Below are 72,089 nucleotides of genomic sequence, written 5' to 3'. Positions count from 1 at the left end.
GAGGCTTACATTAGAGAAGTGTATACAATAGTGAGAATCTCACCTTATTCTTGACCACCAAGCTTTATTGTACTTGGTCAACAAGCCATGCAACACAGGGAGAATAGTGAGATGGTTCATCATTATTTTGGAATTTGATTTCATTGTAGTTGTAAAAAAGGGCACCACACACCAAAGAGCAGATCATTTATCAAGGATTATTTCAAGCGAACCACCAAAAGAGGTAGATGATGATCTACTAGATGCATATCTGTTCTCCGTGGAAATGATACCCCATTGGTCAAAAAATATGGTTTCATTGACCATAGCTCAAGTGGATTCTCAAATACCACTTTCTATTACATCAGGATTAATTGGGCAATTGGCTATGTATCAATTACTGGCTGGAAGGATATACAAAATAAATCAAGATGGAATATTGCTTTTGTGTATTAATCCTGAGGAGAAAACCCAATACCTGGGTCAAACACACATTACTATAGTAGGACTTCACTTTGTGGAAGACTAAACTATGCAACGGATCTTGAGACTTGGAGTATTTTGGCCAACCATGAGAAGCGATGTTCACTCATTTGTGAAAAACTGTCTTCAATGCTAGAAACAAACACCCATACCTCATGTGACATTATTTCAAATCTCACTTTCTCCTAAGTGGAGTAACTATCTAGTTACTTACTTATCAAGCAAAACATTTCCAGAGGATATGAGTAAACGTCGTCAAAGAGATATTGAAACTGAAGCCAGAGACTATGCTCTTATTGGAAACCAATTGTATACGTGAGGAAAGGATCAACATTTGCGTCTTTGTGCAAATGAAAATGAATATATATCCACGCTAGAATAAGCTCATGTTGGATTAGTTGGAGGTCACTTTTCTAGTGAAACCACCGCTAGAGCAATTTTAATGGCAGGCATATGGTGGCCAACACTTTTTGCAGATGCCAAAGAATATGTTCAAAGATGTGATGCATGCCAACGAGCAAAAATGTCAACAAGGGTAGATAGCATGCCTTTAAGAGCAATGATGGGGGCTAGAGCTTTTGCAAAATGGGGCATAGATTTTGTCGGACCAATACAACCACCTGCTTATAGAACTCAAGCTCAATATATCATTGTTGCTACGGACTATTTTGACCAAGTGGACGAAGGCTAAGGCAACCAGGAAGAGTGATGCTAGAACCACAGCCACATTCTTGTATGAGAATGTATTCACAAGATATGGGCTTCCAATCGAAATTGTCAGTGATAGGGGAACTCATTTCCTCAATGAGGTAATTGAGTATCTGCTGAATGAATTTATGGTCATCCACAACAAATCAGCTTCATATCATCTAGAAGCAAATGGACAAGCTGAGCACACAAATAAAATTCTTAGCTCAATACCTCAAGCTTCCATGAAAGCTTTGCTCTCCAAAAGCTAGGGCAAGAGTGAGCTAAAAGCTGCATAAAATCACCTATATACTCCACCCAAGGTTTCACATTAGGGGTGGACAAACATAAGGCATAAAGGGTAAAAATAGCTTAATCAAGAGAGAAGGTTGAGTTTAGGGATACAAAAACAAATCTGTAAGGATTCTAGAAGGTTGTGAGCTTATTGGGTTTGATATGCTTGCCACTTGCAATATATTTGCATTGAATGTTGCAAAAAGGTTAGAGTGCCATTTAAGCAAAATTGGGTGCTAATCTGCATCTAAATAACTTCAAGAAAACGTGGCATGTATCTTTGAGTTTCTTTGCTCCATTTGGACCATGTTATCCATGGCACCATCTTCATACATCAAATATGCCCTTCATTGTACCTTTGCCACACTTTGTGTTGAACAACTCCCCCTACCACCGAGTTAGTACTAATACAATAATAAAAAAATCTTGATTCTATTGGATACAATCAAAAAGAGGTAATTGAATGTGAATTGAAGGGAAAAGTCAACATCCTAAAAATAATTGACTTTGCCAAAACATAACAAATCGGGGCTTCTTAAGCAGAGGAAAATTTTTCTTCATATGGCCTTGTTCTCCACATCAAAAGCATCTGCCTTCAAAGATAAAAGTCTCAAACTTGCAGTATATAATTTCATATTTGGAGGATAGCATAAGCCAATGGCCCACATATGCTATTAAAATGATGTTTTGATTATTATACTAAAAAGAAAAATTCTTTTTACTATAATCAGGGTGAGAAGTTTGACAATGCCAAATCATTTCTAAAATAATATTATAGGTGTAGGAGGAAGGAGAAATGAATCCTAATCCTTGCAATCTCCCATAATGAGACAACACTTCCCGTAAATAGTATGGAATTTGTTGTAAGTCCTTCAAATGTTGAAGTTGAATCAATGAAGTTGAACCAATGGGTGTGCCTAATTGATTTGATCACACATTGAGTATTTCGGTTGTATCTAAAGACGTGAACTTATACATGGAACCATGATCAAATAAGATCAAAACTCACTCATCATTTAATGTACGCCAAGTCTTCAATAATTGTCACTTCTTAGGGTTCTTGTGAGTATTTCCTTGCACATCTGGGATAGAATTAGAATAAGGTGGAAGTGACGTCGGTTTGTCTATCTTCTTTTGGAGTGGGCAGTCCCCTTTCATGTGGCTAGAGTATCCATAAGGAAAACATCGGCCTTCATCATTATATTTCTCATACCTTGAATGAGGAAGAAATTAAGCTTTTTTTTGCATAGGATCCTCTTACTGTTTTGACGAAGCAGATGAATTAGAGAATTGTCGCTTATGTTCATTAGAACGATCATAAATCTTCTCTTGCCTTGATGTCTAATTATTTAGCTCCATCTTCATCGGAATATTGGGTCCGTGTAAAGTCTAAGCACCCTTTATTGATTGTATAATCTCTTTCAAAGAACTATGAGGAAAAACTTTCATGGTTCTATACAAATGTGGGAGTAAACCCAGTTCAAATTTTCATGTACTTTCTTCACCTCAAATCTTCATAAGATGTGAGACCTTGAGTAGTGTTGACAAAAAGAATCAACATAAGATTCAACATTCATACTTTTGGTGTGCCATAGGTGATTTCAATCTTTTTTAACTTCATTTATAAAATTTGATGGGAGGAACTATAAATAAAACAGTTTCTTGAATTCTTGCCATGTAGGAAATTTCTTGTCTTTCTCAAATACAGTAAGCCACCAATAACTTGTAGTGGCCTTTAAATACATATTAACATGTCGTAACTTGTAACAGTATGAAATTTTTCATCCTCGAAAGAAACGTCAAATTGTCATAGAAATATGTTGACTGACTTTTATGGTTAGAGCTAGGAATATGATTAGAGAAGGGATATGATCATTGACATGCCCTTCATGTTCTGACACTCATTCCTGCATAAGACATAAACATGAGCATGCCACATGTAATCATACTTGCCAAGGCATCCTTGGATGCACACATACAATCATGCCATATGCAAATAATTAAGAGAATCTTTTGGTCCCTAATTCATTCTCCTACTGAGGGAAACTTCAATTTTCCTTGTTATGTGAATCCATCTTCATTCATGTGCTTGTTCTAATGCGTGTTTGTACTAATCTTGATAGAATTATTTGAAAGTTCTCTCACGACAACCATAAGTTGTGTCTGTCAAGATCTAAGGCTGTTTTTGTTGACTATTTCAACATCATGGATGATTTCTTGGGCTATAATAAACTAGGAATTTGGCATAGAGGATTAACATAAAATAGATTTTGCAACAAAATGGAGCATAGATACATGGACAGTTATGCCATTTGGTCTAACTAATGTTCCAGCCACATTTCAAAGATTAGTGTACCATGGGTTCGAAGAATATTTCAAGAAATTTCTTGAGATATACATGGATGATTTGTGCATCTATTTAGCCTTTTGAGAAAACCATATGAAGCATCTAAAAAGTGTATTTAAAACATGCAGAACCTACATAATCTTATGTGCCTTTGTGGAACCATATATCGATGGCATCCATGGCACCAACTAGTGCAGTAAATTTTGAGCATGAGCATTCATGGTATGTGTCTCAATGCAGTCTCTCTTTTAGATAGAGTCATTACTCATGCTTAGGGACATAGACTTTATGTAGATGGTAGGACATACACACAAGGAAACATAGCAAGTTTAATTAATAGCAATTGAGAAAGGAGTGCAAGAACCAATTACACATTTGAGGAATGGAAAAATGATCAAAATGAGGATACATGAGTGGTGATGTTCCAAGATATATTCTTGTCAATGCCATTAGATCATTACGTGTCAAAGATAAAGTATTGGAAAATCATATTGATTTCATAGGCTTCCAAGAGCATCTCCAACTTTCAACTGAAATTTAGATGATTCATTCCTCTTAGAATGGTCTTTTTTTCTTGACTCGTCCATTGCTATATGTAGTCATTCAATATATATAAATGCATGAATCATGTCCTTTTGGATTTTTCAACTTTTTAAATCTCTACATCTATATTTGATAATAACGAGATTCATGTTTAATCATTATCTTTAATGATGAATGTTTTTTATAAATATATCAAGCTTGTTCCTTGCGTATTCAATGCTCATATTTGTGTGGGCATGATAGGTTGTAGCTTATGATCTAGGAAGGATGTGCATCTACTCTCTCATGGCATCTCTCGTATGCCAGTTGAGTGCATGAAACTCCTTTGAAAGAGTCATCCAAAAAGTTATGACAAATTAAACAAACTACATGGCACGGATTTGACAAAGCGCATGAAGTTTTCAATGGCAATGATAACATGGATGAATCTATTAATGATTGGAATGAAGAAGATGATGCGGGTGATCAATAAAGATTCCTTAGAGTTGAAGTACTTCAACAAATCTATGAAGGCTTAAAATTATCACGGTTAAACGTTAGTTTACTTATTTTGAACCTCCAAAATTGTTATTCTTGGAGTAATGCATCGATTTCAACACTATTAGAGTAAGCAACTTCTCATATGTCAATGTCAATTGCATTATTTCTCAAAATCTAAGAGTGATGTGCCCTTGAAATGTTGCAAGCTATTATTGCAAGAGTTTTTACCTTCAATGTCCTTCCCACATCAAGAGAATGAGATGAAAAAGATGACTCGATTAGGGATGCCCAAAATGTGAAACATCTTGTTATAAATATGCAAAAAGAAATATTCCTTGTAAGGTGCTTCAACATTTTCCATTGTTGGCTCACTATACACAATATATATTTTGGACCCTGGAGTTGGAAATACTTAAGGATTTGGGAGCAAAGAATGCAAGTAAAGATGGAATTATGAAAATTCCCTTGAATTTTTTTGCCTTCAAGCATATCAATTCAAAGTGGCCAAACTTTGAACAAGAGTTGTGGCACATTAAGATGGGTGTTGGCTTGGATGGTGTGGATCCATCCTCCATGAGTTCAAATAAAAGGTCTACTTGACTAGTAGCACTTGTTAAGTACAACTTACCACCATTTATTTTCTTTAAGAAACAACACTGATTTTGCCTCATCAATCTCAGAAAAATGCTAAGTTAACACTAGAATGGTAACAGGACACTTTTATGTCCTTGGACACTTTTGTGTCCTGTTAAGTGACCATTTTGCTTGAATTATTTGAAGAGTATGAAAATGAATTTCTAGGTGCTATATATCCACAAAGTTGCCTTATGAGCTGAAAAAACTTAGCATTTTTTTTGGAGTATCGATCTCACCATTAACCTTACTCCTACACAACATTTTTGAACCTAAACTGTGTGAAAAAACGGGTCCTGTTTTTGGCTTTTTTTCAATTTTTGGCAACTATACCACTCTAAACTTCATTTTTGTGAGGTTTAGATGGCTAGATGTTAGGCCTTCATAGTTCTCAACATGTTTTGATGCTTGTAGGGAGAGCTAAGTGTTAAAATTGAAAGTTATGACCAATTTACAAGAATTGCATAATCCTATTTTTTGGCCAAAATTAGCACTTTTATGATTTTTTTGGTGGCTTTTTTTATATCCAAATTCAATTTTGATTGTGTAAGTGTAATGTATAACATAAATCTAATCTTCCTTGAGTTTTGGGGGACCTAATATGCTATATAGCTTAGTATATGATGATGGTTGAGTTTTTTGATTGTTGAAGAATACGATACATTTTAGAGTAGCAAGTATAACTTTCTCAATATTGCTAGTTTCTTAGGCCAATTGTGTGTATTTTGTAGGTAGTAACCATATCTAATCATAGACTACAAACTTGGCTAGATATTGAGTAGTTTCTATGGGTTTCTAGAGGTTATAATGCTAAACCCAGTTTTTTCATGTTTGCTGTATTTAGCACTTTATCATTGCCCCCAAGGTTCCAATTGTAAGAAATCCATTATCCTTTTGACATGCTCCATGGCTCCTTTTGAATCCAAAGGCCCAAAGGGAACTAATAAAACATGTATATAGTATCTATATTGAGCGTGACTATAGAAACTTTGATGATAGGTCCGCAGAATGGCAAAAATGCAACTTTTTTGTACCTATTTTTTTTGCCCCAAAAAAAAATAGTGAGGTAAAAGCAACCATATGTTTTGTTCACCAACCCATTGAAGTTAACGGGGCATTTTATCTCATGTCCTACAAAAATACCCACTCTTATTTATATGCAATCAAGCGTAAGAAATTGTTATTTTGGGCAAAATGCATTGGTCCATCACCTTTGGAGGCTTGTAGTGACCAAGGGATGAGAAAAATTACAAGTTTCTCATTTTTTCCATATGTAGTAGTTATTGAACTATAAGCTCATGAAAGGATTTTTCAAAATGAGTGGATCTACTACGGTTTTGGAATTTTTTCCCAAAACTCTGAAAGGACACTTTTATGTCCTGTTAGGTTACCATTCTAGTGTTAAAGACCTTAATGACTATTTGGCTCCTTTTTTTGAGGATGTCCTAGAGTTATGGAGAGGCATAGATGCACTCAACACTTCAAGACAAGACGATGAAAGAAGATTTTAAGTTTGTGGAATTCTAGCATAGACTATACACGACTTTCTTGGCTATGGATTCTATGTAGATAAACTATCGTGATACCTACAGATGTATTTCCATTTCAATTTAAGTTTCCACAATCATGCTAAACGTTTTACTATGGATGCATGGTGCTCAACCACGGGTTATAAATCTTTTCTCTTATTTGGCAATTTGTTGAAATCTACATATAGTAAGCATCTCAACAAAAACATGTATCTTTGGCATAGACAATTCTTGCCTAAATATCACTTACTATGCCAAAGAACGTAAGCTAGACATTTTAATGGAAAGCTCAAAAATGAAAATATATAGTACTAATGATGCTTCTGGATTGGTACAAAAAGTGGACAAAAAGTACTATCATTTATCTAGAGTTAGAGCTTGCAAGCGGTGAAGGCAATGAGCATGGTCAAGAACGAAGGGAGTGCATTGAGCTCCTCTGTTAATGGAGAAGGAGCTATCAAGTTCTTTTTTTGATATTCATGTCTATGTACTTATCCATTTGGCGGATGAGATAGATATTGCACGTGTTATTAGCACTCATATTAATGGGAGTTTTAAAGGGGCTTGGACCAGAGGGTTGAATGTATGAGGGGTGGATGATTAGAGAGTTCATGTACTACTTGCCGAGTATCTTGAGCATGTTGATGAGGGTTCTCCCCGTGGGTGGATCGTAGATGAGCCTACTACATTGTCACATGATGTGTTATGTGGCAAGAGCATTCCTTTTAATGTCTCATACAAGCAACAAGCAAACTTGTCCACGTTTATTTTTTACTCATATTGCTTAAAATAATTTGTTGAAGTGTACCGTTAAGTAATTTGCAACCAGCAAGGAAGACCAAGAGGTGAAAAATTGAACAAGACATAACCTCCAACAATTCTTTTATGGTTATCTGATTATATTAGAGATGGAATTATAGAAGGGGAAGTCATTAGCAATAATCAGCGAGAGATTGGAGTTGGTTGTGATAGAGAGGTCTCGTTTCTTTCTTTCATGTATTTATATTGAGCTATATGTAATTCTAGGTTTGCTTCTTAAAGTTCACGTACTTGATTCTTTCACTTTTAGGTACATGTGCACAGAAATATGCGGGTCTATGGGTAACATCTTTGAGGCGACATAATTGATAAACTACATCAAACTCATGATTCTTGCATTGTCTCATCTTTTAGGCAACAATCACGTGTAAACGCACAAATCTTATTGAAGATGAGATATGCTATGTAAGAACCATGGTCAATATATATAATCTATGCTACTCTAATTGCAAGAAAGTAATCTCTGATAACAATAATTGACATTCTTAGCTTTATATATTCTTATAAAATTTGTATGTTAATAAGTTGTATTAGTTGATTAGTTTCGTGCTAGTTACAAAGCGGTTGGAGCCACAATGAGATAAGAGACTTTTGGTTTTTGGTCAAATGATTCTTCAAAGCCATTAAGGACAACACGAAAACAATATTTATTATCGACACACTTTGAGCAGGCTTTCTTCTATGGTAACCTAGTTTCTCGTAGTCCATGGAGGAAGGTTGTGTCTATCAATCCTTGGGGAGGACGGGTGTCTGACATCACCAATAAGGAGGCAGACCAAGAAGGTCAACAAGAGGATGACTCCACCTCTACAGATCCCCATCTGCTCACAGCATTAGCATAACATGACTACCAAGAAGGGGAAGAGAGCAACAATGTTGCGGCGGTTGATGAGATAAAGGATCTCAATTTACACCTAGACATTGAGCCTCTTGTAGAGCCTCAACCATGGATAGCTCTACTGCCCCACTCTCGCTCTTGGCATAGACTTGATAAATGAGGAGCTTCAAGAAGCAATGTAGGACAATGAAGAGATTGAATTGATCATCGATCTCTTTCCAAACATGATTGAACCATAAAAGCCCAGCTATTACATTAAGTATTTGTTTGCAAGCTCATTTTGAATTTGGGAGCAATTAAATTTTAAATTCCTATCACTTTCTTGTTGATTGTAGTTAGATCATGTTGTGCCACAGATCCATTGTATTGATGCACTTGGATTCATTGGTAAGATCTAACAATTTCTTTCATTGATCCTATTGATTCTTTCATTGATCTCTTTGAATCTTACTAACAATGGATGGGTTTGGTGGGAGTCCTGTCAATGCTAGCCTCCATTATGTTAGTGGGATATTTTGAATATGGTGTTGAGATTGCAGTATAAATTGCAATAGCTTGGTAGAGTAATCACAAGAAATGAGAAGGATCATTGGGAGAATCTCTACTAGGATTTCATCAACCTATTGGACATTCCAGAAGACTTTGTCTAATAAGTAGTCATGAAATTGCTTCAAGGTAGTAAGACTAGACAAATTGTACTTTGTGCACTCAAAGAAGAGGAGTAGACTGCATCCTAAATGCAAGACAAACTTACTTTATGTTTTTTGCAACATGCAATTTATAGATAAGCCTCATGACATTGCAAAAAGAGCAACACAATAACATTTTGGTGTATTTCAAACACGCAAAGTAGTAGTAGAGGAAGCTAACAAAGATGATGAGATAGAGTGGAAGGTGGCCTTGGAATACTTTGATATATAGTAAGTGGATGATATGGTGCCAGTGTTTGAAAATGGCGAAGATACTTAAGGTTGTCTCTCAAGTAGAGGATTTCAATTTTGACTTGTAAAAAGAGATATACTTAGACAACGGCATTTATGTAAACACAAATTCCAATTTTGCCACCCAACAAACATACCCCTGTTTGGGCTTCTTGCTCACAAAAAAGATAAGAGCAAAAAAGTGGTTGAAGAACTGACTTCCAACCTTCTGCTTGTATTAATGTGATGCTTAAGCCCACATATTGTAAAGAGGAATCTTTATTTGGTATTTATGATAGCTCAACCCCCACATGTAAAGAGGAATCTTAGTTTTGACAAATAACTTGTAAGATTACAACATCAGATGACATGCCTAAATTCATGTAATATACATAGTTTCTCATTTTGTCAACCAATTATAAACTAATTGCAAGGTTATAAAGAGTCAAGACCCAAAAAAGTGTCCATTTATGGGTTAGTTGTTGAAAATTTTTAGATGCATCATAACTCTCCATTGTGATTTACAAAAACTTGTGATGTAGTTGTAAGTACGATGATCAATCCATGGTGGTAGTGAAATCATCCATTATGTCACTTAAACAAAACTCATCAGTCCCTCATGAAGATGAATTGAGTGGCCATGTTGCGGCTCTTCCACCAGAGGGACATACTTCTCCAAGTATCTTGCGTTTGTGGCCCTACTAGGCGGCCAGTTTCTCCTTTGTATCATGCACCTAAATCTCCAGTTTGAATATGCGTGCACACAACATATGTGGTGTCTCCACTTGAATTGCAACGTCTTATCCTTGGCTTGAGAATTGGTTTCATGCCGCTTGCTCTTCGGGAAGAAGGACAATGGATCAAATGCGAGGAGGCATAGGGTTCGTTTTATTGCATGCACAACCAACACCTATAATGTTGGAACAATCACTCCAATCAACCCTCTTGTGTAGTATGTATCACATGCAACATTGTTGAATGAGGTAGATGGCTACTTGGTTATTGTTGGGGAGAGTGCTCTCTCGACTAATGAATCTCTACAACAACACCCTCATGAGGTATGTGTGCTGCAAATCTGATAGCTTCAAAGGAGATGTCTCCTTTGTGTTTTCATTGATTTGAAACATTTGTTGCTGTATGAATTGGCCAAGACATAGCTTTCTGCACTCCTTGAGAGTGAGGGGCTCCCCCTTGAGTGTGAACTTGTCCCCTATGAGCTAGCTATCATTGGTAGATTGGTTTGGCTCCATCTAGCTTGCTTCTCTTTAAATATTCTTTGTGCTTTCTCGTGGTTGAGTTCTTCTATGTATACGAATCAAGAGAAGACAATCTAATTAGATATCTTTTTATCGCAACATTGTTTTAAACTTGTCATCTTCAACACCACTTTAAAGTCACCAATTTCTATTAAATCACCTTAAAGACAATATCACCACCACTTTAAAGACGTCACCACCACTTTAGAGATAGCACCTTAAACACAAAAAGCACCTTGATTTCTTTAATTATCAGCTGGACATAAGCCAGAAGTTGGTCACATTGTAGCCTATGCGATGGGCTCCATTTTTGCATAGGGAGAAGTCAAAAGGTCCTTCCCCTGGATTGTTGAGCATGCCCTTGTTTGAGTACGTCGTCGTGACTTTATTTGCAAAATCAACCTTTGCTTGCTCTATTGGTTGTGGCAAGCATTTGAATAGGTATTTGTAGTTGTATCTTATGGCATGCACATCTTTAAAAATTAAAAGGTATTCCTAATGGCTTCAAAAAAATTAAAAGGTATTCCTAAATCAAAGATTCCCTCAATGAAAACAAAAACAATGCGCTAGTCTATAGCATGGAGCAACGAGCGCAATGATGTAGCACATAGATTTGCAACAATAATATTTGGACGTGAGAAGGACGGATACAACATTGAGAGAGAGAGAGAGAGAGAGAGAGAGAGAGAGAGAGAGGACACTATAAAGAGAAGAAAACATTGAAGGGCAAATGAAGGAGATGAGAAACACACATGGAACAATGGAAGTCGACCACCTCTTTATATGGACAGAAAAGGTTTTTTGACTTTCCAACTTTGCGTGTCTTTTGACTTTCCACCTTCGTGTGTCTTTTCATTTCCTAAACTCACCCTTCATTTACTCACCTAAGATGTTTTGAAAAAGAATTAATTTTTCCTAGATTTGGGAGACCTAATTGAGACCTTTGAAAGGTAGGGGAGTTGGTGGAGATGCATTTTTGGGGCAACCCACTTGTAATGTTTAACTACCTTCGATATGCATTCGATGGTGAGATCTTGTTGTGGCATATACTTCTTTCCTACCAGAATGGAGCAATATGTTGCGGGAGTGGACGTTGTTGTGGAGGTAGTTGTGTGAGTTCAGAAACTTAAGGATCTAGAGAAGAGCACTGATAATATTGAAGATGTTATCTTGGAATAGCTGGACCATTTTTGCACATTTGCACATAGTCCCTATTGGATGGCTTGCTACCATCTGTTTCCCATGCTTGGAGACATTGTGTCACATGGCCACGATTCCAGTATCATGAACCGAGAATGGATTTGAGACACTGGGGAATGATTGGGAGGGGATATACAATTCCTCGATGTGCAGGAAGTTGGTCGGCACTGGAACACATAATGTAAAAGGATGTCTAGGATCAAATCAAGATCATGTAGGTCCCTCCATCGCACTTAGCAAGTTGGTTGATACTAGGAAGTGAACTCAATAAAGGCATAAAGCCAAGGTGGGTCACCAAAGGAAAGTACCCGACAATTGGGTCACATTGCATTTTTGGATGCAGTCCCAATGGGATAGATGGTTAGAAGACCAATGGGAGCCCAACATAAGCATCTCCTAAAATTTAGGGAACTATTATTTTGGGCCATGAAATCTATTCACGTCATTAGCTTCAGAATGACAAGGGGAACATTTTATTACTCTACTGCAAAGTCAATTGATGCACTAGTTAAGAGATTTTTAAGCGGGAAGCCCAATGTGGAGAAATTGCTTGTATGAGTGCCAAGTGGCACTTTTTGGCCAATTTACCAAGTCTGGGAGAACAGAACTCGTAACTGACTTTTTGGAGCAGTTTTGGGGGCTCATAACTCTGATTTTCAGCCATTTCTCTCCATTTTTTAGCTTCCCATGTCTTTACCTAGGACCAAGGAGCTCATTTTCAGCATTGGAAGGCATCAAACGCATGTTTACAGGGCTGTTTTGCTGCGTTTTCAACGATACGCAAGTTTTGGTAGCCTAGAAATCTTCCCCTTTTGCATCTATTTGTTCATAGATGCATTCCAAGTCAAGGGCAGAAGAGGGGACGCTCGATTTATGCTGGGGGGATGCTTCATTGAGAACCTCACAGGTTATGAGCTATGGAGTGCTTGCTTTCCTCTCTATGTACAATGTGGTGCTAGGAATGATGACCTGCACACTACACACTGCTCTCTCTCCCCCCTACGTGCAGTCATATCATGCTCCTCAAGAGGGCTCTTCATTTGACTGATGTACAACTGTGTGGTTTCATGCTTTTGTGCTGAGACAAGAGCCTCCTTGAGCAAGAACAGGAGTAGCTAACTACTACTCCAAAAGCAGGCACCGGTGAGGGTCATAACCTCACCGTACAGGTGCGTTTTCATCACTGTGTATGCGCTGTAAATTGACTAGTTTTCAGCCATACGGATGCCAGAACCATTGGGAATAGTGCCCCACTGGTAGAGGACAGTTAGGGGACTGTTTGGGGCTAAAAACAGGGCAAAAATCAATAAATACAGCGTGCTGAATTTACTGTTTTTGGGCAGGAATCAGAGGGTTTATGCCAATGGAAATGATTTCCAGTAGGGGAATTGGTTTTGCACAAGTTTTGGGGTTGTTATGTTTCTGAAATTTGGCCAAACCAGTTGGTATCTAGCTGGATATAGGTAAAGGATTCCCAGAACTCTACTTTGTAATTTATTCTCTCAAATATAAAGAAATACCGAAAGGGGCACCAATTTTGGGGCCTATAGGTTGTCGGCGTCTGCTCAGAGCATTCTAGCTTCCGAGCCGTGTGTGTGCTTAAGTGTTAATTCCCGTAGCAGATTTCCTTTTCACTTTATCTCTGTGTGTGTCTAAAGTAAAGAATTTTGGGTGAAACCCAAAGCCTACCGCCCTACGGGCCGGTTTCACTGGTCATTTGTCGCAGCTTGAATAACATGCTTTGTAGCCAATTCTACTTCCACTTGTATACCTACCTACATCTGATGTGTACCTAATAGTCTGTCCTACAGTTGATGGCCAGACTACATCAATTTTTTGAAGCCCGTCTACCATTGATGCGTAGAGAAGGGATACCTACAGTTGAGGGCCGGGCCCCACAATGCATCATTCTTTTGAGTGTTTGGTTGATGTCAAGCCTACCTACAACTAATGTGTACAGAAAGCATACCCACTGTCCAACTGTAAGCCTACCTAGACAGATGTGCAGAGTAGGCATGCCCACACTCTTGCCTACAATTGATGGCCACACAATATATCATTTTTTGGAGTTGTGTATGTTAATGTCCGCGTAGTGTGCTTTCTTTTGAGTTGTCTTTGGATTTTGATTACGTGGTGTCCTTCAGTGTATTTATGGGTTTTAATTCGTCTCAAAAGGAGATTACTTATGGGTTTGCATATTTTTGGTTTTACTACATTACCTTGCCTTAGCTTCCTGACTATCCTTAGTAGAGTGGAGCTTCATATGAGTGTGTGTCCATTTACCTTGCCAAGGTTATTGTTTGTCTCTAGTAGTGCACAGCTTCATCTGAGAGTGTGTTCCAACTAATCATCTGAGTTAGTGTTCCAACCAATCATCTGAGTTAGGCGGAAGGCTTATGCACAATCAGTATCCACACATGACACATACCAATGTCAGAGATTGAAAACAAGGTAGTCTTTCATGGTTGTAATGAGAGTCAAAGATCAACGGTCTAAGTAGATAACACAGTGCTTGGAAATGGGGGATGTAGATCCTCACAGAATTAACATAATGTGAAAGACGCATGCAAAGCCTCACACTAGTCATGAGGCTTCATATCGTGTTGTGAGATTGATTGCTTAAAACAAGCCAAGAACATGCAAATAGGTGTGGAGGTGTGACTTGTCTCCAAGCTTTGATTGATCATTGGGGTAGGAGACTATGGACCATCAGGCAGTCTTGGGATCCCTTCTTGATACTATCAAAAATATCTTGCAGCACAAGCTAGATCTATTGGCAATCATGACATTGGTGAGAAATCCTCAACAAGAAGTGTGAGATTGGGGCTAAGCTTGCCTAAACTTTGAAGCCATGCATGCGATCAATTTGCAACTGTAGGCTCTTGGGTTAAAGCTATTCTGGCTCTTAGGTGGTGTTTCTTGAATGTTCTCTTGCTCTGTGTGTTACCCAACAGCTCTGGTCGGCTGGCAATGCGGTGCCCAAATCATGCCAATATTGCATTAGTTTCCTCATGAAAACATGGATGAGATGATGTAATAATCATGGATTTTAGATCCTTTTAGTACTTTTATAGAAAGTTAAATTTGGAAGATTATTTCAGAGATTAGAGACAATCCAGCCCCAATAATGGTATACATTTCAACAAGTCACAAGAGGACACAAGCAAGATTCCAAGTCTTCTATTTTTCATGTCTCTCTTTTGGGGATGGGTTCATCCACACTTTGGATGATCTCCTTATTGGCTCCTTTACCCTATAAAATTCGGATGAGAATCCTCCCTCATCTCACGTTACCATTGCCAATGCAACACAAGAAGTTTTTTACACTCTCATTATAATTTCATGTTTTAAACTGAAACACCAGATATTGCAAAAGAGACCGCATCGAAGCTAAGTGGGGTTGAAGGCAAGGGAGTATGGGCCGTGATGGGGGTGAGGATTCTCATGCCTTTAACCACATTTATTCCCACTACTGGGAGCTAGGTGCCTTTGCAGCTAGGGTATTGCCGTGTATGGTGGGAGCAGGGTAGTCCCTTCTCCGACTACATAAGCTACTAGCTAGCTTTGTTGCAATCAGGATGTACCATGGTGTTTAGGCAAGAAAGCCCCTAGCTGCACCCCACCTAGCAAATGTATCGAGGTGTAGCTGCTGATGCTGAATGCTAAAGGAGTAGAGCTCCTTTCTTATGTACATAGAAAGTCAAATATTGCATTACAAGCATAGAGAGGGAAGGCAAACACTTTTTTCCACAAAAAATATGCACAATGCAGCTCAATGCATATGTGTGCATATATGAGTGCGTCACTTTCATACTTTAGAAATATTGCATGATTGACCATGAAGACATTGTAAGATTAGGGGTGTTCTTTATGTCGACTTATCATGTAGGAGCAACAAAGAACATTAGAGAGAAAAAGTGCATGATACATCATCATAACATGGAGGTAAGGAGCTTGTAGTCACCATTTGAATGTAGAAGGCTATAGAATGCAATAGCACAAAAAATGATCATACTCTCTCTCTCTCTCTCTCTCTCTCTCTCTCTCTCTTGCGCGTAAGCTCACAGCGGCAACACAGATGGAATCGATAGCAGATTTTACGTCACGTAAAACCTTTCCATAAGGTGTTAATTAATGGCACATAGAACCATATGATAAGGTTTAAATTCACGGCACGTAAATTTTTTTAAAGAAGATTAAGTGCGCAGGGCTGAAGAGGGCGCACAGGTGACGCAGAAGGTGCAGAGGCTGTAGCAAAGGTTCCAGCTCACAGGTAGGCACATGTCATTTCCTGTTTGTAGCTGCAAGCACAGGCCATCTGTAAGTCATTTACAGCTCACAGCTGCAGGCGCAAGTCACTTGCAAATTTGCAGGCCTCGGACAACAGTTGCAGGACATTTGAGGTGCCTACAGGACAGTGGGTGCTTGGAGACTGGCTAAAAGTTTAGCTTTGCAGAAATTAATTTGGGGGCTTTTGCGTCAAACTGAACAATTTTGAACAATTTTAGTATGCAGCTTATGTACATTGAAATTTGGGGCATTTGATGATTTGACAGTGTGGTACATACAGCATTACGGTCATTGTTAGATGCCTTCGGTGAGGTTTAGTTGAAGTGGGAGCTTTTTGAGAGCTGGGGGCTGGGGTCTTGGAGCTTCTCACACCACCCCCCTCTTGTGGGCTGGAGGCTGGTAGAGCCGCCCCTCGCTTGCTTCACCCTCACTGAACATGGAGACCATCTCCCTTGCTCCACCTTGACAGGACACGGAAGCCATGAATCTTTCACCCACTTGCAAGCAGCAAGCAAAGGCCACCTTCATGCTAACGAACAAGCGGATGACGCAAATAGAAAGGAATGGAAAACAGAGATGGAAGGATGGTGGAAGGAGAACGCCAACCTACTTTAGATGGTCTTCAACGAAGGCGCATAATGGAAGAAGGAGAAAGAGAACCTAAACGCAGAGATACAAGCATTTAAGGAGGACTCACAGACACTCAAAGAAGAAGTCGTAGCCCTCAAACGAGAGCTTGTTGACAGAGCAAGCAGTGTACTAGAAGAAGGTGAATTTCAACCCTCTGTGATAAGAGGAAATCAAGGAACAAGTAAGGATGATCAAAGAGGAAGAGAAAATGAATGTGGCAAAGACGTCTTCATGGGCGAATATGATAATAAAGACACAGAAGAAGGTGGACGAGGCCGCAAAATGGATTGAGGTCGCCAAGAAAGGGAAAGGTAAGGAAGCTCCATTTACACCAATGCTTATCAACATGACCCTCGAAGAGGAACAAAGAAGGCGGATGCGGGCTCTACATGTGAGAGTGACCAGCCTCAAGGACATAAACAATGTGGAGAAAGAGGTCATAAGCCTCACATCCATGATGGGGGTGAAGAAGCCTTTGCACACAAAGGCATGGAGAGTAGGCAAGAAAAGTGATGGCCTGGGAGAGTCTTCAAAGGAGAGAGTTCTCATACTTCACTTCCTCTCCATGGAAGAGATGAAGGAATTCTTGAGGAAGAGGCCTACTCTCAATAAAACAGGTTTTTTCCTCGGTGATGACCTTACTCTCTCACAGCTTGCACATATGAGAGAGGTAATGCCAGAGATTATAGCGGCAAGGGAGAAGGGAAAGATAGCCTTCTACAAAGATGGTTGGGTGGTGATTATAGAGCGGCGCGTTGCATGACGGTGCGAGACCTATGGGACCTCATTGAAGATTGCTACTTGGAATTGTAATGGGTCTATGAGGTTGGACGTTGGTGCATTTGAGGAAGTTTCAGAGACAGAGACATTGTATTCTTCTCAAAGACTCACCAGGCCCCTGGACAGGTGATGCCACATGTGGTGGGATATAAATGGGAGACAGCCCATAGGATAGCTACAAGATCTAGGCATGGGAGTAGAGGTTTAGGAGGAGTAGCAGTGCTATTTAGAGAGGAGCTACAATCACTACTACATATTGTACGGAGAGATGAGCATGCTAGATACATGTGGGTGAGAGTGAGCGATGACACAGGTCGATTTCTATACATTGCCGTATGTTTCTTTCCTCCCAGTACGTCAGTATATGTTGCATCCAAAGGGTAGCCGCCTTTCTCTATACTAGACGATGATATATGGAAGTTTTCTAGGGATGGTGATATCATTCTCCTAGGGGACTTCAATGCTCGAACAGGCAACTCTCAGACAGTCTTCTACGACACTTCAGATTAGATGCTTAGAGAGCTGGATGTAGGTGAATTGGGGCTTGATAGACTCTCACATGATAGAGAGCAGACGGAGTATGGGAGATACCTCATGGAGATGATGACTACACATGGGTTAGCCATACTTAATGGCTTACAGCGATTTTCTGGAGCAGCCGGTTTCACATGCTTTCCACACAGACATGGGGCTAGTACAATGGACTATGTTATGACACAGCCGAGCTTTGTCCCTTGCATTCAGGATTTCACAGTGGGAGCCAAGCCAGTGGGCGTAGCAGTGGATCATGCTCTCTTGACACTGTCCGTTTCATTTCAGTATAGTACAACCCAAACATCAGGAGGCAAGTCACACACCCGTTATACATTTACACCAGAGACTGATTTTATTTATAGAGAGGAGATTTGGGACCAGCTATGGGAAGGCACAGCTGGCACAATTGGTACATGCCTCTTAGTGGAGGAGTGGACCACTCTACTAACTAACACACTGCATGGTGCTACATCCGTGGCATACCCACACACTCAGCCGGATAGGAGATGACATTCTAGGAGCATGCCCCAAAATAGTTGGTATGATGAGGAGTGCAGAGAGATGAGAGCCCAGCTTCAGAGGGATCTTCTTTTAGGAGTCATCACTTACAGACAGTCTCGGATTGCTTCCCAATCCCTTGTGCGACGGAAGAAGCGGGCTTACCTGGCTCAGATGGAGATAAACTTATATCAGATGTTCTTGGGTAGGGACTCAGGAGAGGCATGGTGACTCTTTCATGAGCACTCCCCTCTCCCAGTGATTACTTCACCTGATGTGTGGGGCCAATATGCAACATCGTTATATACGGTTCCTGGACAGGAACCCCTTCCAGACCCTATAGAGCCATGCCCATCTACGAGCATCTTCTTTACCACTCAGATGGTACAAAGGGCCATTGATAGGATGAGGACCGAGAGGGCATATGATCATGACGGTCTAGTAGCAGAGCACTTCATACATGCTAGGGATATGTTGATGGAGGTTCTTGCAGTGTTGTTCAATCGTGCCATGTGTGAGGGGTTATCTGAGTTTTGGAGGTTGTCTACTATTGTGCCTATCTTCAAGGCAAGTGATCCTACAGAGCCTGGGAACTACCACACTATTATGGTTGGACACACATTGACATGGTTGTATGCATCCATTCTTGAGCAACACTTGAGTGATTGGGCAAAGGGTGAGGGTGTATGAGCAAAGGGTCAAGCCGGTTTCTGGAGGGGTTTCTCCACTCTTGATCATATTTCTGACACTCAAAGCCATCATTGAGGAGGACAAGTCACACGGGAGGCGGATTTATTGTAGCTTTGTGGATTTCCGCAAAGCATTTGACATGGTACCGAGAGCTCGATTGATGCGCAGACTACAAGAGATGGGGGTGCCTATAGAGTTGATTTGGGGGATTATGGCTTTGTACAGATTAGTGATGGGACATGTACGCACTCCGGAAGGGGTATCTGATTTAGTTCGCTCTACTATTTGGGTGAAACAAGGCTGCCCATTGTCTCCTACTCTATTTGGTATGTATGTTGATGAGGTGTCTAATTACATTCACAGAGAGGGTGATAGAGGTGCCCAACTGGCAGGGACGTGGATCCCATTGTTGTTGTATGCTGATGATATTGTGTTGATATTTGACTCACCAGAGGGTATGCAACGACATTTGGATGCACTACACAGTTTTGTAGAGGATAGTGGATTATGTGTAAACCTTGGTAAAACCAAGGTTATGGTGTTTAACACCACACCACAGTGGATCAGGAGATTAGCACCTACTTTCACGTATGGTCAGGAGATTGTGGAGTATACATATGCATACACTTACCTGGGAGTAGTCTTTACTGGGCTGAGATTTTCTTTGAGAAGAGCAGCAGAGACTAGACTGACTAGAGCTTATGCGGCTTTGGGAGGATTGGAGAGGATGTGTTTGTAGGTTCAGTTCCAGGAACCTAGGACAAAGTTATGGCTCTTTGATACTTTGGTTGCCTGTACTATGCTATATGGGGTGCAGGTTTGGGGACCTTCTGTAGGTCAGGAAGGCTGGAGACGTATGGAGAGGCCCTTGGTATCTATGATCTCTCGGCTGATTAGAGCCGAGGCCTCCGTACCGCATGATATCATTCGAGCGGAGTTAGTTGCCCCCCCTATGGAGATTGAGGTGCTTACCATATCAATCTCCTTTGTACATAGCCTATGGGATAGTACCAAAGATAGATATGCCAGGTTGGCCCTAGAGTCCTCCAGACATTTAGCTCTATAGGGGGATACATCATGCTGGTATGCACAAAGGACATCATGCTTTCAGACACATGGATTCACCATGGACAGGTTGCCTCCTTTTTAGTACTCTCTACCGGCACCCTTGATGTCCCTGACACGGGTGGAGATCACTAGACTCATTCGTCAGGATCTGATCCAGCTGGACACAAGGAGGACATGGATAGAGCCGGTACAAGAGTTGGGCACGAAGATGGCTTTCTATAGAGAACATCTTCTCCACCTCACAGAGGACGGGTTTGTGATTCGACCTAGCTAATGGACACACATCTTTCTCATGGTTTGTATTGTGCCATTGGCCAGATACGCACATCCTCACATCAGCTCAAGATTGAGACTGGCAGATTCAAAGGGATACCATCAGATAGCAGGATATGCCGCTTATGTCATCTAGAGCCAGAGACAGAATTACATTACATATGCCATTGCACAGTGTACTATGAGATACAAGGCCATTTCCATTGTCTATTCAGAGAGGGTTTTGGGCCTCTATCTAAAGTCATGAGTTATGAGGATCAGATATGTCTTGGACTGTATCTACTTGAGCTACACAGGCATAGAGACACTTTACTGAGGAGAGCCGGAGAGAGACAGCAGTCCCAAAGATAGATTACAGATTTCTTTACACTAGATATTGGGCACCCAGAGGAGTAGCCAGAGGAGCAACCACCATTGCAAAGCTTTGCCCGCACTCGGTATTCTCATAGACCGAGCATTGGAGCTAGGGAGATCTAGAAGACCGCAATTGAGGAGAGGAGCTACATAGTATAGACGAAGACTACATCAAAGGATTCGAGCCATACTTTCTTGACGGCCATAGTGCGGATGAGGATGGATCTCTACCATAACTATCTTCCCCCCCCCCCCCCCCCCCCCCTTCTCTCATTGGACTACACAATGTATTGGGCACCTTGTATTAGCTGGCACATCCATACAGTCCCAATTTGTAGTAATTGTATTTTGTTTCATTTCTTTTTTATTCCGGACATGGTATCATATTCACTATGTTGTAACAACTTGCTCTCATAGGTCATTTTTGCCTTTTGAAGACTCTAATAAATCATTTCATTTCATTTCATTCTCTCTCTCTCTCTCTCTCTCTCTCTCTCTCTCTCTCTCTCTCTCTCACTCTCTCAAAGGCGGATTCATTTTACTTCTTGCTATGGGAAACTCACCTTCCCTTTGTACGCAACAATGGTATCAATGCCCGAGTTGTGCTTTCGTGGTGGGTATGGAATTCTTTAAAATCATAGTCTTGGGTTTTGTTTTGCATCTTCCTCAGTATCTATGCATGGTGCTATGGATTCAATGAACAATACGGATACATATATATGTGTTAACGCTAAGTAAATAAGATGGGTTTGTTTTACTTTTAGAGTTTGACGTTTTGTATTAGTTCAAAGAGTATCCAGGTTAGAGCAGACCATTTGTTACCGGTGACTAACCACTTAAAGGGGTCAGTGATGAGATGTGTAATGGATTTAAGCTTATATTTTATTTGGATGGTCTAATTACCAAAGTGACTCAAAATTAACCCTTGATAAGACACGTTGTATACAATGAGTCCCTCCTTTGTGTACCTTTTTTCCCTTTCATGCCACAAAACTAGCACAAAAGAGAACTTTTTGCTATCTTGTTCGTAACCATAGATTACCTTCATCATCATTTAATTGACTACATGGTACTTTGGAATTTGAGCTTGACGGTGAGAATCCATCCAATGAAGGTGATCTCTTGCATTTTCAAGTTCCAATTAAAGAATATGTAAAGCTTAAACCACATGCCACACAAATTTGTCATCTTATTTGGACACAGTGATGCCATCTTGATGCCGAGGCCTCGTTGAAAGGCACTCCAAATTCGGATGGGTCACAAAAAATTGTCATGACAAGGGTCTAGGCAAGGGGCATGAATCTGGTAACTATGGTAAAGCTAATCTCTCTCTCTCTCTCTCTCTCTCTCTCTCTCTCTCTCTCACACACACACACACACACACACACACACACACACACTTTTTGAAGAAAGTGGAAGGGGATGAGAGAAGAAAAGCTTATGGGGCATTCATTGAAGGTAAAAGGTGGTGCTATTTCCTCAAATATTCATGCATGAGAGTGATCTCTCTCTCTCTCTCTCTCTCTCTCTCTCTCTCTCTCTCTCTCTCTCTCAAGGTCCCCTAAACCTTGTTTTAGCAGTTTCAATGTCCTTTATTGACACTGTTTAGAACCTTAATTGTGATTTATGTATCCAAATTTGATTTGGAACAACCAGTGTATTTCTCACACCAAGGCCTATGAGCACACCAAGTTTCACGTGTTTCTGACACCCTTCAGGAATCTTCAAGAAAAAATCGTGATTTTTTTCTTACTTTGTGATTTTGACCTATTTTTCACTTCAACTTTTGCACAGTCTTTCAACACACTTTGATGAATGCAAATATGCATCAATCTCTATTTTTGGACCCTTTTGATGTCTCAAGCATGCACTTACCCCAAAATTTTTGGCAGATTTCAAGTTAAAAATGCTCCAATCTAGTGCACAAAAATCCAAATTCACTTTTGACCTGATAAATGTGATCCTAGTATCAAGGTCTACCTCTAGTAATGTTGTTATTTTCAATGTTCCTTCTTCAGGTAGCAAACCATTTGTGACAAATGACTCTCACAACAACAATGCATCTGGTAAATTTGCTAAAGAGAATATAAAACTTGTAGTTGCAACTATTGTAAAGTCTACAATTGTCTACATTATCCACTAGAATCCTCCCAAGAAAATCTGGTTTGGAATGATGATTTTTTTTGGATGTGCTACTTATGTGCATGTGTTGGATGACTTGCAAACTAAGCTTGATCTAAAAATGTGTGTTTATTTTTTATTCCCTTGAGCAAAAGGGGTTGAAATTCTACAACCTCATCACTATTGGATATAGGGGGGAAAATTTTGTGGAGGTCACCCCTCCCAAAACTGTTTTGTAACATGCAGGCTTAGATGGAAGATTTTCCAAATTATTCTAGCGAGACCCCCCGTCTAGACACTTTGTCTTCTCCTTGCATGCTGGCAATAGTTCATCACCCCCCTTGGTGCCAACTTGTCCATGGTTGTATGCATGCCAACACAGCCACCACCAGGAACCAATACAATGTAAGCACTGTTTATCAACCGATTCAAAAAGACATAAGAAAAAGGCCACTTTTCTACCCAATGACTCCCAAATTCTAGAAACTTCATTTTCAAGTTCTAGGCACATCAATTTGGATGTCTCGTATACCAATTTCTAGAAATTGGGGGAAAACTTCCTAGGAGGTCAACCCTCCTAGGACTATCACCACACATGCATATCTTACAAAAGGATTTTCCAAATTGTTCTAGCCATCTAGACCCCCAAACCTTAAGGTTATGGAGACATCCAGTCTACCCAATTTTCATCCCTTGTAATGTTGGAAACATTCCAAAAGAAACAAGTCGAGTGAGGGAGAGCACATATGTTATTTTCTATAAGATGAAGAGTTGTCATGCTAATGTAAAAGACATAAAATAAAATATTGGGGCTAATGTAAACGTGAATGTGGCTGCAAAATAATTGTATTTTTGAAATCACAAGCTTTACATAGAAAAAAAAGTCACCTAGTGTTAGTCATTCTTTAAATCCAAGCAGTAGGAGGTTGCATGATAGAGTGAGTCTTGCTAGTTCAACAAATATATCAAGTAAATGGAAAGAATAGGTTAATAAATCCCAAGGATTCCAAGTTTGAGTGCAAGGCAAAGAAGCTTGTTGAGCTTGGTATCTAATCTTTTGGTAGAGATTTTAAGTTAAAGGAGGTAGAAAAGGATGTTGACAAAAGAGAGATGACTGGATCATGCAATCTCCTTCAAGAAAAAGTCACTACCCAAGGATGAGTTGCAGAAGGTAGGTTCAGGCTCACCCTGATCTCCCTTCCTACAATCTTTTTCTTTTCAAGTTTTTGTTATTTATTTATTACTTCTTGTTTTGCAGATTGAACTCTTTGACAAGGATAATTTTCTTGGGAGAGCTAAAGGTTCCAAAGCACTTCCAGAAGGGATGGTTCCTCCCTCATGCACTACTTGTCTACATTGGATAATGCCACCTTCTATGATTTTCACATGTAGTATTCTGAAGATCCTGATTTGCCAATATTTTCCCTGAAGATATCTTCACGATTTAGGGGTACACTCCCCTTCGAATCAATGCAAACAAGGTCTTGCTACTTAAGAGAGTTGCAACACTTAGAATATTTGGGTATGTTGCAAAATTCAATGCGTCAAGAGCGGGATACTTTCTCTACTGTAGCTGAGAAGAAAAATGTCAACCTCCTTGGGGGCTATAGAAGAAGAAATCTTTTGAGATATAGGGGGGACATGCCAAGTAATACCAAAAGAATCAAAAAGTGATGTAAAACTGACATATTTTGCACATAGCTATATTTTTTGAATTTGGATCCTTTTTTAGAAAGGGGTACAAAGTTTCAAAGTGAATCATAACTCTCCATTTGTGGTTGAGAAGCATGGTTGTGGTTGTTTGATCTCATCCTGTGTAATTGCCTCCTATAGAACCGATTGAATAATTCTTTGAGTGCATTGCATCTTTGCCTCCCTTCCTTTCTCGTACATTTGAAAAACGATGTTCCCGCTTGATAGTGAGAATTTTCCATTCCTTGAGTATTCTATCTTGCAAGTGGTCCTTGTTTTGCAAAATATGGTCCACGCATATAGAGAATATTCTTTTTAAAAATTTAAAAAAATGAACTCGTAACATGCAATGTGAAAAATTATTCAAACTTTAAGAAGTAATTGAACACTTACCAAGTAATATGTGAGGTCTTTTTCTCTCCAAGCATCTGTGATAGTAGGTCATTAAAAGCTTTATTGCCTTCTTAAAGTCATCTGCATAAGTAGTTGAGCTAATTTTTTGTCTCAAAAATTTCAAGAAATTGTCGACCTTCTTCTATACTTCCATGCGTTTGTTGGCTACATCTGGTCTACTTTTGGTGTTTGTTATTTTTGACACAAAGATCCTTCCAACATCTCCACATAGCGTCGACTTGTTTGCTATCATGGTTGCTCAAAAATTTGTTGGCTTTTGCTCCTCTCATTGAAACATCTTGCAAAACATCAGCCATCCCTTTAGAAAGAGTAGGATCTTTTTCCAGATGCACTTGACCGCCATGAAAACCCATTCCAGAGAGCAAATTTTTGCATTTTTTTGTGCAAGTGTACTCGGCTTAAGAGAATATGCATAATCAAGATGGAATCAAAGCAATTTGTCCAAGATTCTAATCTCTACATGCATTGAACATATATGTATATTTTTTAAATCTATTGCTAGAATTGGATCCCAAATCATAGAAGACGATGGGTAGTCAACGATGTTCACATTATTCCTCAATGGTGGTTTCTCAACCTCATGTTTTGTAAGCCATCCTTTCGTTCGAGTGCTTGCCATGCAATGTAGACATGGATACTTGGTATTGGCACCTCCACATACACCAAACATGCACTTAAGTGCCTTAAGGTCGGCACTCAATGCCATTCTACAATGAAGTCACACATGCCATCTACATGGAGTTGTTCACTTTCATTTTGGGTATGTTTAACAAAAGGTATGTCGGTCCGCAAAAGGAGATATTTTACCGTGTCATGGTTCTCTACTAGTATTTGAGCTGCTCCTATCCACCATATCTCCAAAAAAAAAAAAAATTGTGGGATGGGGAATCTATCTTACCCTTGCTATAGTCCAATGCTCTACTCATTAAGGATATAGTTACTCTTTTCATTTTTTGACATTTTTGAATTTGAGCCTCATCCAAATTCATAAAAATTATAAGTTTTCCTTCACAATCTCCGTCTCGTATTTTATAGAATCTCACCATAGTAGATTGAACTTTTTTTATACTCATCCAAATGTTATTAAAAGCATCATACTCAAAAGAAGATTTCTTCTTCTATTTTTCGTATGGCATCGTTCCCTCTATATGATAGTATTTCCCGAAATGTTTGGGTATTTCTTCATTTAACAAAGTCCTCACTTTCCCAACATTGTGAGGCCTAGGAAATGCAAAAGCTTTAATCTTATAATACTTAAGGTCCTAGAGCCAAGTTTTAGAAATGGCTCTATAACCCCTTCTACTCACTTCCACAGTGCCGCAAACTTCTTACAGTTGAGAAGGTTGGACCAATAAATCCATATCTTTCAGTAAATTTTGAAATACCAATTTCTTTTGGGTTCAATTTTTGGAAAGTATCAAAACGCCACTCTTTTTCATCACCTCATCCAAAGCATTAGACATATCAAATCCTAAGAGGCTGGTCACATGTTCTCTAGTAATTTTTAACCCTTTCTTTGTCTAGATTCTTCTATCAATTTTACTACATCTCTCATTTGTTTTACTTGTGCTCTTAATCCTAATGAAGTTTCTTTTAAAGTTTGCAACTGATGGTTTTCTTATTTTAGAGAGGCTATTTGGTTTTCAAGTTCTAAAATTCATGTTGCATTCGAAGACAAATAAGTTTGGAGATATTGAATGTAATGTGTATGATTAAAGTGTAATTGAGATAGCCTTCCAGTGCTAGGATGGATGGATACCGTCCAGTGCTAGGATCCGGGATAAAAGCTCCCATCTTTCCATAGGTCAATGTGCTTCTTCCTCTCATTAAAAAGTTGTTGTGCTTCATTTTCATTTGTAACTGGTCTTTGATAGAAACTCTGTGTAGTTGCATATTCTTCATTGACCTTAATGTTTAAGTGAAACTTGCGATTATCACTAATGGAAGATGTATTACTCATTGTAAGTAGTGAAGAGCACACATAAGGTATAGTAGCAGAGTTTTTAGCATTAGAAGAGAAGAGGGAAAGCTCGTGAAAGTCAGTAGAGCACTCTAAAAGCTCATAAGAGCCTTAAGAGAGAAAAAGGAGGAATTGAATCATTCAAAAGTGGAAACAGCTATTTGCCGCCAGTCAAGTGAATGAGAACAAAGTCCAAGGTGAGCTGCAAAGGAATAGTTTGAAAATGATATCTTTTAGATACGCTTTAAATAGTATATATATGCTTTAAATAACCAAAATGGCCAAATTTGGAACCGTTTTGATCGTCAATGGATTTGCTAATAAGCAAGTTAACCAATTCCTTACACAACCCTTTTTGAGTCATTTTTTTCCCTAATGTAGAGCTTCTCTAGTGCACCCTTGCATTTTGAAACACTCGGCACTGCACCCTCTAGCGACCCCTTCTAGCCTTGCATTCTAAACGCCCCCAGTGTTTGTGCTTGGTGCGACGGGCGACGGCAATGTACCCTCCCACCTCACAGCATTTTGATATGCCATATGCAGCTTTGCCTTGACGGTGGCAGTGGTGATGCTCTTCCACCCTTGTGCATAGAAAACATTTTAAGATGCAATTGTGCTTTCGCCCCCTCATTGCTGACACACCCCATATTTTTCCTCTCTTGTTGACTCAACCTACAAAGGCACCCTCAATTGCTTTAGGGGTGAAGCTTAGAGAAGGGCACCAAAGGACCTTGTTTTCCCTTGATCGTCTTTGGGAGGCGTGTAAGAGGTTCACAAAGGGCAACAAATTTTGGAATGGCTTTGGGAAGACACCTTGCAAGCACCTCAAAAGTGTTTTGGAGCGGCTTGGACTTTTTTGCCACCATTTTGGAGTGCAAGAAGAAATCACTTCCAGATCTAGCAACTTCAACATGGCCCCCCCCTTGCTCGAGCACCAATGACAAATTGAACGGCAATAACCGCACCCATTAGAACTTGATTATGTGACTTTGGCTCACGTAGAAAGGCTTATGGAAAATAGTCAATGGCTCAGAGCCTTGTCCTACAAGGATCCCAATAACACGTACACATGCCTTCAAGATGATGAGTATCAAAAATCATGCGTCGATAAGGATGTGGGTAATGTGAAGGCAATGTCGGGCATTGCGGAATCTCTTAGAGGGAAAATTTCTATGGCCATACATACTTTGAAGACTACCCAACGCTATGTGGTTCAACCTTGTTGGAATGTGTGATCGTGAAAGTATGCATGGTGCACAGAATGCATGTGTGCACGGTGCGGTGCAAGAGAGGGAAGAGGAGAGACCGTGCTATGTGGGTAGAGCAAGCCTCCAAGATATGAGGAGCTCCTTATTCTTTGGTATATGAAGAATAAGGCTAGTGTGGTCAAGTAATTTGCATTTATATGTGCGTATAATGATTTTTATAAGTTTAAAACGCAATTAAACATTGTATTTTTGTATAACATGCGTTTATTTTTATAAATATAATTTGATCAAACTATATTTTGATTGAAGTGTTGTATTATATAAAAGAAAAGCGTTGCTGACAATTTGAACGAACTGTCAGATTCCTTTTCTTGTTGACTTGTCAGAGCACTTCGAGAGCCCTTGGAGAGCTGCTTGAAGTGATCATTTAAATTCTCCTAATTATTTTTATTATTTATAATTAACTTTTTATTTTTTCTAACTCTATTGTTGTAGAGCATAGTCTCACACTTTGGGGTTAATCTATAGGTTAGTACCATGTCCTTGACTGTGAGACCAAACCATCACACAGTAGGGATATTTTAGCTTAGGTACCTTTTCCTGGTTGTATAGACCTCTACATCACACTACAAGAGGGTTAGAAAATTAGACACTTTCTTCCTGACTATGCAAACCATCGGTTCGCACTGCAGGGAGAGTACAAAGAGGGTTGGATTCCACATCTCTAGTTGTACAGACCATCGTGTTGTGCTATAGAGAGGGTTTATGGTTCAATAATCACTCTATCTCTAGCTGTGTAGACCACCGCATCACACTGTAGAGATGGCGTTAAAAAAATACACTTATCTGCAATGAAGTAATTGATCACTTGTTCAATACAAATCATTACAAATTCAATGAGAAATAAAAGTGTTTCACTATCATCACATCTACCATATTTACATACACACAACTGCTTAAATGCTTGCATAGCAAGTTGTGCCCTTTAAGCATGTTTATGCGTGTATTCCGATATGATAGATGTGCCAATTGTGCATGTTTTCTATTTCTCATTGAATTGGTAGTCTCTCTTAGCCATTGTACAACTAACAACCCCAACTACAAACACTCCCACTGCAACTACTAATTCGAGCCTTGACACTAACAAGTCGAGCATGAGATGTTTGAAAATTGACAAAATCTATGCAAACCTAGCTATAGTAGCCTCCCATGTGCTATCTGTATACACTACATCATCAAAATTTCTCATCATGTATGGATGTGTCATCATCGACACTAAGAAGGTTACGTCCCTCTCACCCATACATAGAACCATGCGTCTTGGCATCAACGCTTTAGCCTCTAGCATGAGCATATCAAAGAACTCCATGTATGTCATCTCTACCTGTGTCTCTATGGAGCAGACTTGCTCTACCACTGACTGCACTAAATTTGATGACATTTGTTGTGTCTTACTAGAGCACTGCTGCTCTACCTCTGTCTCCATAGAGTATACTAGCACCTCCTGTACAGCTAAATGCTCTATCTCCTAAGCATACTAGAGCTCATTCACAAAGGAGTCATGTCTTATCTCTTGCTCAACGCATGCCAACAAGAAAACTGAGACTATGTCATCTCGTATCTCAAACAAATGCATAGGATATATCGAGCCACTACGCACTCCCTTGAAAATCACTAACAATTTGCAATGCATCTAAAAAGCCTGCTCTCTAAGTAGTGTGTGACACCCATAATCTTTTAACTATCTCATTAAGATCAAGCTCTTTCTCAACTAAGGAACATAGCGCACATGTGGTAGCATATATGATGCACCACTGGGTATTGACAAGCAAGCATCCCCCACTCTTGCAACGTTAAATGTCAAATCATCAGCCAAGTGTGGACAACCAAAGCTCCCACTAGAGAATGTGTTGAACCACTCACGATGTGATGTGACATGGAAAACCTGCGTCCTCATCTAGCAACCAGCGGGGAGAACTGTCACCTCTCAAGACATGTAAGCAAGAGGAATGCTAAAGGCAAACATGACATCACCATCACTGGCATATGAAGCCACTGCTTTAGTATGTGTCAAAACCTCATCTGCATAATGCATAGATCTCCATTTCTACCTCATACATCTGAAATAGTGGCGCCTAATGTGCCATATTTGACCACAATGCTAACAACACAAGTATTCGGGCATGAACAAGATCTCTATCTCTCACAAGCCATGTTTGTAGACTTTCAATTGTCATGCATGTCTACTGCCATAAGTGAATGTCAAAATGGGAGATCACTTGACCACTATGCAACCATGAAAACCATGATCAATTGCATCAAAATCGATGCTCTCATATGGATAAAGCGGCTCTATAATCTGCAAGTATAAATAGCGTCACTAACCAAGTGAGCCAAATCTAGGACAAACAGCTCAACCAAGCGTAAAGTGCATAACCATATACGCAAGTAGTGAGAAAAAAATGCTCAAAACGCATCCCATAAGAAGACCACATGCAATCTATAGCCAAACAAACATATGCAATTAATAAAACTGTCAAAAGTGGGAGTCAAACTCGACCACTAAACCATCATAAACTAAACTATAGATTCGCACAAAACATGGCAAGAATTTGGAAAAAATCTAACAGAGTTCCCCCTGAAAATTGATCAAACAATCTCAACCATAAACAATCAGCAATACAAACAATGTGTAAAATGCATTAAGCCAATCCAGCAATGCGCAAAAAAGGAGACTCAAACTCTCATCCACAAATGTCATACTCCAAGTCAAAAGTGACCAAATGCTCTTCAACCATGATGAAGAGAAGCAAGAAAAAATTTGTGGTTCGTAATCAAAAGCGCATAAACTTGTCCAAAACCAATCCGTCTCAATAACAAATCCACATATGGCATACATGTAACATAAGCATGGCAAACAAGCTCACTCCCACAAGAGTAGCTCTATGGAGACTTCACCTATATATAGTTGTATACCTATGAACCTATCACATGTAAGCTATATATAGCTCACGTTGTATTTGCATATGCATACATAGCATAAAGTGCACACAACCGTCCTAAAACTACTCTTTGGAGAACAGTCCACACAATCACAATGCGTACAAAACGTCATCCAAATGTATAACAATATTAAAAGTCACATCCCAAAGCATCACTTGAACACACAAATGCAAGGTAAGTTCTCTTTCAAATAGCACCACAGTGTGACATATATAGCCAGAGATGCAAACCGTGTAATGCTTTGCAATGTAGGAATCCAAACTACCAAGCTTTTATACATTGAGATTACTGCAGACTGCTCCAAAAAATTTAGAGCTCAAAATTTCAAAATTTTGATATGACCAGCACATCCAAAATGTGCCAAAACCTTAGGATATTCTCCTAGATCATATCTATCTGACTTTGTATGACGGAGATATGCAAAAAAACATTGTATCGGGGGACAAAAACAAAAAAGGAGTTGCAGTACTTCTTGCTCTTGCTTCTTCTCTGCAAAAATCATTAATGGGTTGCTGCCCAAGCTCTATACAAGTTGAATATGCGTTCCTAAGCACAAATCTATAATTTGGGCTTCTCTTGCACTGCATTCTATATGCACACAATGCCGACGTAGAAGCTTTTGTGTACACGAGAAAAACCGCTCGCAAACTTGTAATGTGCACACAAGGTTAGCCTTAGCTTTGATAAAAATTGAAAGAGTGTGTTGTGCATAGAACTTGTGTGTGCATGGTGTGGTGTGAGAGAGGGAAGAGGAGAGACCATGTTGTGTGGGTGGAGCAAGCCTCCAAGATATGAGCCTTATTCTTTGGTATATGAAAAGTTCAGTGTAGTTAGTGGGTGGTCAGACGTTCGGCCCCGAGAAAAGGCACAATGCCTTTATCCCAACAGATTGGGATTCTACAAAGCAAGCAGTCACCCTTCTTGGATAGTTATTTGCCATCAAGTTTCCAACCGAAAGTTCCATGTAGTTATTTCTTATGAAGGCTAAGGTTATTCATGATCAATTATCAGTTAGGCAAAGTACATTGACCAGTACTCAATTAGCTACTTTGGTACTCACGAAGTTTCTTGAGGCATACAAAATGGTATCTGTAACATTTCGACTTCAAATCACGAAGGAAAAGCTCGAATTTGATGATCTCGGTTCTTTTTCCAAGCCATGTTAATAACTCACTGCAAAATTCAAATTTTTGACAAAGGTGTTGAAGCTCTTGCTACTTCAGATTCCAGAGCAAAGACCAATAGCCATTGTTACAACTATGGGAAGCGTGCTCATTTGTATAGAGATTGCAGATCCAAAGGCAAAGAGAGAGGCTCTACAAAGGACAAAGGAAAAGGTAAGCATAATGAGGAAAGCATTGATAATGACTCAGGGAAGGATAACAAAGAGTCTGCTAGTGTGGTGATGACCCTAGCTTCAGTCTGCTAGTGTGGTGATAACAAGGGCCCCCTCCTTCTAGTCAAGTGGACATCATTGCTACCACTAGCTTCAGCCAGAGAGAAACTTGTGAGTGGCAGAGAGGGGCAAGCAATGCTCCCTATAAATAATTTTGACCCTTGTGTTGGAGTTCAAGGCACATGCATCTCACAAGCAACCAATGAGACATATCTAAAACACTATGGATGAGTGCACAAATCCATTGTTGTTGGTCGGGTAGACTATGGATAGGATGTGCTTTGAAGTTTATTGTCTCAGATGTTTTGGATGTGATGTGTCCACAATTCACGAATGGGGATTCTTGGACATAGTGTGGTCTACATTTCAAGTTTCTACAAGGGAAATGATGCTCAAGATGGCATTCTTCTAAGGTAAAACATTAGAGGTAGAAAATCCATCGAGGTGTTTCCAGCATGACCAATGTTGTTGGGGTGTCCATGGTAGCTTCTTCATCAACTTGCTCTCACTATTTATGTCCACTGTGAGATGCGGAGAGGGTGTTAAAGTTATAGCATCTCATGTTAATAGCCCACTATGATCCCATTATTTATTTTGACTTTTAGAATTTTTAAAAACTTATTTGTCAAAGTCTGGGTAGGGCAATTTATTAAGGTGGGTATATAAACAACCAATTGCCCCCATTGTATCATGAATTAGTCATTCATTACCAAGGTTGGTTGGTTCAAAAGTCTCTCTCTCTCTCTCTCTCTCTCTCTCTCTCTATGCCTTAGTATCATTGTCTGGCACTATTAACCCCACTCCATTATCCCCCTTTTATTTAGTTAAGCTAGCCCTAGTTGTTTTAAACTGCTTCAAGTTCTAATTCCTTCTTGTCGGGTGAAAGGATTATTCGTGGTTCTTGTTTTTCTACAAAAAAACTATCTAAAGGAAAATATTGGCTTTTCAACGTAAAGTATGCAAGTTCACATCGTCCCTACAAAGGTGTGAGCGAGGGCTAAATATGGATGCAATGGTTGACCCAAGTCAAAGATGGGGAAATGGAAAGATAAAATATTCCCATGATGATGATAAAACATCCTACGTATTATTCCAACATGCATTGAGCATTGACTTGATTGATGAAATGCTCATACACGTAAGGAGAAATTTCAAGGAGTGCACATTTCTCTACATTGATGGCATCTAATGGAGATATATGAAGACAAAATGATCCACTAAGTATGGAATACAATCTAGTCAACTAAATCATCCTAATTTAACCTCTATTATATTAAGTGAATCCACCAAGTTGGCTTCATGCAAAGGTAGAGTGCAACCACCTACCCATTAGGCTATCTATTCTAGGAGCAGATTAGGTGGATCCATTCGATACCTCATGTTGGAGTGAAAGTTTTCCTCCACATTAAGGATCATTTATCTTGAAAAGGAATCCACAAGACTTGTCTATCTCAATCAACTACACTCATATAGAAAAGGAAAGGTCTCAAAAGGAATTGGAGTATAGAGAGAGTGAAAAGCGATGAAATTAAGGCAATTGTGCTACCATTGTATTGGGTGGGGTTGGATTGCACACAAGACACTCAATTAGCACTCTATCTTTAGCCATTAGCATTAAGTTTGGGAATTAGCAAAGATGCTAATTTAATATAGTGCACAAAGTGCTAGTTGACATATAGACATACCCTAGTTGGCCTATAGACAAGTGCTAGTTGGCACCCAGGTAGATGCTAGCTAGCTTACAACACTATTTCCGGTTAGCACATTGAGCTTCTGCTAGTTAGGACTCATCCAACATACACAATAGGTGCTAATTAGAATACATACAATCACTTGTCAGTATACAACCAAGTTACTAGTTAGCATATACTGATAATAGCTTACATGTGCTAGTTATTTGCATTGACTGCCAGTCAACGTATAGTAGTTATCAGTAGCCATCAATAAAGATCACTATCATTTTAAATATCTTGTCTAAATTGTGTCTTGAATACCACATCGGTTTTACTCTCTCTATTAAAAGTCTTCTAGTGTTGACAATATCCTTATTCAAACAACAATGATGCGATAAGATTGATAGGTAATCATCATTCTAAGACAAGGTTTATGTGATAGATCCACTCCTTGAAGATGAGATCAAGCAATAAGAGTGGATGCATGTACTTGCTAGCATATCCACATGTGCCATCCATTCACAAATTTTCTTTTGTAATAAAAATGAAAAGGACATAGTTCCTATTGTAGTTACAATCACCTTGAGGAAGGATTCACGAGTAGTTTTTATGATCTCAAGAGTGACACCTCTCTAAATAATGAGACGTTTTAGGAAAAAAAATGTGCGTTGGGATGAAACATCTAGAGGGACAAATGTAAGACTCATGCATGGAGTTTTGGTACACCCATGTGTTTTCAAGAAAGAGAGCTTTAGTAAAATAGACTAGATCAAAATGGGTAAGGAGTGTGCCAAAACTAATGAGCAAGAGAGCATACTTGTTCCATGTGCAAGAATACAATTGTATAAAGGATGAAGGAAAATAGAAACAAGGTAGGGTTATAAGATGATGACCAAAGTGGCACTGAAGGACATTGAACCAAGAATAAATCTAAAGAAGAAAAAGGGAGTGAAAGGAAACAAAGATTGAGAACAAACTAACCAAAAAAAAAAAAAAAAAGTTAGGACCAAACAAGGAAAAAAATCAAACAAAAAAGCCAAGAAAATAGAAAGTTCATAGTGGTGATAGTGAGAGCTACACCAAATAGATTGAAAAAATTAGTAAATCAACCAGAACCAAGGTGTTAGTGAGAGCTCACCAAATAGATTCAAAAACTTGTTAAATCAAGCCGAACCAAGGTGTTGAAGCTTGTAGCTAAACAATACTATAAATGGTGCACAACAACATTAGGACAAGCTTGAGAGGATTTCACTAGCTCTAACTCAACAAAAAGTCCTTTGAGAGTGATAAAACTACTTACTTTGGGTTTCATACTTTGTTCCATGATACCTCTCTAAAGGCTCACTTTTGAAGGTTCTGGTGAGCTTTGGAGGCACTTTTAAACTTCAAAAAAGGGCTCGAAAGAAAATTGCAGGTTGCAAACGAGAAGCAACAAGAAGAGGATGTCTGAGGCTGGTGTCACACTGGGACGGGGGCGCGCTCTCATTGGTGCTCCAAAAAGCGAAAGATGGCCGCTGGGGTTTGTTAGAGGGGCGACCTTCCCACCTCGGCCAACTTTCAGCATGGGAGGCCATCTGCCAAATGCTGTGGCGCGAGTTCACGACATTAGGTTTGAACTCTGGTAAGCAGCGTGAAAACCGGTTGTCGTAGCACTTGGCCAAGGCGGATAAGCTGCAGCCTCTACGTAGGTTTTTGGAGAAGGTCCAGTGTGACAGCAGCGACAGGCAACACCCTGCAAAAAGTGAGGGACGCCCGTCCCGGGCTGAGTCTCCGTTGTCCGCCGATAGGAGCAAGAAGGGATCAAAGTCGTCCTCTTTGGCTTCGGAAGATAGGGTAATGGCTGTTGCTGCAGATGTGAGAGACGTTCTTCTTGAATTGTTCGCGGAGGATACCCAAGGTGTACGGTTTGCGAAGGAGTTTCCAACGTTAGTGTATTTTAGCCCTGATGAAAGCCTCGGGATGCTTCGTACTGTTTTTCCGAACTTGGATGATGCAATACTTGTCAATGTATCTGTTGCCCTCTCCAAAAGAGGGCTAAAAGATAGTTCAAGGTACTCTCCCTCTCATCACCCTTCTGAGTCTTAAGCAGGAGTGGTTGATTCTGGTTATTGTGTGTGTGTGTGTGTTGAAGGAGGACCAGTGGGTCCTTAAGCAGTCTGTCATACACTATCTCACTTTCCTATCAAGCTAAAGGTAGACATGCAAAAGCTAGTGCAGTTGATCCGACGTTTCCTCGACTGCTTGACAGTAGCCAAGCACAGGCGTTATGGGGAGGTAATGGCATGTGGAGTTCTTGTGTACAGTTAAAGAGCATGGAACATGCCATGCAGACTCTACAACGATTTGTTTCCTCCTGTGAGCAATGCTTTTTTTATTATGAGGTGGTAGGGGGAAAAAGAAGTGTTGTTGGGACACTGAAGCCTGATGTTGAATGTGAAGTTAAAGGATCGTGCATTTGTGGAACATTCAGCTGTAGGTGCACTTATTAGCTTATATTCTTCAGGTCCGACATCCTGTTTTGATAATGACTATTCAGTTGGGCAAGCTATCACATATGGGCAGGAGTTTCTTAATAGAATGTCTGAAAGACTATCGGTCATTTGGGTATAACAGATTTGAGGCAGATTTGTTGGTTTCGTCTCACCCGTTTCGGGGCATCATCATTATGCAGCGATGCTGATGTGTCTCTTGGTGGGTTTAAAGTTGGAAGGAGCTGTACTACCTCTTCAGTGAAAGAGAGCATCGGTGGCGTTTTAACAGCTGAACCTGCCTCACTAGGTGTGCAAATGGCGTGGAGAGCACATTTGCCAGAAGGGTGGACGATCACAAGGTACTTGGGAAGCGGAAAGACTAGTAATGTTTATGAAGCTGATCGTGGTGGTGGCAATGGTTGTGTAGCTTTAAAAGTTTTCAAAAGGGGATATGCGGAGCATGGTGATGATGCCAGATATTTAAATGAGTTGCAGGGTGTCGATGGAGTACCCAGAGTTATCGAATGCAGCACTGAGGGGTCAATGTTAGTGATGGAACCTGCAGGTGAAGCGTTTGAGGCATCTGCAATAGGGCAAGATCTACCATTGGCGGACTTAGTTGATGTGCTTCAGAATGCACATGTTCTGAATATTGTGAACAGGGATGTGTGCCAGGAAAATATCATGGTTGCAAAGAGTTTGAAAACAGGAAAGCTTAGGATGTTTATTCACGATTGGGGGTTTGCTGAAAAGAGTGATTGCAAGTCTGGACATTTTTGTCGAAGTATTCTATCTGCATTTGGTGATATGCTTCAGCAGTACATGCAAGGTGCAAGATATTTGGTTTATAAACTTGTTGATGACCTAATTTCACTTGTGCGGTGCATTTTTCTGGTTTTGAATCCTCTGGCTGCAACTAAGGTTAGCAACCTAGGAATTGATGCTGAAGCAGTTTTGAATTTTTGGTTAATGTTGGAGAGCGGATCAGTATAGAAAGCTGCACTTGAAGCTGCCACCAATGTGGACTACATTGCCTTGAAAGCAACTTTTAAGATTATTGAAGATGTGACCCAGGTAATTGGTAGGTAGAATCAGGCCAACTTACTCACTAACAGCATCACAAATGGGTGACCTTTGGGTTTGCACCATAGGAAGAATTGTGTTAGTGATAGACATTAGTGATAGACAGCACCTTGTTCCATTTGTTTTAGTCAGGATATGGACTTTGTTATTGGTGGCAAAGGTGTGGTTCACTTACCTTTTGTAAGTAGTAGCTTCGTTACTTCATTAGCGTAGCAGCCTCTTTTTGAATTCTTGAGCTCTCAAGCCTCCATGTGGTCAGAGCTTTTTCTACTAGTTTTAATGCTCTCTCTCTCTCTCTCTCTCTCTCGCTCTCTTATCAACTTGACCCTAGAAGAGGAGCAAAGACGACGTGTGCGCTCTCTACATGTGAGAATTTGCGGCCTTAAAGACAAAGAAAATGTAGACGAAGAGGTAAAAGAACTCATGGCTTTGATGGGGGTTCATGAGCCGATGCACTCAAGAGCATGGAGAGTGGGCAACAACAAGAAAAATGGGAGCAATGGGGAAACCTCGAAAGAAAGGGCACTCATCCTTCGTTTTCCCTCCATGGAAGCAAAGAAAGACTTTTTGAAGAAAAGACCAACTCTTAAGATAACAGGTATCTTTCTCGGGGATGACCTTACCCTCTCACAAATCGCTCATATGCAGGAGGTAATGCCAGAGATTAGAGCGGCAAGGGAAAAAGGGATTAGAGCACAGAGGGCGGGGCTCGGGAGGAGTGGCAGTGTTATTCAGGGAGGAGTTGCAGCCATTGATACATATAGATGCAGGGATGAGCAAGCTAGGTACATGTGGGTGAGATTGAGAGCAGAGACATGCATATATCTTTACATTGCTATTTGCTACTTTCCCCCGAGTACGTCAGTATATGCACCACCTAAAGGACAGTCCCCCTTTTCTATTTTGGATGATGACATATGGGAGTTTGACATTATCATTCTAGGTACATGTGGGTGAGATTGAGAGCAGAGACAGGCAGATATCTTTACATTGCTATTTGCTACTTTCCCCCGAGTACGTCAGTATATGCACCACCTAAAGGACAGTCCCCCTTTTCTATCTTGGATGATGACATATGGGAGTTTTGACATTATCATTCTAGGGGACTTCAATGCTAGGAGTGCCCATCATTAGACAGTGTTTTATGATACCTCAGAGGAGATGCTGAAAGAGTTGGATGTTGTGGAGACAGGCCTATCTAGACTATCGTAGGATGGGGAATGTATTGAGTACGGACGGCACTTGATAGACATGGGGACTGCACATGGATTGGCCATCTTGAATGGCCTACAGAGATTTCCCGCTGCGGGAGGTTTCTCATGCTTTCCACACAGACATGGAGCCAGCACAGTGGATTATGTCATGGCACAGCCGAGCCTCATCTCTAGTATCCAGGATCTCACTGTTGGGCCCATACCTGTTGGTGTGGCAGTGGATCATGCTCTTGTGTCGTTGACCATCTCTTTCCAGTTGAGTGTAGCACACATGCCACGGGCAGCTTCCCCTACTCGCTACACCTTCACACGGGAGACGGACTCTGTATACATAGATGGGATATACAGACGCTTGTGTATTGAGGAGCCAGGACGACCTCTGGAGGAGCTTACTACTATACTGACACAGATATTACATGATGCAGCAGCAGAGGCATACCCACACACTCAGCCTGAGTAGAGACGCCGTTCTGGGAGCATGCCCCAGAACAACTGGTATGATGTGGAATGCCGCGAGACTAGAGCTAGACTTCAGAGGGAGGTGCTTTTGGGAGACATCACTCACAGGCAGTCACAGATTGACTTCCGACTCCTAGTGCGGCGGAAGAAAAGGGCATTTTTGGCTCGACTAGAGCAGGATCTTTACCTGCTATTCTTGAGTCAGGACTTGCGTGAGGCGTGGCGGCTCTTTCATGAGCAGTCTCCCCCCCTGCCATTACCTCTACAGAGACTTGGGGCTAGTATGCATCATCTTTGTACACTGTTTCTGGACAGCCGCCCCTCCCCGACCCCCCCAATCCATGCCCACACACATGTGCTTTTTTTACCGCTGAGATAGTGAGGAAGGCCATTGACAGGATGTAACAGACTTGGACACTCCAAGTCAAGAATCAATCGCGACAACACCAAATAACCACTTCAAAACAATTTACAGATCACAATAGATTTGCACTGGCTCGGCGGAGTTCCGTGCCTAGAGATATTGGCCCCAAAGACTGGCGTCCCTTTCGGTATTTCTTTTTTATATTAATCAGTTCAAAGTACAAGAGAGTGGGTAGGGTTTCACTCTCAGACTCTGCATCCAGATGCTCTGAGAAGTGAGGCCCTCACCACTAATTTAAAGGTTACAAGGGATGCCCAAAAGCAGAGCCCCAAAAGCTTTTGAAATAAAAAGCATCAGTTCTCTCTCTCTGTCTTAGAGAGTCTTTTCTCTTTTTTTAATAAAAAAAGCAAAATTAACGTCGCTCATCATTTTATTTTATTTTTTTTCAGCCTCCGCGATTTTCGAAAATTAGGGTTTGCAAGAATTTTAGGGTTTTTGGCAAAAAATAGGGTTTTTGCTGTCCGCCACGTCATCACTTTGTGACATACTTCCCTCTTGAAAGCATTGTAATCGACTGCGATTACGCATGCAAAACCGACAAAAGCCATAAACCGTCTTAGCAGACACTGACTGTTAGTACCTACGTACTAGGAACACACATCTAGCACATGTACAAAATTGACAGTCACATCACACGACATCACAGGACACCACCAAACATCACAGGACATCACATGACATTCAACATTCATTCGGATCTTAGACAATGATTTATCGGCAATGTAGCTAGCAATCACATCTAGGTCCAATCGGGACCTCATTGATGTCCGATTGACTAACCCCTATTACAACCATGTCTATTCGAGATCAATCAGACCAAAATGCTGCAATCATTTCGGCTATCAGTTTCTGCACTCACAAGAAGTCAAGAACAAATCAGTATCATTATCAGGAATTCCATTTCATAAAGTCATCCGGCAGAATACTGTCAGCTCTCAGTATCCCTGAAGCTCAAAGAGACATCAGTGACTTTAGTATCAAAATCAAGGCATCTGTTGACAAAGGAGCGGAGTAACTCCCCTCTTGTGCATCCCACTGCTGAATTTTTGGGTTCCGTTTGGAGTAGACTTTGCTAAACCAAAACATCGAGGTAAAGTTTCACAATCCGAGGAGTATCTGCTAGGTCCTCCTCCTCCATCCACTTCGCATCAAATGCAGGAAAGTTCTTGAACTTAACCAAGAACCGCCTTCGGACTTTACCTTTCTTCGTATCGTTATGTGCCAACATCTGTTCAGGAACAAGGATCTCCTCGTTTTCTTCCACTTCGGGTTGCTCATCAGGCTCCCCAGCATCAGACACATCACCCTTAACAGGTTTCAAGAGACTCACATGCAATGCATTGTGAATCCTCCAAGTATCTGGCAGTTTCAATCGGAAGGAGACATCATTTATCTTGTCAGTGATGTGAAAAGGTATGTAGTATCGCATACTAAGCTTTGGAAAAAGCCTCTCCTTTCCCTTTTTCTTTCGTAGGCGTGCCTTCTTAAAACGTAAGAGCACCCAATCATCCTCCTTCAATTTCAAGTCGCGACAATGGCGATCCGCTGCCTTTTTTTGTCGTTCTTGAGACTCCTACAAAGTCTCACGAACCTTGGCAAAAGTCGTATCCAAATCTCGCGAATATTCATCCGCTTCAAATATCTAATCTTTCGTGCTCAGGAAGGATGGAACCTTCTCAGCACTTTCAACAATCTCACATGGCGTCTTCCCCGTCGAAGAGTGTATTGTGTTATTGTAGGCAAATTTCACCAAAGGTAAGTTCTTTTCCCATTGAGTCTTCTGATCCGAGATACAAGACCTCAATAAATCTAAAACCACTGAATTGGCAATCTCAAATTGCCCGTCAGTTTGCAAGTGGAACGATGACGAGAACTGTAACCGTGTGCCAATGTTCTCCCAAATTGCCTTCCAAAACAAACTCATAAATCTGGGGTCTCTGTCGGAGACAATCGTCTCAGACGTGCCATGTAATCGGAAAATCATCGTGATCATTCTGTGTTCTCGGGAGATCAAAAATGAAATCCATTTCAATATTTTCCCAGGGGTGGGTGGGTATGGGTAAAGGGTGTAACAATCCCTGTGCCTTATGCTTGTCAAACTTGACCTTCTGGCATACTGCGCACAACTCTTCCACGTCCTTTTTGAGTCACGGCCAAAAGAAGTATCTCTCTACCCCTTTCATGGTGGTAGCAATGCCGCGGTGACACGTAAAAGGTGGACAGTGGCATTCGGTCATAACCTTTTCCCTCAACGGCTGTGTAACGCACAACATAGTCTTTTTCATCAAGTAGCCTTCCCGAAGGGAGTGTCCAGCTATTGTCTCCCCATCCCGTATCCGTGTGAAAAATATCTGCAAAATCTGTATCTGTGGCATACTGATCGACCATATCCTCGAAGCTCCTATGATGTATCGCGGAAATAGCCAGAACCAACGGTTTCCGAGACAAAGCATCTGCCACCACATTCTTCTGTCCCTGCACATGGACAATCTGGAAGTGGAACTGTGACAAGATGTTCGCCCACCGTATTTGCTTTTCCGAAAGCTGCTTCTGTGAGACAAGAATTAGCATAAACTCTGATGGTCTGTAAAGACAGTAAAATCCGCTCCGAGTAGGTAATGCCGCCACTGAGTAAGAGCATGGATAACCGCCAAAATCTCTTTCTCATATATGTGTGCTGTCATCTCCGGCCTAGAGAACAAAGGGCTCTCGTAAGCTATGACATGGCCTTCTTGCATCAAGACCGTACCCAGACTACGACCACAAGCATCACAATATACTTTAAATGACTTCTACAAGTCTGGCAAAGTCAAAATAGGTCCCGTAGTCAATTTCTCTTTCAATGTCCGAAAGGCAGTCACCTCTGTGGGTCCCCACGAAAAAAAGGTACTCCTTTCTGTGTCAAGGTATGCAAAGGGGAAGCAACCTCTGCAAACTTTCGTATGAACCGCCTGAAGTATGAACACAGTCCCAAGAAGCTTCTAACTTCATGGACATTCCTCAAATCGGGCCAATCACGGATAGTCTCTATCTTGGCCCGGTTCATTTGCACTCCTGCTGTTGACACAATGTGTCCCAAAAAAATGTATCTCTGGTATGAAAAATTCACTTTTCTTAGCATTAATCACTAATGTGTGATCTCGTAATGCCTAAAAGACTTGAAGCAGATGATCTCTGTGTTCTGCTGATCTCTGTGTTCTGCCTCATTCTTGGAGAAAACAATGATGTCGTCAAAGAAAGTGCCAACAAATAGCCTGTACTCTCGAAAAATCCTGTCCATCATTCGGTTAAATGTCGCAGGAGCATTGGTTAAGCCAAAAGGCATCACCAAAAAATCAAATAACCCAAAAGTCGTTCGAAAAGCTGTCTTGTAGACGTCTTCCGGCGCGATTCGGATATGATGATATCCACTCTTCTGATCAATCCTGCTAGAGCACGAGGATTCGTGTAACTTGTCGAGTATATCATCGATCCTAGGAATCGAAAGTCTGTTCTTGATGGTGATTTTGTTGAGAGCTCTATAATCGATGAACATTCTCCAAGATCCGTCTTTCTTAAAATCCAACAACAGTGGAGAGCAGGATGGTGAAGTACTAGGCTGGACAAGACCTTTTTCCAAGAGGTCTTTCACTTGGTTCATAATCTTTTCAATCTGTACTCGACTCACACGGTAAGGTGGCCGGTCCGGTGACGTGCTTCCAGGTATCAGGTCAATGGTCTGATCATCAGGCCCTCTAAAAAGCAATCGGCATGAGTGTGGAGAAAAATCTTGGCGTTCTTTTGTTCAGGTCAAAACATATTTAACCTTTTTCCATCGTTCAGTTCTCTCCCAAAAGAATGAGTAAAGAAACTGAAGTTGATCAAGTACAATCTCTGAGCCCTTCATTCATCAAAGTCGCTTTCTCGGCCCGGTAGTCAACCACGGCGTAGTTCTGGTGGTACCAAGGGATTCCGAGTAGAACGTCACTCGCATGTCCTGAACACCCCTGTCATTGCAAACGAAGTTTGCCAATGCTCGGTGGAATGGCAACATCCCATCTGGGTGCTAGTCGAACTACCTCCGCCTGTGGCGTCAGTCTGTCGGGCGTAATTCCAAATCGAGCCGCCAATTCCAAGTGAAAAGAAGTTGGCCTTGGCTCCTTCAAAAGAGATTCCTAATCCTTCACTTTGCCCCAAAAGCGACAAAGTTTGTACTTTCATTCATTTAATTCGGTTCAGGTCCCACGCCATGTGGTACCAGTTCTGCTTTTTATCTGCCTTTTCTGCCACATTCCTCATCTGCTCTCCAACTCTCAGGCCTGTTGTCATTCTTATCATTCTGTTCTTTCGGTGCTTGTTTAGGGCACTTCGCAGAGATATGTCCATGTTTCCCGCATCCAAAGCACTTCCCCTCTCTGATGAAGCGAGCTCTCTCCTCGGGAGTAAGCTTGGGTCGTGCATCCTTTTTCTCTGGTTTGCTCTTTTTCTTTCTACTTTCATTCCCAGAAGTCTGTTCGGCTCGTTGTGTCATGGCCTCATCTGTGGGGTAGGTCAGACTGCCAGAGTGAATGGCAAAGCCCCGCTTCGCATGACTCATCAACTCCTGAATAGAAGCTGACTTCTGTTCCAAGCAGTGATCTCGGATCTCTGTAGGTAGACCCAAGGTAAACCGCTCAATCTGTTCTCTGAACGAGATCTTCTTGAATGAAGAGGCAGGTAGAAAAGAGCTCCAGAATCTTTCACAATAAGCATTGATTGTGTCTTTCTTGGTCATCCGAAGATGGTTCCAAGCAGCTCGTATATCTCGTTCATACTCTTGCGTCAACCAAGAAGAAATAAAAAGCTTCTTAAATTTCAGCCATTTAACTGGCGCAGTCTTGTTTAAAAGAAGAGTGGACCACCAAGTACGAGCATTCCCCTTAAAGTAAGAGGTAGCTCTCCGAATCTTGGAGTGCTCTGAATAGCGTCCTCCCGCGAAAGCGATGTCAAACTGCTGTATAAAAGACAGCCTTCGAAGCATCATAGTATCCTGAAAAAGTATCAAACTTGATCGAGTGGCCACCTTCCTTAAACTCTCCGACTTTCTTGTTGCTGTTGTCTTCGAGAAAGTCATACTGGTTAGCTTTGTAAAAATTCTTCTTGTTCGCATAAAAGTTTTCTTCATCGGAATCTGAGCTGTCTATAGACGAGTCCTCAGTAGAACTGTCAGTCCCTAGGTGAGATGTAGCCTTCTTTGCCTTTTTCTTGCCCGTTCCGAAGCTTTGTTTCTTGCTTCACTTTTTACCTTTTCTGTCTTCTTCGCTCAGAACTGTCAGAAGAAGAAGAAGAAGAACTGGGTAAGCCTTCAAACTTGACACGCTTCTTCTGTTTCTTTGCCTTGTCGAATGTCGACCGACGACCCAAATATCCTGGGAAGTCAGTGCCTTTCTTTTGCACGTCGAAAAGCTGAGCAATCCGTGCATCAACCACGTTCTCCAATTCCTTCTCCGTATATTTCTTGGAGGCAGAAGGTTTCTTGAGAGCGGGTTTCGGGAGTGGTGTTGTGGTTCTTTGCCACTCCGTCTGTACCTCTTCCAAAGAGGTCTGGTTCATATATTTTGCCATCTTCGGGTCCTTGGCAAAATTGAGCATCATCTTTGTTGCATCGCCAATCAATTGACGACGCTCTATCTCTTGCTGCTCCGCCTGAGTAGGCCTAGGCGGGCCATACTCCGTGCCGGAATCTTCGTTGTGATCCATGCCCGCATCTCCATATGCAGAGGGAGTCGATTGATCATTGCCTGAAGCCATAGGTGCCACGGAAAAGAAATTGGGGATCGGATTTCCCGTAGAAGAGAAATCGGCTGTGCTTTGATACCACTGTAACAGACTTGGACACTCCAAGTTAAGAATCAATCGCGACAGCACCAAATAACCACTTCAAAACAATTCACAGATCACAATAGATTTGCACTGGCTCGGCAGAGTTCCGTGCCTAGAGATATTGGCCCCAAAGACTGGCGTCCCTTTCGGTATTTCTTTTTATGTTAATTAGTTCAAAGTACAAGAGAGTGGGTAGGGTTTCACTCTCAGACTCTGCGTCCAGATGCTCTGAGAAGTGAGGCCCTCACCACTAATTTAAAGGTTACAAGGGATGCCCAAAAGTAGAGCCCAAAAAGCTTTTAAAATAAAAAGCATCAGTTCTCTCTCTCTCTCTTAGAGAGTCTTTTCTCTTTTTTTAATAAAAAAAGCAAAATTCACGTCGCTCATCATTTTATTTTATTTTATAATTTTTTTTCAGCCTCCGCGATTTCCGAAAATTAGGGTTTCTGACAGAAATTAGGGTTTGCAAGAATTTTAGGTTTATGGCAAAAATTAGGGTTTCTGCTGTCCGCCACGTCATCACTTTGTGACACAGGATGAGGACTGGGAGAGTATATAATCATGATGGCTTAGTGGCTGAGCATTTCATGCATGCCAGAGATCTACTAGCAGAGCTTCTAGCAGTTATGTTTAGCCATGCCATGTGTGAGGGCTTACCTGATACTTGGAGCCTTTCTACGATTGTACCCATCTTCAAGTCAGGAGACCCTATGGAGCTTGGGAATTATCGTACTATCATGATTGGACACACATTGACACGGTTGTACGCATCTATTCTTGAGCAGCGGCTGAGTAGATGGGCAGAGAGGGAAGGGATACGTGCAGCTGGGTAGGCAGGTTTCAGGAGAGGCTTTTCTACTCTTGACCATATCTTGACACTTAGAGCCATTATTGAGGAGGGCAGATCACATGGGAGACGGATCTATTGTAGCTTTGTGGACTTCCGCAAAGCATTTGACACAGCACCCAGAGCTAGATTGATGCGCAGATTACAGGAGATGGGAGTACCCACAGAGCTCATTTGGGGGATCATGGCTTTGTACTGGTCAGTAGTGGGGCATGTACGCACCTCAGAGGGTTTGTCCGCACCGGTTCACTCCACTATTGGTGTGAAGCAGGGCTGCCCGCTCTCTCCTACTCTATTTGGTATGTATGTGGATGAGGTTGTTGACTACATTGAGAGAGATGGTGATAGAGGTGCACAACTGGCAGGGACATGGATTCCACTATTGCTCTATGCTGATGATATTGTGTTGATCTCCGACTCTCCAGAGGGGATGCAACGTCACTTGGATGCTCTGCATAGATTTGCCCACGGAAGTGGTTTGTCTGTCAACCTTGGTAAAACCAAGGTCATGGTATTTAATACCACCCCACAGTGGATCAGGAGGTCAGCGTCCGCATTCACATACGGCCAGGAGACGGTGGAGTATACAGATGCTTACACTTATCTTGGAGTGGTTTTTAGTGGACCAACATTTTCACTGAGGAGAGCAGCAGAGACTAGACTGATCAGAGCCCATGCAACATTGGGCAGATTGGAGAGGATGTGTTCACAGGTTCAGTTTCAGGAGCCTCGGATGAAGCTCTGGCTATTTGACACTTTAGTGGCGTCTGCATTGCTCTATGGAGCTGAGATATGGGGACCTTCATTGGATCATCACGGGAGGACAGGTCGCACGGATGGGTGGGGGGACATGGAGAAGCCTCTGGTCTCTATGATCTCGCAGCTCATTAGAGCCAAGGCTTCAGTACCACGTGCCATTATCCGAGCAGAGCTAGCTGCTCCCCCACTGGTAGTCGAGGCGCTTACCAGATCTGTCTCCTTCATACACCGCATGTGGGAACTTCCCAGAGGCAGATATGCCTGCCTTGCACTTGAGTCCTCTCGACAGTTAGCCATGCAGGGAGATACAGCATGCTGGTATGGTGAAATGACATCATGGTTTCAGGCGCATGGGTTCAGCATAGACAGATTGCCCCCCTTCGAGTACTCATTAGAGGCACCCTCTCTGACTCTTACACAGTCCGAGATCACCAGGCTCATCCGACAGGACCTGACTCAGCTAGACATCCAGAGGACATGGATACAGCCAGCACAGGAGCTGGGCACGAAGATGGTTTTCTACAGAGAGCATCTTCTCCAGCTTACAGAGGACGGTTTCGTGACGAGGCCCAGATACATGGACACTCACTTGTCTCATGGGATACGATGTGCTATTGGCCAGATACGCACATCTTCACACCAGTTGCGGATCGAGACTGGGAGATACAGTGGAGTACCAACAGAGGCCAGGACATGCCCCCTGTGTGGCATGGAGCCAGAGACAGAGTTGCATTACACATGCCACTGCCCCGTCTACTACGAGATACGAGGCTGCTTCCACTGCTTGTTTAGAGAGGGCTTTGGACCACTCTCCAGAGTCATGCAGTACGAGGATCAGAGATGCTTGGGTTTGTTTCTACTCGAGCTGCGCCGACACAGAGAGAGCCTGATGAGAGGAGAGGCTAGCCAGTCTCAGAGACACATCACAGACTTCTTTAGAGCAGACACTGGACACCCGGAGGAGCTACTACCACAGCAGAGCTCGTCGCCTCACACTAGAGGCACTTGATCGACCGGGCGACCGAGCTGGGGAGATCCAGACGCCCACGATTGCGGAGGACTACACAGCACCGACGGAGGCTGCATCAGAGGATTCGGATCACTTTGGCCCGACATGCACGACGCCCGGTCAGACTACTGATCATGGAGGAGATTGATGAGATCCGCCAGAGACAGCTGCTACCCCAGCTAGTTGCTTTGCCCCGTTCACACCTAGCAGTCCAGGATTCCATAGTATATTTGTTTTGTCATTTTGTTACTCTGACTTTGTATCAGATCCACCACATTGTAACTTTTTGGTCTCATAGGTCACTTTGGCCTTTTGAAGACGTTAATATAACATTTCATTTCATTTCATCTCTCTCTCTCTCTCTCTCTCACTCACACACACACACACACACAAGCGCGCAAACACAGTCGCGTTTTTCAATTTTCAAAGGCGATAAATATCTTGTAGGTGTCACTGGGTTCGAACCTTGTATCTACAGTGCTGCGGTAGATCCTTTGAAAAATCTAAGGAAGCAGCAATATTGGCTACACAAGTCAAGCATAGACAGGAAGAGCTTGATGACGAGTCAAAAGCAACGAGTTTTCCTTTTTAAGGTTGATGAATTTCATGTAAGCACATAAAGTTTTTGTTGAGCTTTCTGTCCAAATTGTCATCTCTTAAAACGGGTTGATTGCTGGATAAGCCCAGCATGGTTATGGCAAGCCTTCCAATATGGGCTAGAGAATTTACAATGAGATTGCTAATCAGGGCGTGTTGGAGAAACATGTCACGCTTTGCAATGCTTTGGTCTGTTTGTATGCTAAATGTGGTGCCCTTATGAAAACACAAAAAGAATGCCTGTCCGACATGGCTATGCCATGGAAGCTTTGTGATGTTGCTCACTAATTGTGAAGGGAAGGCCTCTCTCCAGTTTCAATCACCTATGCCATGGCAAAGAAGCCATGGACTGTTTTTACTAGATGCAAAGGGAAGGCATGTCTCCAATTGCAATCAACTATGCTTTCACCTTGAAGGCTTGTGGCCTTAAACAAGATCTTCAAATGGTTGATAGAATTCACGATGTGGTTGCTAGTCAAGGAAACATGTAGGCAATGCTTTGGTCAATATTTATGCCAAATGTGGTGACCTTATGAGAGCAACAGAAGTCATGGATGAGATGTCGCCTTCTGGAGCGTGTTGATTGCAGGATATACGAGAGATGGCTGTGGCAAGGAAGCTCCCAACTGTTTTAACCAGATGCAAAATGAGGGTTCCTCGCTCAGATGGAGACTAAAAGCCCGTGCTCAGAAGAAGGATTCATACCAAGTGAGTAGGATACACACTCAGCTCCATAATAGTGGGTTACTTCTTCTTTGGAATGTTTTCATTTGGAATCTGTTGATTGCAGAGTATTGTCAACATGGCTGTGGCAAGGAAGCATTGTTTTGTTTGCACCACAAAGGGAAGGCCTGTCTCCAGGTGGAGTCACCTACAATGGCACCTTGAAGGCATGTGGCCTTACGCAAGATGTTGACATGGGTGAGAGAATGCACCTTATGATTGTTGATGGGTGGTATCCTGATGAATATTGTGATTTGGATACATATGAAGATGATGATGATCATGACTATCATAGGCAGCCCATTAAGCTTGGTTTCTTGCACATGAAATTGATTACCCTAGTGATCGACATGTATGCCAGATGTAGTGTGCTTGAGAAAGCACAAAAAGTGCTTGAGGAGCTTTCTGTCCGGAATGTCGTCTCTTGGAACACATTGCTCTCTAGATGCAATCACCTATGCGTGCATCTTGAAGCATGTGGCTCTACACAAGATGCTGATATGGACACAAAAAATCATGATGATATTGTTAGTCAGAGGCTATTGAAAAGAGATGTCATGCTTGGCACTGCCCTGGTCGATATGTATGCCAAAGGTGGTGCACTTCAGAAAGCACCAAAAGTGCTTGAGGAGCTTACTGTTCGCTTGGAATGCACTGATTACGGGATACACAACACGAGTAGGGAAGGCACGTCTCTAGGTGGAGTCACCTACAATGGCACCTTGAAGGCATGCCTTACGCAAGATGTTGGCATGGGTGAGAGAATGCACCTTATGATTGCTGGTCACGAACTGTTAGAGAAAGATGTTGTGCTTGGTGGTGCTTTAGTTGATATGTTCCTGGTGGGATCTTTGTAAATTCAGCTCCTCGTATTTCAACAGCTGTTGATGGGTGGTATCCTGATGAATATTGTGATTTGGATACATATGAAGATGATGATGATCATGAATATCATAGGCAGCCCATTAAGACTGGTTTCTTGCACATGAAATTGATAACCCTAGTGATCGACATGTATGCCAGATGTAGTGTGCTCGAGAAAGCACAAAAAGTGCTTGAGGAGCTTTCTGTCCGGAATGTCGTCTCTTGGAACACATTGCTCTCTAGATGCAATCACCTATGCGTGCATCTTGAAGCATGTGGCTCTACACAAGATGCTGATATGGACACAAAAATTCATGATGATATTGTTAGTCAGAGGCTATTGGAAAGAGATGTCGTGCTTGGCACTACCCTGGTCGATATGTATGCCAAAGGTGGTGCACTTCAGAAAGCACCAAAAGTGCTTGAGGAGCTTACTGTTCGCTTGGAATGCACTGATTGTGGGATACACAAAACATGAGTAGGGTCAGAAAGCTCTAGGCTATTTTTAGCTGATGCAAAGTGAGGGCCTCTGTCTAGATGCAATCACCTATGCGTGCCAAATGTATGCCAAATGTGGTGTACTTCACAAAGCACAAAACTTGCTTTGGAAGCTTCTCTTCTTGTCCGGAAGGTCGTCTCTTGGAGTGCATTGATTGTTGCAGAATATGCCCAATAGAGACAAGGCCAGGAAGCTCGGGGCTGTTTTTGGCAGATGTAAAGAGATGGCATCTCACCAAGGGCAATCACCTACACTTACGTCTTAAAGGCATGTGGCATTATGCAGACGTTGATATGGGAAAAGGCTATTGAAAAAAGACGACGTGCTTGGAAAGGGCTTGGTTGACATGTATGCCAAATACTTACGAAGCTCAGAAAAGTGCTCGATGAGCTTCCTGTCCAGAATATCATCTCTTGGAACGCACTCTCTCTCTCTCTCTCTCTCGCAATAAAATGTGTTAAGACAAAACTATAAGTATTAATTTGCTTCAGACTGTCATTTTTGTATCTGCTCCTATGCACTGCACACTACAATGCAGCTAACGAAGCACTCTAGTTTTCTTGGTTTGCTTTGTGCACATTGTCAAGGAGGTTCAAAGTTCATGTGGGGCCTAATGGTAGAGAGCAAGATAATCTGACTCGAACTTCAGCAACAACACGGGGCCGGCAAAGTTTGTGCCCCTTTTTACGTGCTGATCATGCTACCCTTGGTATGATGGTGGATGCTAAAGAGCTCAACCTGTCAAGTGAGTGGAAGTGGAAAAGGTTCTTAGGATCTTGCCGAACAAGTGTTGTCCATGAGGTAGAAAAAGGTGCTATAAAATATGCGCTTAAAGTTCCACGGAAGCTGGAAAATCTTGAAGGCGACTTTGTGCAATTCTAAAAGATGTTGATGGGGTACCCACAATAACCTCGAAATTGGGAGACATGTTGGCTCTGTGGCATGTAGGGTATCCCATTCTCCGTTCAGACCCCATGAGTTATGCCTTAAAAGTACTCAATGGGTGAGCTAGTGGATGTTCTTCAAGCAGTGCACTCAAAAGGTGTTGTGAACAGGGATGTTCGATTGGAAAACTTAATGATTGCAGAGTCTCGGTGTGATGAAGGCCGCTCGAGGTTCTATATTTTAGACTCGGGCTTTGCTGCTCAACTTGGTGTTTGTACATTTTTTTCTGGGTGCTTGTATACTACATCTAATGAAGTTCTCAATCAACTTCAAAAGGAAGGGAGTAAACAGGTGGTTTATGATGGTGCTGATGACCTGGTGGCACTTGTATGGTGCATGCTCATGCTTTTTGATGAAAAGGTTGACAAGGACAAAGAGGACTTGTGTAGTCGGGTCTGTAAAGAGGAACTGCCTGCTGCTTTAATGGAATTCTTGGGGCAATGTCTAATTGCAAACCCGGGTTGGCTGCAGGCACAGGACCATGCCAAGAATGGTGACTATAATGCTATGAAGGGATGGTTAAAGACAGTTGGTTCCTTTTTTTAGATATCTGGCTTGGATACCCTGACTTTTTAAGCACTGGTCTTTTGATACTTCTGTTATCTTTGGATTTTTGGTTGGATACCCCGACTCTTCAAGTACTGTTATTTGATACATTGTGGTAGCTGATGTGTTGTTTGTTTTGATGAGTTTGTGTTGGACCTGAGCATATATCATGCCGTACTAAGCCGCACCATGGGGTCAGAGGATCGACTGGTTTGATGACTAGACTGTAACTAGTCTAGTCATCAAACCATTTCCCTTCGATGTAGGAAAAGGAATTCATGGTTTGGTTTAAGCCTAATGGTCGAAACATTTTTCCCTTGGATGTAGGAACAGGAATTCGTGGTTTGGTTTAAGCCTATTGACCAACATCTTGTTTCATGCAATTCATGCAATTAGGTCTCCCCAATCTCAGAAAAAAAAAATTCTTTCAAAAGATATCAAGTGCATAAGTGAAGGGTGAGTTTAGAAAATGAAAAGACAGATGAAGGTGAAAAGTCAAAAGACGAATGAAAGTGGGAAGTCAAAAGACGAATGAAGATGGAAAGTCAAAAAATCTTTTGTGCATAGAAATAGGTGTTTCTTTGCTCTTTCATTTTTCCTTTAGTGTTTTCTTCTAAGTTCTCTTTAGCGTTTTCCTCTCTCTCTCTCTCTCTCTCTCTCTCTCTCTCACACACACACACACACACACACAATGTTGTATTCATCTTTCTTAGGTAATATTGTTGCAAATCTATGTGCTTCGTCATTGCTTGTTGTTACGTGCTATGGTGAGGGGGGCATAAGCTAGGCGTTGAGGTGGTGCAGGTGATGTCATCGTGCAGAGGCAACATGCCTAGTGATTTATTTTTATATGCATGCCTTGGCATACTTGACAACCCTCGCGCTTGCTCAAGCCGGCGATCATTTCTTTAAGCTTGAGATCTTGAGGTCGATGCTTGCGTTTGTCTTGCTTGATTCCATGGTTGGTGCGGACGGAATCTTCAAATATGCATGCCTTGGCATACCTGACAACCCTCGCGCTCGCTCAAGCTGGCGATCATTTCTCTAAGCTTGAGATCTTGAGGTCGATGCTTGCGTTCGTCTTGCTTGATTCCATGGTTGGAGCAGACAGAATCTTTGAAGATTCCATCTAGTAAGTGGAGTATAGAGCCACTTGTGTAAGTATGTATCCATGTCTTTTTAATAGAAATCTTACAAGATCCGTTGGGCTTAGAAGAAAGGAAAAAGGAAAGGTCAAACTTTTCCTTCAAGAGTTTCTGATCTTGTTCTTTTTTGACAATTGAGATATGTTTTTGAGTGCTTATCATGTTATTTGTCGCAACATACCTTTTGTAAAATTGATGAAGCAATTCATTTCCAAAGCCTACTCTCAAATTTTAGTTTTAGCATCTTGTATTGATAGACAATCAATCTTCTTATGGAAAGCTACAATTTTTTTAATCTTTGGAGATTTTTAATCTCACAACCAGGGGTATTCATGGAATTTATGATAAAATATTAGGGGTAGTTGAATGAGGTGCATCTTTGGATAGCTAGCATAACAAATATGTGCCTCAAGACACATCACGCGTGTAGCAGAGAGAGAGAGAGAGAGAGAGAGAGAGAGAGAGAGAGAGGCGGCGTATGTCAGGGCAAAGATACACAATAGGAAGGGGGTAGTTTCTCTTGCAATCTAGGGTAGGGGAGGAGGATCAGCAGCGCCACTCGCTTGAAGAGGATGAGGCCCCGACAGAGCGAGGAAGGAGTGCTGAATGAATTCGGCAGTGAGGCACTCTGTGTGTGTACGCGCGTGCGCGCATTGCGAGGTAGTCTGTCGTGATCAGGAAAGTTTTCGTGCAAGTTGATGGCAAGTCAACAGCTAAATCAGGGGAGAAGGTTGTCGTTGGATAATAAGTAAATCATGGATAGGGGGTGCAAAGCAACATTGTGAGGCCATCTCTCTCTCTCTCTCTCTCTCTCTCTCTCTCTCTCTCCTCTTTTTGATGCCCTACGAGTACGCTACGGCACATTGTGAAGTCATTTGTGTGTGTGTGTGTGTGTGTGCAGCACCAAATTTATGGAGTCTCTTTCTGTGTGAGTGTCGAGGGCTTGGGAAGATGCCACAGATGAGAATATTGCAAAGATGCTTATCGTGGTTAATGAGGGTAGTGAAGAGCATCACCACTACAATCTAGATTGGCAATCAAGTGTTCAGGTGGTAGGTGTGCCAAACGTTCTTGTTGAGGGGAATCAAAAACTAGAGTGCTTTGTTAGTTGTACCTGTATTGAATTGAAGTGGGTCCAAAGGTAAGAGAAAACAAGAACCTAGAAGAAAAATGCTCTGTGTGTGTGTGTGTGTGTGTGTGTGTGCGAGAGAGAGAGAGAGAGAGAGAGAGAGAGAGAGAGAGAGAAAGAGAGAGAGCTTGTGCTTTGTTTTCCACAAATCTTATTATTGTCAGTTGACATAATCCTATTGTGACAACGCGATGGTCTTCATGTCCCGATGTTGATATGTCTAAATATGTTTTTAGATTTTAGATTGTATCAATTCTTTGATTCAATCTTGCTCTACTGTCTAAATTCTTGTCATTTGTATATGCCACTTCAACATTTTTAAATGAATAAAAATCGACAAATTCTATTATTTGATGCTATTAATTATGTCTTAAGATATTTATCAATTGGGAGGTGAAACATTAAAATGAAGCAGAGAGAGAGAGAGAGAGAGAGAGAGAGAGAGAGAGAGAGTCAAAGCGTGCTAGATTTTTTTAACCTGAGAGCGTGTTTGGTGTACCGATCATAGTGTTTCAGAGGTGTACTTAGCAAAAAACCACAAAGAGGGTTAGAGTTTTGTCAAAGTCAATGCTTGTAATCATAGAAGATGGCAATGTTATTAATTGTTTGTTGTTTCATTTTTATGTTTTTTTTTTAACATGCAAGTCTCCTTGCATGGGGGACTTTGCACAATCCTCCCCAATTTTTATAATACGAGGGAACGTTTCATTCCCACGGCTGCGTGCAATTTTCAACGAGTTCATTAATTGCGTTCTCAATGTCAAAAAGTAAAAAATGGTAACGCTTACTCACCATGCGATAATCACGTCGATGCACACAGATTGCATTTAACCTTTCGTATCACCGCACTACATTGAACAAACATTATAGTTAAGGCGGAGTGGACATGTCATAAAATCTAATATCTAACCAACCTAAATGATTTTCTCATATTAAACTGATTACTTAATGTAAGAGAATAAATGGGAACAAGGGTTAAGATAGACATGTGCTTATAGATCTATCTCAACACGGGGCCAATGGTAAAGGGGCCCAAATGAGAGATGGTCTATCAAAGAGAAAGGTTAACCAATGGATCATAAGACCTTAGGGTTAGCTTCATTGAAGACCTCCAATAATGTGTGTAAAAGTCCTTTAACCTTAGGTAAAGTAGGGCTGAGCTTGAGGTGGGAACCCGGCCCAAGCTTAAGGTGCTTGTCGTGCTTGATGACTGAGGTTCTTGAGGGGCTTGATGACTAAGGTGCTTGAGATGCTTGAGGTGCTTGATGATTGACATTCTTGAGGTGCTTGTCATGCTTGAGATGTTAGGATTGTACTTGAGGTGAGAACCCAGCCCAAGCTTAAAATGCTTAAGGGCCAAGCTTGTGGTGGGAACTGGACCTAAGGATGAGGGGCTTGAGGTGTCAAAAAGTCAAATCCAATCCCTACAAGGAGGGGGAGATCCCTACAAGAGGGGAGATGAGAGAGAACACCCACACTCACACAAGGCATGCTTGGGACAAAGAAAGCAAAAGGGACACTTGTCAAGTTCCTCCTCATGTTGCCTTCATGGTGTTCCTGAAGGCTATTGGTTGGCCACCCAAGGGGTCCAATGATAATTTAGGAGATTTAATTAATTGTCTTTGCATTTATCAAGTCCTCTCTCTCAAAGGGAAAAGGGGGACACTTGTCCCAAGGCTACCCTTGTTGCTTGTAATACCTACTGCTTGTGATTGGCTAGGCCTGGAGGTCCAACCATGCTCACTAGCATCTATATACATGTTCTTTTCCCTGTAGGTGAAGTAGATTCTCCTTTCAGGGAACTTCATATTGGCAGCCATGCGATCAAACCATGGCGCCCCTAGGATAGCATCCTCATGTTGGAGCGGAGAGATGAAAAAGTCTTATTTGTCGACATAGCTTTGGACATGAAGCCTCAACTTCCTAATCAAGGGTGTAACGGAGGCCTGCTATCCCTTGAAAGCTGTGTCAACCATTACCATATCTTCCATCTTGAAAACATGAATGCCCAGCTTGGTGGCCAACTTTGTTGATATGAAGTTGTGAGTAGAGCTAGGGTCAAACAAGATGAAGGCATCATGCTCACTTACCTTTCCCCAAGCATAGGAAAGAAGGCTTGCTATCCCTTGAAAGCTGTGTCAACCATTACCATATCTTCCATCTCGAAAACTTGAACGCCCAACTTGGTGGCCACCTCCATTGATATGAAGTTGTGAGTAGAGCCAGGGTCAAACAAGATGAAGGCATCATGCTCACTTACCTTTTCCCAAGCATAGGAAAGTGATGGTCCTTTACAATGAGCATCCTCTTTTGGAGCTTCAATGGTAGAAGCCCTAGGAGTCTCACTGCGAGCATTCTTTTTGGGGCAAGAACGATATCCATGTCCTTTCTCCCCACACTTGAAACACTTATGGTCCTTGCAAAAATATTCAACATCTTCAAGAGAGAGTTTGTTTTTGCCTTTGTAAACTCCCTTCTCCTTGGACTGATTGTTGTTGAAAGTGCCTTGGGAAGAATTTTAAGTATTGGTTTTCTCCTTTGCATCATTTTGTCTTTGTTTTCCATGGGCTTGACATTCCGTCTAGCCCCTTGATGGAAATTGATGCGTGAAGCAACCATGGTGTGATGGATTACTTCGCTCATAGAACCGGGCCGTTGAGAGTTGATGTATTCGACCATCTCTTCAGGTAATGCCACACAAAATTGCTACCTTCGCTCATCCAAGTCTATCTTTTGAAAGACAGTAGCCTTGAGATGTAAATCCCAAAATGGATTACTTCGCTGATAGAACCGGGCCATTGAGAGTTGATGTATTCGGCCATCTCTTCAGGTAATCCCACACAAAATTGCTGCCTTTTCTCAGCCAAGTCTATCTTTTCAAAGACAGTAGCCTTGAGATTTAAATCCCAAAACTTGTCTACATACTTGTGGATAGACTCATGAGAGAGAAGCTTCAAGCTGCACCATTCGGTAAGCACTTTGTCCTTCGCATTGCTATTTCTTCATGATGGAAACTCGAGAGTTTACTATGTCTTTGGGGCTTCATCGTTGCCACGAAGGCTAGCCCACCATTGACGAGCTTATTTTTGGAAGTGCATAGCTACATGGTGTATCTTGGAGGACTCCGTGAAGCCCTCGTCTCCAAAGGCCACATCAAATTGCTAGATGAAGGCCAACACTTTGTCGGTAGCACCAAAGGTGCCATCATAGGTGAGAAAAGAGATACTCTTTCCTCCCTCCTTGAACTTCTTTAGCTTTTGTGACCTCCGCCATGCAGGGTATGATTTGCATGTCCTCCCCTCCTGTATTCTCTAGGAGAATAGCCATAGCTTTCATCGGAAGAGGAGGAAGGTGAAGAAGAAGGAGAAGAGTGTGACCTCTTTCTTGCCCTTTTCTTCCTTTGTTTCCTCTCTTCCCTTTCAGAGTGACGAGGAGAAGGATTGTGTGTTGATCTTTTCCTCTTGGGAGGAGTGGGCGATCGTTTAGACCACCGTCTTTGTAGAGCCACATCTTCAGAGGAAGTTAAACTTTCATTGCTTTCTTGCTCTATGAATTCCTCCTCTTGTATGGGAGAAAGTCTTCTTTTGGGGTCTCTTCAAGAGGCCTCCTAAGCTCTCTCCTCTTGCAGAGGAAAGGAAATCCCATAAGCGCGAGGTTGTTGAGTAACTTTGGCTTGCAAAGCAGGGTTGCCCATATCTTGCTGCAACCTAGTTACGGGATAATTCACAAACATGGGGGCATCCTCATTAGCATCTTCATGTGAAAAATCAAAGCTATCAATGTTCATTCTACTCTCTTGGTTATTGTCAGCCATGTTAACAAAATTTATGTATGTACTTAGTGTATGCTTTGGAAATTCAAAACCTTAGTTGCCACTCCTCTTAGCCTTTGAAAATTGGCTCTTAAGTATCTACACCCACGACTCCAAGTGGTTAATTATAGAGAGTAGTGGAGTAAGTCTAACATAGCAGAGTTGCCGAGGGTTAGCTCCTTTCGTACTTCTTATGGCTCAATAATGGTAAATCCATAGGCAAGTCTAAAAAGACTCCATTATTAAGTCTAAATCTCCTGAGGTGTGCACCTTATCCCACATAGTGGGCTCAACAAAACCCGATAATAGATCTCACTTAAACTTACCCTAATATAATTAACAACATCAATCATTTATAGGCTACTTAAGGACATCTCTTCTTAAGCAAGAAAAGAGAAACCAAATGCTCTGATACCAATGTAATGGAATTGGCCTATTTAACTTGAGAGTAGCGGAAATTAATGAGAGTATTTTTGAGAAATTACTTTGTGAGCATAGCGGGTGAACATAATTGAAGATAGCAACATAATCATAGCAATTAGTTAACTTGGCATGAACAATACTTTTGCAACAGAGAGAATCTAGAGAACATGACAACAATTGAGGACCGGATTTATGTATAACCGGTCCCCTCTCCAATAGGCATTTGTATTATGATTTCTCCCATTAAGAGAGACTTTTTACAATACAATCTTTGTGTTCCTTGTGACCTAGGTGATGCAATGAAGATGAAATCTTCATGCATCACAAACATAACATAAACTTTGAAGAAAGCTTTAACTATCCCAAGCCTTAGTCCCAAGACCTCAAACACCTTTGAAGGTGGAGAGAGCTAGCAGGGAATGAGGGTAGGGAAGAGGAAGAAGAAACATTTCATAGGAGAAAGAATTAGCTCCTCACTTATCATAACTCTTCTTGCTAGCATATATAATAGCATAATAATGAAGATGGAGAAGATGTCAAGCTTAAGCATTGAATAAAGCATGTCCTTACACAAGGGGGGGCAAGCCCTCATTGTAGGAGCTAGAGAGAGGACACACACACTTTCACACAAGTCAAGCCTTGCCTAATGAAGCAACATGGACACATGTCAAGTTCCTCTTAGGTTGTCCTCATAAGGTGCCTAAAGCATATTGGTTGGCCTCTCAAGGGGTCCAATGATAATTTAGCTAATTTAATTAATTGTGTATGCATTTATCAAGTTCTCTCTCTCAAAGGGGGAAGGGGGACACGTGTCCCAAGGCTAGCATGCTTGCTTGATATGCACTCTACATGTGATTGTCTAGGCTTGAAGGGTTCAAATGAGCTTCCATCATGAGCTAGAAGAGGGGGTCGACCAAGGAAGCTAGGAGCTAGCTTGGGGGGTATACTCTCCCCTCACACACACACACACACACACACACACACACACACACACACTCAATGTCTGAGGTGTTAGGAAATAAGACGTAGCTAAATAGATAATTGAGTAGATTACTTAATGGAGAGAGACATATTTACATACACGAGATTATAGAGTAGAGTTAGAGAGAGAGAGTACACACGATATACGTGGTTCACCCAATGTGGGCTACGTCCACGGGAAAGCAGCCACTCCATGGCTTTAATACTTCAAAACAAGAAGTAGTTTACAAAGGGATTATACCCTTTTGGAGCTCCCGCCTTGCTTCACTCTCACCCTTGAGAAGACAAGCCCGCTTTTGAATTCGGCCATCGGCCATTGACTTCTGACCACCGGCCACTGGCCATTGACTTTCGGCCACCGGCCAACCGACGGTTGTTTTCCGACCACTTTCCGGCCACCGTCCGGCCATAATATTCCGGCGAAAAGGAATATTCTGGCGAGGGAAAAAAAAGTATCGGGGGCTTCCGCCTCCGAGGCCCCTAAAGTTGCCCCTAATTTTTTATTGTGAAATTTTTGGTTTTCGGTGAGTGATTTTCCTTCACGCACGATGGCTTCTCCTCATAATGGGGGCCTTACAAATGTGCACTTTTACCACAGAAAATTACAAGGGTAAATCAGGCTCCATACTTAACAATCTCCCACTTGGAGATTGATCTCCAAACCAAACCTGTGACTGCTTTCCATTCTGGCTTTTTATCCTTGAATGCCGATTGAAGATGAGCAAAATCTTAACTTCTCCTTGTTGACCACCTTTGTAAACATGTCTGCAGGATTTTCACTTGTATGCACCTTTCCTAACTTTAGCTGTCCCTCTTCCAAAAGAGTGCGTATGAAGTGATATCTCACCTCAATGTGCTTTGTCCTTGAATGAAAGGCTGAGTTCTTTGCAAGATGGATAGCGCTTTGACTATCACTGTACAAGACACATTTGTTTTGTTTGAATCCAAGCTCTTCTAAGAATTTGTGAAGCCACATAATTTCTTTGCTTGCATCTGTCATTGCTACATACTCTGCTTCCGTGGTAGAAAGTGAAACCACTTTCTACAGCTTTGAAGCCCAGCTTACTGCTGTGCCTCCAACCATGAACACATAGCCAGTAGTGCTCCTTCGAGTATCTTTGTCACCTGCCATATCTGCATCAGCATACCCTTCTAGAAAAATATCAGTTCCTCCAAAATACAAAGCATTTGTTGTTGTCTCTTTTAGATACCTAAGTATCCACTTCACAGCTTGCCAATGCTCTTTACTTGGGTTGTCTATGAACCTACTCACAACTCCCACTGCATGTGCAATGTCTGGCCTTGTCCAGACCATAGCATACATTAGAGAACCTACCGCTGCAGCATATGGAACTTTGGACATATAGGCTATCTCCTCTTGTGTCTTTGGACACATATCCTTTGTTAGTTTAAAGTGACCAGCCAAAGGTGTAGAAACTAGTTTTGCATTTTGCATTGCAAACCTTTCTAGTACCTTCTTGATGTAATCTTCTTGAGATAGCTTTATTGTCTTCTTCGTCCTGTCCCTTGATATTTTCATACCAAGTATCCTCTTTGCAACACCTAAATCTTTCATTGAAAAAGATTTAGACAGTTCCTCTTTTAGGTCTTTGATGTCCTGCATGTTAGCACTTGCAATCAACATGTCATCAACATACAACATTAGGATGATAAATTTTCCATCTCCCAAATTCTTCGTGTAGACGCAGTGACCCGAGTTGCATCTTGTGAATCCATGATCCAACATCCATCGATCAAACTTCAAGTACCATTGTCTTGATGCTTGCTTTAAACCATACAAGCTCTTCTTTAATCTGCAAACCATTTTCTCCTTACCTTTTACTTCATACCCCTTTGGTTGAAGCATGTAGATTTCCTCCTCTAAGTCACCGTGAGGGAATGCCGTATTTACATCCATTTTCTCGAGATTTAGATCATGAGCAGCCACAAGGCTTAAGACAAGCCTAATTGAGTTCATTTTTACAACAGGAGAAAATATTTCATTGAAGTCAATACTTTTCTTTTGAGAAAAACCTTTTACCACAAGCCTAGACTTGTACCTTTTCTTCCCACCTTCTTCTTCCTTCACCTTGTACACCCATTTGTTTTGAAGTGCCCGCTTACCTTTAGGCAACTCAAACAATTCCCATGTTTGGTTGCAATGTAGTGAGTCCATCTCCACTTGCATGCTCTTCGTCCATTCTTCTTTGGATTCATGTTGCATAGCTTCTTCGTATGATTCCGGCTCTCCTGAATCTAAGATCAAGAGATGGTTGAAGGAAGGAACAAACCTTTCTGGAGGTCTACTTGCTCTTGTAGATCTTCGAGGAATAGGTTGAGGCTCCTCATTTGGTTGACGTTGTTGCACATTGTCACCGTTTGCAATCCTCGAGTCTTCACCGTCCTCAAGCTCCATGTACTCATCACCTGTTTCTTTTGTTTGATTTCTTTCCAAGTAATCTTTGTACATATTTTTTTCATTAAAAATTACATCCCTACTCCTTAAGATTTTACCATCTTTAGGATTCCATAGGCGATACCCAAAGTCACCTTCTCCATAGCCAATGAAGAAACACTTTTTGGACTTTGCATCTAGCTTTGATCTTAGGCTTCTATCTATGTGCATGAAAGCCTCACACCCAAACACTTTGAGAAATGCATAATTCACCGGTTTACCTGTCCATGACTCTTCTGGAACTCCCCCATCCAATGCCGTTGAGGGTGACCGATTGATTAAGTACACAGACATACTTACAGCTTCCGCCCAAAGCTCAAGCGGTAGGCCAGCATGTAGCCGCATGCTTCGTGCTCGCTCCATGATTGTCCTGTTCATCCTTTCCGAAATCCAATTTTGTTGAGGTGTCCTAAGGGTTGTCCTTTGCCTCCGAATGCCATTGCTAGCACAAAAGCTTTCAAAAGCTTGGCTGCAATATTCACCTCCATTGTCGGATCTGAGGCATTTAACCTTGGTACCTGTTTCATTCTCCACAAAGGCTTTCCACCTTTGAAATATGGAAAATACATCGGACTTATTCTTCATGACATAAACCCATGTTTTTCTAGTCGCATCGTCTATGAATGTTACATAGTACAATGAGCCACCAAGTGATGGTGTACTTGCAGGACCCCAAACATCAAAATGAACCAACTCAAGTTTTTTATTTTTTCTTTCATTTCCTGATTTTTGAAATTTTACTCTCTTTTGTTTACCATAAACACAATCTTCACAGAACTTCAAGTCCACTTCTTTCAAACCTGGTAGAAGCTTCTTTGTTTGAAGGATTTGCATTCCTTTGGCACTCATATGCCCAAGCCGGTAGTGCCACACCGCGCTGTCAACTTTTGTAGTTGCTGCACAAGCTAAAGGTTGCGTGCTAACAGTACACAAGTAAAGTGTACCGAATTTTTCTCCCTTGGCAACCACCAAAGATCCCTTTGAGATCTTCCACCGTTTGTTTCCGAATGCAATGTTGTGACCTTCATCATCCAATTGTCCTGTAGAGATCAAATTTTTGCGAAGACAAGGGACATGCCTAAGATCTTTAAGCTTCCACTCATTTCCATTAGAAGTTTTGACAGAAACTGTACCTTTGCCGACAATCTCACAAGCTTCATCATCTCCCAAGTATACATACCCAAAATTACCTTTGGTGTAATCTTGGAAATATTGCTTGTGTGGTGTCGCATGGAATGAAGCCCCGAAATCTACTATCCAGGAACTAGACACATTGTCTAATGAGAGAATTAGAGCATCTTGCTCTACTTTACCTACTGCATTGGCCTCTGATGTTGGCTTGTTGTCTTGCGACTCTGTCTCCTTCTTCTTCTTGGACCAGCAATCCTTCTTGACGTGGCCCTTCTTGCCGCAGTTCCAACATTCAAGAACTGACTTTGTGCGTGACTTGCTCCGCCTTGAGCGATCACAACCCTTTTGGTTTTTGAACCTCTCCTTAGGCCTTCCTCTTGTTTCCACTGACAATGCAACACTTGATGATTCTCCTGTGCTTCTTCTTCGTATTTCCTCGCTTAGGAGAACACCCACAACATCATCAAACTTAAGAGTATTTGTGCCCGAAATAGAATTACTTACAGCCATCACAAGGTTGTCCCAACTATCCGATAGAGATGATAGTATAAGGAGAGCTCGCACTTCGTCATCGAAATTGATTTTCACCGATCGAAGTTGACTTATGTTTGTGTTAAAGTCATTTAGGTGTTCTGCAACTGAACCATTCTCTGCCATCTTTAGATTGAACAAGCACTTCATAAGAAATACCTTATTGGATGCCGATGGTTTCTCGTAGAAGTCGTCAAGTGACTTCATCAAGTCCTCCGTGGTCTTCATCTCCGAAACATTGAAGGCCATTGTTGACGCCAAGCTTAACCGGATTATTCCCAGTGCCTTTCGATCAAGGACAATCCATGCTTCATCTGCCATTGTTGCGGGCTTCTTCGCAAGACCGCCTAGTGGCAAATAGAGGTCCTTCTGGTAGAGATAGTCTTCAATCTGTATCTTCCAATGTTGGTAGTTTTTGCCGTTGAACTTCTCAATCTTGAGCTTCCCTTCCTCCGCCATAACTCCCACTCAATTCAAGGAATCCTTTCCTTGAGATAATTTAGCTATGAGCAAACCTTGCTTTGATACCAGTTGTTAGGAAATAAGACGTAGCTAAATAGATAATTGAGTAGATTACTTAATGGAGAGAGACAGATTTACATACACGAGATTATAGAGTAGAGTGAGTGAGAGAGAGAGAGAGAGAGAGAGAGAGAGAGAGAGAGAGAGTACACACGATATACGTGGTTCACCCAATGTGGGCTACGTCCACGGGAAAGCAACCACTCAATGGCTTTAGCACTTCAAAACAAGAAGTAGTTTACAAAGGGATTATACCCTTTGGGAGCTCCCGTTTTGCTTCACTCTCACCTCCTCACACTCACCTTGTTGCATCAACTTCACACTATGAAATGTGTGTAGAAATGGCCTTCTTTTATAGGCCAAAAGGGCTGCCCTCTCTTATGAGAGGCAGCCATGTGTAGCCGCCCTTGTGTGAATAAGTCCAAATCGGACCCTCCAATCCGCCCATGTGTGGCCGCCCTTGAGAAGACAAGTCCGCTTTTGAATTCGGCCACCGGCCATTGACTTCCGACCACCGGCCCACTGGCCAACCGTCGGTTGTTTTCCGACCACTTTCCGGCCGCCGTCCGGCCATAATATTCCGGCGAAAAGAAATATTCTGACGAGGGGAAAAAAAAGTATCGGAGGCTTCCGCCCCCGAGGCCCCTAAAGTTGCCCCTAATTTTTTACTGTGAAATTTTTGGTTTCCGATGAGTGATTTTCCTTCACACACGATGGCTTCTCCTCATTATGGGGGCCTTACAAATGTGCGTTTTTACCACAAAAAATTACAAGGGTAAATCAGGCTCCATACTTAACATGAGGTGCAAAGTGCAAGAGATCTATATCCTTCTCCAAGCTTGTAGAGAAGTTAAGAGCCTATACCAACACTCTTGCCGTTGGAATGGAAATCCAACCAAGAGCCATGCTCCAATGCTTAAGCTTGCCATCTTCTCCATCTTCATTACTATGCTATTATGTATGCTAAGCAATAAGAGTGATGATAAGTGAGGAACTATTTCTTTCTCCTATGAATGTTTCTTCTTCCTCTTCACTACCCTCATTTCCCGCTAGCTCTCTCCACCTTTGAAGGTGTTTAAGGCCTTTGGACTAAGGCCGGGGATGGTTAATGCTTTTACAAAGTTTATGTTATGCTCGTGATGCATGAAGTTGTCCATATTCATTGCATCACCTAGGTTACAAGGAACACAAAGATTGTATTGTAACAAGTCTCTCTTGCTGGGAGAATCTATCATACAAAATCCTATTAGAGGGGAAACCGGCTCCACATAATCCGCTCCTCAATTGTTGTCAAGTTCTCTCTCTCTTGCAAAATTATTGTTCATGCATGTTAATTAAGTATTATGGTTATGTGGCTACCGCTAAAATTAAGTTCACCCTCAATGTTCTGAAAGTAGTCTTACAAAAATGCTCACTCTAGTTCTCTTAATTCCGCTATTCTCAAAAGTCATAGGCCATTTCTATTACAACAAGCTTTGGTATGGAAGATCGGAGAGGGCTCTTTTGGTAGAGGACCATTGCAGTAGGGGGCTCTTTACCCTCTTATAAGAGCACTCTAAGAGACTTTGTTTAGTGAGAAACCTCAATTTTCATCCAATTTGTTTATATGCATTTTTTGAAGTGCACCATATTCAGCATACGTATCGATGAAGGCATTGCTAAGCGCGACAATTTTTTGAAACTGCCCTTGCTGAAGTGTCCCACATTTGGCATGCATATCGACCAAGACAGTGCCTAGTAGGCCATCTCTTTTCGAGAGCAATTTGCATAGATCCACATGCCTACAAGATGCACACGTAGGTGACAGCATCTGGAGAAAGGTTGGAGAAAGGCCCTTGCTTTGTATCTACTAAAAAAATCCCGGACCTTATTGTTGGGCATACCTTGCAATCAGTGTCTTCCAAAAGACGACATCTCGCACAAGAGCACCACATCTAGCATACATATCGACCAAGGCATTGCCAAGCATGGCAATTGTTTGCAACAACCCCTTAGTAAAAATATCAGAGTTTGCCAACCACAACAAATTTTTGTTGGTGCCCCATAGTTGGCGTACATTACCGCAGTCAATGCACTCGAAGAGACAGCATTCGTGACATGAAGCTTCTCAAGCACGTTTTGTGCTTTCTGAAGTGTACCACATTCAGCATACGTATCGACCAAGCACGACAATTTTATAAAAAATCCCTAGTTCCACATTTGGCGTACGTATCAACAAAGGTAGTGCCAAGCATGCCATCTCTTTTAGAGAGCCTCTTGCATAGAGCCACATGATTGCAAGATGCACATGTAGGTGATAGCATCTGGTAAGGCCCCCGCTTCGCACCTATTCAAAACAACCCATAGCTTCCTGGCCTGCTGGCCGTTGTTGGGTATATCTTGCAATCAATGCATTTCAAAAGACGACATCCCGCACAGGAGCACCACATTTGGCGTACATATCAACCAAGGCATTGCCAGACACAACAGTTTTCTGTAGCAACCCATGACTAACAACATCAGAGTGAATTTTTAAGCCCATATCGACAATTTGCGTACACACACATGCCTTGTAGATGAATGCATATGTGATTGCATTTGGAGAGAGGCCCTCATTTTGGATACGATGAAAATAGATGAGAGATTTATGTCCCTGCTCCTGTTGCACGTATCCTGCAATCAATGCACTCCAAGAGACGGCATTGGGAATAGAAAGCTCCTCGAGCTCGTTTTGTGCTTTTTGAAGTGCACCGCATTCAGCATACGTATCAACGAAGGCATTGCCAAGCACACGTAGGTGCTAGCGACTAGAGAAATGCCCTTGCTTTGCACCTGTTGAAAAAAGCCCAGAGCTTTCCGGCCCGCTATTGTTGGGCATATCCTGCAATTTGTACGTTCCAAAAGACGGCATCTCACACAGGAGCACCACATTGGGCATAGATATCGACCGAGGCATTGCCAAGCATTTGGATATCCACAATCACATTTTGTGCTTTCTCAAGTGCACCACATTTAGCATATATCTCGACCAAGGCATTGCCAAGCATGGCAAATTTTTGCAACAGCCCCTGACTAACAATATAAGAGTGAATTTATAAGTCCATGTTGGCATCTTGCGTACAGCAACATGCCTGCAAGATGCACGCTTATGTGATTGTATATGGAGAGAGGCCCTACCTTTGCATCCGATGCAATCATCCAAGAGCTTTCTAGCCCTGCTCCTGTTGTGTGTATCCCACAATCAATACACTCCAAGAGACAACATTTAAGACAGGAAGTTTTGTGCGTATTCTGCAGACAAAACATTCCAAGCGAAGAGCATGCCTATAAAGACATTTCATGTTTCCATGATGGCACCACATTTGACATACATATGGACCAACACGTTGCTAAGCGGTAGCACCAGTTGATTGTGAATTCTCTTACACATATGACAGTCTTGCGTAAGAACATAAGCCAAGTACGACAATTTTTGAAACAGTCATATTGGAAGTGCCCCACAGTTGGCATACATTCCGGGTTCTTGCAATCAATGCACTGTAGGAGACGACATTCGGGAGTAGAAGCTCCGCAAGAACGTTTTGTGCTTTCTAAAGTGCACTACATTTAGCATTCGTATCGACCCAGGCATTGCCAAGCATGAGAACTTTTTGAAAAAGCCCCAGCTGAAGTGTCCCACATTTGGTGTACGTATCGACGAAGGTAGTGCCAAGCACGCCATCTCTTTTACAGAGCATCTTGCATCAATCCACATGCCTGCAAGATGCATATGTAGGTGATAGCATCTGGAGAGAGGCCCTCGCTTCTCACCTGTTCAAAACAACCCATAGCTTCTTGGCCCGAGCTTCCTGGCCCGGCCGTTGTCGGGCAAATCTTGCAATCAATGCATTCCAAAAGATGACATCCCGCATAGGAGCACCACATTTGGCACACATATCAACCAAGGCATTGCCAGGCTCGACAGGTTTCTGCCGCAACCCTTGACTAACAATATCAAAGCAAAATTTTAAGCCCATATCGGCATCTTGCGTACACACATGGCTTCAAGATACACACGTATGTAATTGCTTCTGGAGAGAGGCCCTCACTTCGGATCCTCTGAAAACAATCGAGAGATTTCTGGGCCGGCTCCTGATGCGCTTATCCTGCAATCAATGCACTGGGGCAAGAAGCTCCTCAAGCTCGTTTTGTGCTTTCTAAAGTGTACCACATTCAGTATACGTATTGACCAAGGCATTCCCAAACACGACAAGTTTTATAAACAACCCTTGATGAAGTGTCCCAGATTTGTCATACATATTGACCAAGGCAGTGCTAAGCACGCCATTTCTTTTTGAGAGCAATTTGCGTAGAGCGACATGCTTACAAGATGCACACGTAGGTGACAACATTTGGAGAAATGCCTTCGCTTTGCACCTACCGAAAGCTGGCCCTGCTGTTGTTGGGCATATTCTGCAATCAGTGCGTTCCAAAAGACGACATCTTGCACATGACCACAATATGGCATACATATCGACCAAGGCATTGCCAAGCACTTTTGCAACAGCCCCTTACTAACAATATCAGAGTGAATTTTTAAGTCCAAACCATCATCTTGTGTGCTTTCAAGATGCACCCGTATGTGATTGCATCTAGACAGAGGCCCTCGCTCTGCTTTTGCTAAAAACAGCTGAGAGCTTTCCGACCCTGCTCTTGTTGCGAGTATCCTGTAATGAATGCACTCCAAGGAACAACATTTGGGATAGGAAGCTCCACAGACACGCTTTGTGCTTTCTGAAGTGCACCACATTTAGCATACGTCTCGACCAAGTCATTGCCAAGCATGTCAATTTTTTGCAACAGCCCTTGACTAACAATATCAAAGTGAATTTAACAGCCCCTAACTAACAATTCGGGACAGGAAGCTCCGCAAACACGTTTTGTGCTTTTTGAAGTGCACCACATTTAGCATACGTCTCGACCAAGGCATTGCCAAGCATGGCAATTTATTGCAACAGACCCTGACTAACAATATCATGGTGAATTTATATGCCCATGTCGGCATCTTGCGTACAGCCACATGCTTTCAAGATGCACGCTTACATACATATCGAGCATACATACTCTCATCCATGTCAACGTCTTGTGAAAATGTATAGGTCTTCAAGGTGCAAGATGCATCTGGAGACTTGCCTTCACATTCGGTAAAGTAGTATGAAAAATGTTGCTATGTGGACTCATAATTGGTGACGCTTACAAGATATTTCATCCACCCCGCGAAGATAATTTCGGAAAGAATACCCATTAATAACTTTTTGTGCTTTGGTGAGGATCCCAAATTTGACATACATATTTGCTCAAAGCAGCGTGGACAAATTCATGATCTCATCATAAATTCTCTCTTGAGTTGTTGATGCCCTGCCTGGGAGAGGTGCCTCGGTTCAAGAGTTGCACCCTGCAACAGAGAGCTGTTTAGATTCAAGGAGTTGTTTAGCAGCACGATGACCGTCGCATGTGAGTCGTGAGCATTTAGCAACTGTATGTGCACTTTCTTGTTGTCTTTTTCATGCAACACGCCATCATGATGAGGAAAAGTGATGCAGGCTGAGGTTGGACAAGAGACTACATAGGGTGGACTCTGACTCTGGAGGTAGGCGCATGCATAGACCCAAAGGATATGGCGTAGTGCTGTCAAAAAGCATACAAGCCATATTAAGCGACATTGCCATTTGGAAGTTGGACACGTGGATTAACGAGAAGCTAGAGTTTTGAATGTGCATGTATGCGAACGAAGTAATAAAGATGGTTAAGTTGAAGATCGAAAAATAAAAGGGAAAAGTTAATTTGAAAGGGAAAAAGGAAAAGGTCAAGTTTCGATCAAGTTTAAGTTTGGAGATGTAGGTCTCACAAACGTTTTTGTTTAAGTTGCTTAATTAATTGCAATCCTACGGAGATCCTCCTTTATTCCATTGGTTTATAGAAAAAGGTTTTTTGCTACCTCGCAGCTTCATCATTATATTCATTTCTTCGTCGGTGATTCCTATGAGTCTCACTACTCCCACACTTTCATCCATAGCTTCACCTTTCAAAATTGTAGGGACAGATTCGAACTCGATCCTGATGGCTGCCCCAACACTCTGTACTAACCACTTGAACTCCACCAGGCCATTGGACATAGATGCACGTCGTTAATTTTTTTTTTTTTTTTAAAACACAGCTCGCACGGCTCCCTTGCCTTCTGCAGTCTGCACCCTGCTTGAGGTCCTCATCCTGCTTGCACGCCACTTCTTGCGCCCTACGAGGCCCGGTTGTATCCCGACAAAATACATGTGCAGCTCTGCGGCCACGACAACCGTGCTGGCTCAGTTCTTGAATGTAGAGCAATCTCCGTCCTTCGCGCGGGTGTTTCTTGGCTGCCTCCACCACCCGTAACCATTCTCTGCCTTCGTTCCTCCCTTCTAGTAAAGGCATCACTACAGACTCTTTTGTTTTATATAATTTTGCGCCAGGCACGTCGAGGAGAGAGTGGGGAAATTTTTTGGGATGCAAGCGACGCCTCTGTCTCTCTCACGCTTGTCCTGGGTGCGTGCATGCTCTCTCTCTCAACTGAGGAATCCAGGGAAGAAGGCATACCCGTTGGTGCATATCTGTAGGGGCAGTAGAAGCATCCTCTCTCTCTCTCTCTCTCTCTCTCTCTCTCTCTCTCTGTGAGATGTCGTAGGTTGATTGCAAAAGCAGAAGCACTCTCTCTCTCTCTCTCTCTCTCTCTCTCTCTCTCTCTCTCTCTCTCTCTCTGTGAGATGTCGTAGGTTGATTGCAAAAGCAGAAGCACACGAAGGGGTTGGGGACGATCATAAGGGGTACGTTGTGAGCCCAAATGGGTAGGACAGAGGATGTCAGGGCCGCTGCCGCCGCTGCTGTTGGGGTTGGAGCAAGCGATGAAAGCTTGCCATAAAGAGCGATGGGTAGCAGTTCAATGTTGATTTTGGGCCTTCGATCAAGTAATGCATGGGGTTCTAGAGCGAGTGGGAGCTGGTTAGGTTGACGACAGGGGTATAATCGTGAGGAGGGAACAAGGTGAGGAGCAAAGATGGAATCACGAGCAGGGTGGCATAAGGCGGGAAACACTA

At 41.8% G+C, this 72,089-nt stretch overlaps 2 protein-coding genes across 2 annotated transcripts; both read left to right on the top strand.

Moving 5' to 3' along the window:
- Nucleotides 1-17,115: 17,115 nt before the first annotated feature.
- On the top strand, nt 17,116-39,037 carry LOC147423082 (uncharacterized). Its single transcript, XM_086501446.1, has 8 exons — nt 17,116-17,239; nt 23,144-23,235; nt 24,505-24,573; nt 36,243-36,643; nt 37,096-37,107; nt 37,264-37,984; nt 38,057-38,137; nt 38,279-39,037. The coding sequence occupies exons 1-8, from the start codon at nt 17,116-17,118 to the stop codon at nt 38,357-38,359; spliced, it is 1,581 nt and encodes a 526-aa protein (XP_086357572.1). The 3' UTR covers nt 38,360-39,037.
- A 10,279-nt stretch (nt 39,038-49,316) lies between these two features.
- LOC147423081 (pentatricopeptide repeat-containing protein At4g18520, chloroplastic-like) lies at nt 49,317-52,983 on the top strand. The gene is made up of 2 exons (XM_086502275.1): nt 49,317-50,004; nt 50,087-52,983. The coding sequence occupies exon 2, from the start codon at nt 50,214-50,216 to the stop codon at nt 50,874-50,876; it is 663 nt and encodes a 220-aa protein (XP_086358401.1). The 5' UTR covers nt 49,317-50,004; nt 50,087-50,213; the 3' UTR covers nt 50,877-52,983.
- The last annotated feature ends 19,106 nt before the right edge of the window (nt 52,984-72,089 follow it).

This window comes from Adiantum capillus-veneris, chromosome 26, assembly GCF_014529385.1.
Source record: "Adiantum capillus-veneris isolate H3 chromosome 26, ASM1452938v2, whole genome shotgun sequence".
NCBI classification, from domain to species: Eukaryota; Viridiplantae; Streptophyta; class Polypodiopsida; order Polypodiales; family Pteridaceae; genus Adiantum; species Adiantum capillus-veneris.
Note: the sequence above shows the minus strand (reverse complement) of the source record. Positions and strands in the feature narration are given on the sequence as shown.

Coding starts and splice junctions, on each gene's coding strand:
- LOC147423082 (XM_086501446.1), top strand. CDS start 17,116: ATGATCAAAGAGGAAGAGAAAATGAATGTGGCAAAGACGTCTTCATGG. Junction 17,240..23,143: donor GGTCGCCAAGAAAGGGAAAG/GTAAGGAAGCTC, acceptor TTCCTTCTTCAG/GTAGCAAACCATTTGTGACA. Junction 37,985..38,056: donor ATCCTCTGGCTGCAACTAAG/GTTAGCAACCTA, acceptor GGATCAGTATAG/AAAGCTGCACTTGAAGCTGC.
- LOC147423081 (XM_086502275.1), top strand. CDS start 50,214: ATGGGTGAGAGAATGCACCTTATGATTGTTGATGGGTGGTATCCTGAT.